Genomic DNA, 71,415 nt, shown 5'->3' with positions numbered 1-71,415 from the left:
TCCATCTTGCTGAAATGTCACTTGTTAAGTGAATTTATCTCAAATCAAAGGGGATGAGACATTTGGACTAAAAATAAGACAAACAGACTGAAGAAGATTTGGAGTTTTTGCAGTGAAAATGAGGGAAATTCTGCAGAAATTAGAATCAAGTTCATTACACATTCTTGCAGTTATCCTGTAAATACTTTAAACCCTGAATATCTCCAAAAAATTGCCAAAAATCTAATATATTCACAATATTTAAGTAGAGTTTGCAAGTAGGGATGGACAAATCAAAAACTGAGGGAAATAATCTGAACAACTGACAAGTTTCTGAGCTCTAGTCTTCTAATTTGTGCCCCTGATGTATAAAACAAAAAGGAAAGCGATGCTATATTTTCAGAAGACTTCCTGAGCTCTCAAATTCCAGGACATTTTGCAAGAACAGCGTTGTCTGTTTGTGCAGAAGTGACGGATTCTTTCCTCCGTTTATCTTCCGCTCAGCAAAGCGTCCTTGTCTGCAAATGCTTTGTGGGTTCCCTCCTTACTTTGTCTGTCCCAAATGTCAACAGATTTTTCTTTTTGTTTCATTCCAAAACTGACTGAAGACAGAGAAAGCACAGGTGTATCACTTCAGGCTCTGTTCCGTGGCTGTCCCACAGAGCCACTCCAGTGAAGTGGAATCCACCCAGCATTAATGCTTTTAGTTACACCTGCTCTAAAATGCCTATCGGGAGCCACTCAGCGATAAAAGTTAAGATATATTATTTGGTTTTTATATGCCTGTTCTAAGGCGTATTAACAAAATGCTTCAGTTACATTTACAGCAGTAATGCAGTCATTCGAGTGTCAAATGAACTGTGATAGCTTGATGTAATTAACTGTAAAAATGAGCCATTTTGTTGTGGGCCTTTTACATCCTGTAGCAAAAGAAATGTTGCCACTGGGGAGGTTCGTGCTCATTTCAAGTTCATTGCTTGACTCCAGAATTTATAGCTCTTTTTCCACTTGATGAATGTTTCCTCCTCCCTGCTGTAAAGCAAACTTCCTGCATGTCCTAAAGCAATCCAAATTGGCACATAGTGTAAATAAAAAAAAGAATGTAGTGTCCTCTCCAGTGGACTTGTCTGTTTATACCAATTAAACCAATCACCCTAAAGCTGATGCAGTAATGATTTTGCAATGTCCAGATGTTGCACAGGAAGGCCGAGCGGAGTGGCTGATGTGGGAGGAGACGAGCTGGGCCGGACAGTCATCACAAGCATTAGTGTAATCACAGCTCACGTTATGTACTATTGCACAGGCTATGATTTTTGCTTTGATTTGTTGTGCCAACAGTTTTAATCCGTGAGCACTCAGCCCGACACCCGGGGCAAACGCAGCATGTAATAAAGCTGCCTGACGGAGCTTGCTGGCCACACGTGTTGACACGCCTGTGATTCCTGTTGTGCTGCGTTAAACACAGTACACAGCCTCTGAGTTTACTCAAACCAGCAGGGACAGATGTTTCTGCCGTGTGCGTCGTCACAGCGTGATGAAGAAACTGATATCAAACTGATGGAATGTGGCAGCAGTGGTAGTTATATTCCCCCGCTGTGACGTAACACACACATCCACGGACAGTTTAAGTAGCTGTTGATGTATGTGATATTGTTTATCGTGCCACAAAACATCTGCTATGTTCTGGGGAATTATGCTGTTGTTGACAGGGAGGCATCTGATCAAATACCTTTTTAAAATTAGCATTATTACCTTTATTTAACCATGGTTGTTCCATTGAGATCTCTTTTACAACAGAGACCTGGCCAAGGATGGCAGCACACTGCAAAAACTCCAAATCTTACCAAGTCTGTTTGTCTTATTTTTAGTCCAAATGTCTCATCCCACTTGATTTAAGATAAATTCACTTAACAAGAGACATTTCAGCAAAATAGAGGGACTTGTTTTAAGACAATGTATCTTAAATGTCTTAAGTCAAACAATCTTGAAAGCAAAAATCGATTTTTGAGTGAAAAACTGCTATTTTTTTTAGCATGTCTGGTTTATTTTAAGACACTTAAGCTTGACAATCCTGGTAAAATATAGCTTAAAATAAGTTTTCCCAGCTAATTTGAAGATCTCAGTATTCTAAATATCAGCTCTTATTTCAAGAAATCTTACCGAGCCATTTTTCACTTGTTCTACTGGCAGATTTATTTCACTTATTTCAAGGTAAAAGTTCTTTAAAATAAGCTTTTCCTTCTTATTTTGAGAGGGGCATTTTTTCCAGCATAGATAGATAGATAGATAGATAGACAGATAGATAGTTTTCCATGCTATAGTTCAGTGTTTGTTTATCCCTCCATCCACCCCAACCTCCTCCCAGTAGCAGTCATTGTTGGTCTGTAAGCTTCAGTCCTTTTCTCGTCATAATTACTACAGCCTCAAGAGGGCACTGTTACACTGAAATACAAGCATGAGTGACAATATTTAAAGACCAGAGGAGTTAACTTTATTGAGGCGACAGTCTTAATCAGTTCCACATTTATATGGCAGCATGACAATGACTCAAGACATACAGCTAGAGTCATAACAACTATCTTTAGCGACCGTATTAAAGTTTGGTCACAGCAAATATTGAAATAATTTGGTGGTTTTATTTTTATAGCATCCTGACTTTACTTTTTGCTCTACCAGAACAGTTAGAAGCTTATTGTAAACTCTGATCTTTGTAGAATTCGGATAAAGCTGTTTATATCTTTAGAATAAAGAAAAACTTGACCTAACTAACCTTGATATATCGATGATGAATACACTGAAAAAGGAAAATGAGAGGACCATTTAGTGTGTGCATTTGCAGCTGTTCTTAACAAAAGTCCACATGCATGAGGTGAGCGTCTGTCATCCTACAACACCCCAGAGAATATCTTTGGACAGCCAGAGACCGTACGTGACTTCACTGTCCTCTCAGTGGAAGTAATTATATCAATAATTTCACTATGATTGCTAAATTGGATATCAAACATTCTACAGCTTCCTGTTTACGTGTACGAATGTAAGACAGACTGAGCCTCTGCAGCAGCGCTTCATTACAGCAGCTACTGCCTGCTTAATTAGGATTTACAGACCCTAACCTTAATCGTACCAGACAGAGTTTTATATACACTGCACTTTGGAAAACTATTACCACTAAGCCATTAAACTCTTAGTGTCAGAGAAGATGTCTTTTCCCGCTTTAAAGCTGAGCCGCTACATGCTCCTAAATGTAAGTTAATCTCACAGTTCAACGTGTTGTACCCTGAAGTCGTGAAGGGGAATTTATGGGAGTATCTGCACACTGGATTAAAGCTTATAATTTTCTCTCAAATGAAAGGACATTAGGTTTTGCCTCACAAGAGCTTTAGTGTAGTGTTCAGTCACTCTGTTTTCACTTGTTTTCCTCCTGCTGGACTATGAATGGACATGACGCACATGCAGCTTCATACAGCTAGTTGATAAATTAGTCAAATATATGTCAATATATTGATAACTTTTTCTAGATCAGCCCGACAAGGTTTGACTTTGGCTAGAAGCAGAAGCCGAAAGAAGCTAGCCTTGGCCACTGAGCTGATCTGCTTGACTAATTTAAACGCCCCATCAGCAATAACACCAAGATTCCTAGCCTGCGATTACGAGTGGCGGCCTCTTCAGTGGCTCCGTCTATGTCAGAGTTTAACTGTTTTTAGATTTTTTCTACTTTTTCTACACACAGCTGTGTATTACTATACATCCCATGGATATGGAACACTTTCAGAGGTAAAGTATTGTACAGCAAGATTTTCAGAGTATATACTAACCTTTAATGTTACAATCCATCCATCCTCTATACACCGCTTTATCCTCACCAGGGTCACGGGGGGTGCTGGAGTCTATCCCAGCTGACTCGGGCGAAGGCAGGGGACACCCTGGACAGGTCACCAGTCTGTCACAGGGCTACATATACAGACATACACTCACATTCACACCTACGGGCAATTTAGAGTAACCAATTAACCTCAGCATATTATTGGACTGTGGGAGGAAGCCGGAGTATCCGGAGAAAACCCACGCATGCACAGGGAGAACATGCAAACTCCATGCAGAAAGATCCCAGGCCCAGGCCGGGATTTGAACAGGGGATGTTCTTACTGCAAGGCGAAAGTGCTAACCACTACATCACTGTGCAGCCCCTTAATGTTAGTAGCCTGTCTTTTTGTTATTTTATGTTGTATGTAAACTGCTATCTATCTATCTATCCATCTAAGGTTCTAGGAGCACAGAGGAGAAGAGTCTGGCTTTTATCATTGTGTCAGTCCTGACCTGCTTTCGTTCATGCTCTCTGTTCCTACATCATTTTGTCAGTGGCAGGAAGCCTTTATATCTACTTTATGTTGCTAACCAAACACTAAACAACCAACAAAATTAGTAGCTAACTGGTGAACACAGAGACACATTGGCAGATTAAGGTTTAGACACCAAACAGAAGGACCAGAAAACCAGAAACATGACCACAAATGATGGCCATCGTTGCTCCATGTATGGCGGCTGATACATCAAACAGGAAATGGTTTGCTTGTGGGTACAGCAGCACAACAACAGCAGTGTCTTCTCTGCTTCCTGACACCCTCAGGTTGTGTGCCCATGAGGTCGTCTACGCTGGTCCTGTTCCTCCTGTTCAGCGCCCGGGCGGTGGCCACCATCAGAGGGGAGCAGAAGGATCCTGGCAACAACCCCAACTCCATCCCCAACGTGGACCCCAAGCTCTTCACCAAGCGCAACTACCTCTCGCCCAGGGTGCTCTTCAGCTCCCAGCCCCCCGATGCAGAGCCGGACGGGTCTCAGGGCGGCGGCAGAAGGACCCGCAGGCGAGCGGGGCAGCCTCAGCACCGCGGGGTGTACTCGGTGTGCGAGAGCGTCAGCGTCTGGGTGGGCAACAAGACCAAGGCGACGGACATCAAGGGCAACGAGGTGACGGTGCTGCCGGACGTGAACATCAACAACGTCAACAAGAAGCAGTACTTCTTCGAGACGACGTGTCACAGCGCTCAGTCGGGCAGCTCGAGCTGTTTAGGGATCGACGCGAGACACTGGAACTCCTACTGTACCAACTCGCACACTTTCGTACGAGCGCTGACTTCGTTCGAGAACCTGGTGGCGTGGAGGCTCATACGCATCAACGTGGCCTGCGTGTGCGTGCTCAGCCGCAAGTCATGGCGGCAGTGAGGACTTCATCTGCACTCAGATACAGAACACACACAGACATACTCATGCTAACATGCAGACAGCTGTGACTTTGTCTGCATGACTTATCACCAAAGACTTCTCACTCTCTGCACAAAGTAAATTATTGGTATATGTCAAAGTATCAGGACTGCATGTATACACACCAGACCTGGGTCAAAGAGTATCTGCAGCTGGGGTGTTTGTGGTTAACCCTCCTGTTGTCCTCATTTACGGGCACCAAAAAAATATTGCTTCCTTGCCTGAAAAAAATCCAAAAATTCAGCAAAAAGAAAAATTCTACAAAACTCTAAAAATTTGCAAAACCTTCAGGAAGAAAATTCCAATAACTCCTTAAAAGTTTCCCTTGAAAGTTTTATTTTAGAAATCCCCCAAAATTGGCAAGAAAATTCTTGTGAATATTTTCAAAAAAATAAGTGAAAATCTTCCCAAAAAAATCCTTAAAATATCCAAAGTGATTACATATATATCAATAAAATGTCTCGTGGTTTTTTTTTTAAGAACATTCACAGAAAAATCAACCAAAATCCAGCGAAATTCGCTGGATTTTGGTTGATTTTTCTGTGAATGTTCTTAAAGAAACATTTTTAAACATTTATTTTTTCCCACCTAAAGATATTCAAAAATGTCCCAACAATGTTGAAAATGTGGACTTTAGAAGTTTTTTCCACATTTTCAAACTACGTTCTATTTACAACGAGTCAATTTGACCGGCAGGACGACACGAGGGTTAACAGTTTGGAGAACCAAGGGTGTAGCTGGGTGTCTACTCGAGCTTTAGGTCGTAACAGACTCAGCTTGTGGAGGTTTAAAATGCAGCTAAGCGCTAATCTAAACACAACTTTCAATCATCGCTCTGAAAAATGCTCTAAAAATCTAACTTAGTGGGAAAATTCTTCCTCGGAGCATGTAGGATCTACTTGTAACCAACGTAAAAACACTTTTCGAGCGTGAAAGTGGAGGAATTTTTAATTTTATCTTTCACTTCCAAAATTTCGTTTGACAACGGCAGGCCCGAGTTCAGCTGAACCGCAGCTAAACGGCAGCTTAACAAGATCCGCCCCAAACAGCCACAGGTGACGCAGACTCGAAAACGGTCGCTAAGGAAACTGGTTTCGGCTGTCCGAGTTTCCGTGACTGCTGACTGCTCAGGAAGGAATTTTGAAATACCGCTGAAACAATATACAGCGCGCGCTTTATTGTTTGTAGTTTGGTTACGTTTTTGACAAACACAAACATCTTTTTGTAGAATTTTGTTTGATAAATTTTGATACAGATGCGATCCCGTTTGTATGTTCAAACCTGCCATGCAGAACCTTTGTCTCTAACTTCTGGCAGTTACAGTATTTACGTAAACACTGTCGGCACACTTTTGCTTATCGATTGCTTTCTTTTTTTAGACTGTAATCTTTCCTCTGAGCGCTCAGTTTCCTTTTTATCTGGAGCATCAGAAACCTTTCTTGGAAGCTTCCTAGGTTTTCCCACCTTGTTGCTGGAGCCTAATCCATCTCCGTTGCTATGGTTGCAAATCAATCAGCGCTGGTTAACATAAAATGCGTCGATACTGGCACACAAACGTGGTGATATCACCACAGATACTAGATTTAAAACTCCAGTAGTCTAATGCAGAATATAAAGGTTCATATGGCATTGATTGGCTTAATCATGATTGTGATAACAGTTTTAGCAAAAGCTTGAATGCAACAAATCTTCAATTAGACTGACCTCATATCTGCAGATACTGGACATGTGCTGCTGCATTTATCTACACGACTGTTAAAAGTCTGGGCTCACTTAGAAAAGTTCTTTTTTTTTGAAAGAAAAGCAGTTTTTTCTCAATGAAGATAACATTAAATTAATCAGAAATCCAGTCTAGACATTGTTAAAGTGGTAAATGACTATTCTAGCTGGAAATGTTTAATGGAATATCTCCATAGGGGTACAGAGGAACATTTCCAGCAACCATCACTCCTGTGTTCTAATGCTACATTGTGTTAGCTAACGGTGTTGAAAGGCTCATTGATGGTTAGAAAACCCTTGTGCAGTTATGTCAGCACATGGATAAAAGTAGGAGTTTTCATGGAAAACATGGAATTGTCTGAGTGACCCTAAAATTTTGAACAGTAGTGTGAATGGATGGAATTAAATGATCTCCATAGTCTGTCGCTTAATCAGTAATTTTATCTCTGAAGTCAAAAATAAACCACTCGTATATGAAGTTTCTCAAATGAATAACGCCACTTTTGATGATTTAGATCAGGGGTGTCAAACAGAGGATCCAATCCGGCCCGCTGGACGACTTTGTAAAGAGCAAAAATTACAGTGAAGACATTAACTACAGATTGCGAATGTGTAAAACTGTAAATGTACAATAAATCCTAGACCATGACAAGTTGTTTTGATCAGAAAGTAAAATACTAGTTTGCTCATTTTTCTTTTGTAATTTTGTGTCTCATTTTTGTATTATTTTGTCTTGCTTTTGTCTAACTTTTGTTGTTTGTCTCACACTTTTTGTCGCTTTGTGTTTCCTTTTTGTCTCACTTTGTGTTTTGTTTCATTCATTGTTTTGTGTGTTGTTTTGTTTCACGCTATTGTCATTTTTTGTCTCTCTTGTGTCTTCCGTCCATTTTTTCGTCCCTTTGTAACTTTTTTGTCTAAGTTTTTGTCTCTTTTTGTTTTGTTTCATGTCGTTTGTCTTATTTTTTTGTCATTTTGTTTTGCGCTTTTGTCATTTTATATCTTGTTTTTGTCATATTTTGTCGTGTTTTTGTTGTAAGCAAAAGTTAGGACTTGTTGTCATTGATAGGCTATGATGCTGTGATTTTACTGCTCACTGGAGATCAAATTGGGCTGAATGTGGAACCTGAACTAAGATGAGTTTGACACCCCTGATTTAGACTAATCTGCCCTTACATACTTAGTTAAATGCAGACTGACATTCTACCATTTTTCTGTCTTCAGAGCAGCCTTTATTTAGTTGATGTCTCTTGGTCACAGCATCACGGTTCAGACTAAACCAGAGGTGTATTTTCACCTGCAGCTTCCAACGGGGATTACAAGACTGTGTTATTGTGCTCCAGACAGCACAGGCTTAAACCTGCATTAATTCTAAACTGAGGCTAAGCTAGCGAGAGCAATGGCCTCTAGGAGTTTTGGCACAATAACACAGTGGAGCTACTTACAGTATTTTTTTGCCGCCCATTATCCCGTCTTAAAGCACCCCCACTAATGTCACAAATACAATTTGACCCAGGCCTGATATAAGCAAAACTTTTGTTAAAATGTTGTTGTTGATATTGTTATTTATTAAACACTTACAAACATGTGCTGTGTGTGTTATGAAGTTGTCCAGCGAACCTGCTGTTCCTCCAGTAAAGACTGAGGAAAGCCTTGACATGAAAATAAATTTCCTTTTTGGCTTGTATGAAAAAAAAAAAGAAGAACAAAATACCCATATGGCTTCATTTTACTGCCATTAATGTGCTGCTTTGGCTTTGTGTTTCCCTCCTGTTCTTCATTCTACAGCAGATATCAAACAAAAGGGGGAAAAAAGACATAAAAACAAGATTTCCTCTGAGTTTAGAGGCTAACTCGGCCTGATAATATCACGGTTTGCCATTTTCTGCGCCTTGGCAGTGACATTTTGGTGTTGTCAACGCACAACAAATTATACTCCGGGCTTTCAGTCATTATCAGTTGTGATTTATTTTTAGGCTCACAGCCCAAATTTGTATCACGGCCACAGTCTATGATCACAGCTGGCATTTGGGATGTCTGATGTGACTCAGACAGCTTGGAGCTAAAGTGGAAACAGAAACAAAGATCAGCTGTTGAGATTAGGGCTGTGGAAACAAGAGTGTTAAGAGAAGTATTTCCTTTCAAGCCTGTCAACTGAAATTTCCAGAAAAAGCTTGGTTTCCAGCTGACTTGTTCACCTCAAACTAATGCATCACTGCGCTGCACTAAAAAACAAAATACAACACTTCCCTCTAGAGGTCAAAGACTGGAACATATCCAATCTGTCTGCATATAAAACTAAGGAAGTAAAAACTCTGATGCCAATATATTGATCACATGTTAACCAGGACACAGAAAACATATTATAATTTATCGCTCAGACGTAAAAGTAGCTTTAATTAAGCCGAATATCAACCATTAACCACGTCTAAAAGCAGCACAAAGCCTTCGTGAATTAAATTAAATATCCAGAATATTATTTTCGCGCTTGTAACGCGAGTTTCAATGGTTACAAAACAGTTGTAAACGACAAAAAATGCATTTTACCTCAGTAACCATGTCAGTAACAACTGCTAGGTTTAGAGAAGCTAGTTCCACACTGTGCATACTATATGCGCATGCGCATGAAGTTCTGAAGTGGTGAGTTCACAGTTTATGCGGTGCCCTCGGAAAAGACACCTTGTCTTTGTTTCACCTCTCTTTGTTTCCTTTTATTGGACACATTAATAACAGAGAAAAGACAGGTAGTTATCTCTGTGGGGTCCTCTCAGTGACTATCTATAATATTACCTGGCACAAACGCAGCATATAAATCATTTCCATTAAAATTTATGTTTTTGTAGGAGACAGTACAATGTCCGAGGCAGAAGAATATGTCGTTAATGCGGGTAAACGCAGAGCCCAAAGCTGTCATGAGCCATCTTATCTAAAAACAGATTATAGTGTTAATTTTAATGACTTTTTTTTTATCACAAGTCCTGCAGCATATCGCAGAAAGCAGGACAATAGATTTAATTAGCGTCAAAAATCAAAATGGCTTAAGTGAAAGAATCTGTGTTTACATCGCTGCTCTGTTTATAAACTAAAATTATATTTGCTTGTCTCGATTTAAGATGAGCCACACACTAAGTAGGGGATTAATTTCATTTCCTTTTCATAAATATGGCTGCTTACTACATGAATAACTCCAGTTCAATAATAATAATAATAATAATAATAATTGTGATGTGATGGTGATGTGATGGTGACGATATTTTGTTATGAATTCATTATTATTATTATTAAATGTTATTATTTTATTTCATTTATTTTACTGCTTATTTTAAAGATAAAGTTAGGAATTTTAAAAATGTAAGTATTTAAAAAACTTTGTGTTGAGGGGCATCTTAGAGTTTATAAAACTGTTCAAATTTGAAACAATAATCTTATATCACTGAGACTCTGAGTTTTATCTCTCTCTAATTAACCAAAGCTTATTTGGTTAATAAATAAGACAAAAAAATAACAAACAGATGATTAAGTATACACTCAAAGGGAACATTTTGGGAAGTGGCAGTAATATCTAATATTTACTATTCTGACAAAGTGACTGTTTTCATATAAACCAATGGATACAAAGCACAGACCATGTTGACATTTCTCACCCTGTCCACTGGATGGAGATAATGATATGTTCACGTTCAGGCCCATAATACTTTTACATATGAGCCCAGTGTTGTCATTTTTACACTTTGTTTGGTACTTTGTGTTGATGATACATGTCAGAGCTTAGAAATGCACTGCTCTGTACTTCAGATACTCATACTCACTGTTTATTTCCAATTCAAGTTGCCCTTTGACACTTTGGTAGTAATTACCCTATTATTTCTGATAAGTATAAAATCAGAATGGCCTGTCCTCAGGTGGTTGTCCAGTTCGAGGACCTTTTGGCTGTAGTGTCTCTACACCTCTCATTCCTCTCAGATTATAAGGATGACTCACGGCTTCAACATATAAGATAAGATAGACTTTGATAGATGGAGATCAGGTTCCATTATTGCACTCGATTTACATATCTAGCATGGTGGAGGATGAGGAGAGGGTAGCTGTGGAAAGATAATAGGATTTTGACTCCATTATATCCTGAGGATATGGTTTCATTTTGGGCGTACCTCCACTGTGATAATTACAGCTCTGAATTCATGACAGGATTGGATGACCAACCTGATATTAGGTTGATGATGACACAGTTCATCCTATTCTGAGTCATGGAAGCTATTAATCATTTGCAACTCGACAGTGTGCAGCCCAATCTATCTATCTATCTATCTATCTATCTATCTATCTATCTATCTATCTATCTATCTATCTATCTATCTATCTATCTATCTATCTATCTATCTATCTATCTATCTATCTATCTATCTATCTATCTATCCATCTATCTATGTTGGCGGTGTCATAAACGACTCCTTTCATCGTTTTTTCTGTCTCTTGTTGGCGTTGTAATCTGCGAGAAACCAGAGGAGGTAGTAGGCAGTGATGTGATGTGTCTCATGATCCACCCAGACTGATCCTCATTGATGCTCTGGCAGATAAACAGGGGGGTCGCTGTTTCCCTCCCACATCGGTGCAGGGAACAAAGGCAGCGCAAACATGAGAAGCTTGAATGTCAGAGGGGCTGAACCCGAGCTGACCTCCCTCCAACCCGCGGGGAGCACACAGAAGAGCTTTTGCTGGCTGCTCCACATGTGTTCTTCACACACATGAACTGGCATGCATTCAGCGTGCAGATTCAACAGTCCATACCTCATCAGACCAACAAATAACTGCATCTCTGTGTACGAAGCATATACTGTGTAGAATAAGTTCACCGCAGCGCTAAAAAATGAGCTACAACTTCAGCTCAGGGCTGTAGATCAGGAACACTGAGGCAAGGGGGAATTTACAGGTTTGCTTATTTAATTTAAATATACATTCAAATGTGTAGAAATATACTTACTTTTGCAACATCAAAAACAAGTAAAGAGTTCTGGAGAGCCCCTCCAGAAAGGAATGTGGTGGAGCAATGTGACGATCGGCGTACGTGAATCTGTCTGTCAGCAGCATTACTCAAAAACAGACCAACGGATTTGGACGAAATTTTCAGGGAATATCAGAAATGACACAAAGACAGAGTGATCAGATTGTGGCAGTGATGCAGCTTATAGTCTGGATCATTGCCAGATAGCGGCATGGTGTCACTGTAACCATGACAACAAGTGAACGCTACATCAGCTGCCTGCTGACGATCACATTTTTGGATCCTACTACAAATCCACCGCTCCTGACTTATCGGGACTTATCCTTCGGAAATGATACAAGGAACAATTGATTAAATTGTGGGGGGTGTTTCTGAGTCCCATCAATTCACGCTTCCCACTACATATTTAGGTCACGTGATTCAGTATTCTCATACATAACGTACACATGCATAACACGCCTGTGCTCAGAGCAGATTTAAAGATTTTATCCATCGGAAATGATACAACGACTGAGCAGCCTTGGCAGAGTGCTGTGCTCTCTGAGTGCTTTTCTTTTTCATATTCTATTTATTTCTCATCCCAGCTATAACCCAGCTTCTTCTTCTTATAACTGTGTCAGACATGGACTTATTTCAGGCTGCTGTGTTTTAGGTGGACACAACATGCTGTATTTTCATAACAAATGGTGAAATCAGTGACTCGCAAAGGACAAGTGTGATAAAATGTCTGACCTGAGGGTCATATAGGAGCTGTGTAAGAAAGCCAAAGTGTTGCTGCTGTGCTCATTTTAGTTCACATGTCTTGCTCAGGCCTGCAGTGTCTTCTAAAGACTTCAGCAAACTGATAATTAACCTTTGTGTCGTCCTGTGGGGTCAAAATTGACCCAGTTTAAAGTTTGAAAATGTGGGGAAAAATTACATTTTCACAGTGAAACTTCTGATGTTCACATTTTCAACATTTTTGGGAAATTTATGAACGTTTTTTGGTGGGAAAAAAAGAAATGTTAAAAATGTTTCTTATGAACATTCACTAAAAAATCAACCAAAATCCAATGAATTTAGCAAGATTTTTTTGTGAATGTTCTTAAAGAAAATATTAGAAGTTTTGCTGATATTTATGTAATCACTTTAGAGATTTTTAGAATTTTTTTTGAAAGATTTTTACTCATTTTTTGAAAATATTTCCAAGAATTTTCTTGCCAAATTTGGGTTTTTTTTTTAAATAAAACTTTTAAGGGAAATTTTGAAGGAATTGTTGGAATTTTCTTCCTGAAGGTTTTGCAAATTTAAATGTGAGGAAAAAAATATATAGTCACAGGGAAACTTCTGATGTTCACATTTTCAACATTTTTGGGAAATTTTTGAACGTTTTTTGGTGGAAAAAAAGAAATGTTAAAAATATTTCTTAACATTCACAGAAAAATCAGTCATTTTTTTGTGAATGTTCTCAAAGAAAATATTAGAAGCTTTACTAATATATTTGTAATCACTTTCGATATTTTCAGGATTTTTTGGAAATATTTTTACCCATTTTTTGAAAATATTTACAAGAATTTTCTTGCCAAATTTGGGGGATTTTTTTTTTTAAATAAAACTTTTAAGGGAAACTTTGAAGGAATTATTGGAATTTTATTCCTGAAGGTTTTGCAAAATTTTCAGAAATTTGTAGATTTTTTGCTGATGTTTTGGGTATTTTGGGGGGTCTGTAAATGAGTACAACAGGAGGGTTAAATCCTCTCTAAAGCAGCAGAAAACAGTATACAGCAGATCGGCTGTTTTCTACATCTCCCAGGCTCTTAGGCTGCTGTGTAATTTGGTATTTAGACGTATCTACAATCTCATTTCCTTTACAAATTAGCTTTACTGGAAATGTGATTAGACTGTGTGCTCTTGTGTGGAGTTTTTTTTTATTTTTTTATTGTCATTATTATTATCTTTGATTAAATATAGGCTGAATCTTGCTCTTTTTCCCCTCCTGCTCAGGCAGTGATATTACATTAACCTCTTCCTTATGTTATCTGCTGATCTCTTGGGGGTCCCAGATCGTCGCTGAACCCCGCCTCAACACGCACACACATACACGCACGCACAGAGGAATGGGCGGTGCGAGGCGGCGAGCAGCCAGCGCAGCTTGTGCGCATGTTTTCATGTCTGGATGGTGTAACGGCGCAGGTCTTCATCATTGCATGGGGTTCATGTCCAGCTGGGAGAAGAGCGAAGGATTTGCAAAAATAATAACTGGCCTTTGAGATCGGAGACAACTCGACAAATCAGCTGGCATCATGGGCAAAGTGCAGGGCGGGATGAAATGCGTGAAATATCTGCTGTTCGCCTTCAACTTCATCTTCTGGGTAAGTCCGGTGTGCATGGAAACAAAACGCAGCTGCTATTTTTAATGTTTAAAGAGCCAGAGCAGCTTTGTTTCATGTTTTTAGACAGATGTGGAAAGAAGAGCTGTTCTGGTGTTTTGCATGTTCGGCATGGTGCAGAGGCTGACTGTTACTGTCAGATGAGGTTGTTAATTAACCCTCCTGTTGTACTCATTTACAGGCTCCAAAAATATTGTTTCCTTGTCTGAAAAAAATTCAAAAATTCAGCAAAAAAAATTCCCTTTTTTTTTTTTGAAAATTTGCAAAACCTTCAGGAAGAAAATTCCAATAATTCTTTCAAACCTTCCCTTAAAGGTTTTAATTTAAAAAATCCCTCAAATTTGGTGAAAAAATTCTTGTAAATATTTTCAAAAACAATGAATAAAAATCCTCCAAAAAATCCTTAAAATATCTAAAGTGATTCCATAAATTAGCAAAACCTCTAATATTTTCTTTAAGATAACTCACATAAAAATCAACCAAAATCCAGCGAATTTCGCTGGATTTTGGAATGTTCTTAAAAAAACATTATTTTTTTGGACCAAAAAATGTTGAAAGATTTCCCAAAAAATGATAAAAATGTGGACATCAGAAGTGTCAATGTGAAAATATTTTTTCTCACATTTTTTACTTTAAATTTGTAAAAACCTTCAGGAAGAAAATTCTAATAATTCCTTAAAAATTTCCCATGAAAGTATCATTAAAAAAAAATCCCCAAATTTGGCAAGAAAATTCTTGTAAATATTTTCAGAAAATTAGTAAAAAAATAGTAAAAATCTTCCCAAAAAATCCTTAAAATATCTAAAATGATTACATATATATCAGTAAAACCTTTAATATTTTCTTTAAGAACATTCACAAAAAAATCACGGAATTTCGCTGGATTTTGGGTGAATTTTCTTAAAGAAACATTTTTAACATTTCTTTTTTTTTACACCAAAAAAATGTTCAAAAAATTCCCAGAAATGTTGAAAATGTGGACATCAGAAGTTTCGCGAAGTTTCCCACATTTTCAAACTTTAAAACGGGTCAATTTGACCTGCAGGACGACACGAGGGTTAAACAAACCTGGTGGTTCAGTGGAGACTTTGGGAGCTCATGTCATCCTGCAGATCCCATGTTTGCACCTGCTCTGCCTCCTCCTGACTCCCTGAACTTCTCAAAGCACTCCTGAATTGCACGACTGATCCTCTCCTATTCATTTGTAGCAGTTAAAGTGTTTCAATAATTGATGAGTAAATCCATTGAACCTGTGAGCCGCCACCCTTTAACACTCCCTGTGGTTTATCTTCACTGCGGCGCATAGAGCTGCAGTCTGCTGCTACTTTTCCAACACAGATCCTCTCCCAGAGTTTGACATTGTGCTGGGATGTCTTAATCTGTTTTGGGAACATCGTGCCGGGTTTTGTTTTGGCTGTTGCTCGGCTCAGATAAGGTTACCTGTGGGTTGGTTCACTTTCTGTGCTCACCATCTGCCGTTAATGTCAGGTCCTGTTGTTATCTGACGCACACGTTTCAGAGATTCTTCCCTTTCATTTGGTTCATATGAGTCATTTTTAAGAGGCCCAAAGAAGAGAAATAAAGCAGTAAAAAGAAGAAGCATGTAGCAGAAATGTGATTCTTGTAAACTCACAACATTAGAATCAACTTCATTTGTTCACGCTGCTGCTTCACATTGCAGTTAACTACTCAAATCAAATCAAATCAGTCAAATAAATGGCTTTTTTGTCATTGGAATATGTACAACAAAAGTTTAAATGCATCTCCTTCATGGGATAAAATGATAACAATAGGTAACATAAAATATATAGATTAAAAAATACACATACTATGCAAAATATGTAGTACATATGTATGAAAATAAATAGATAAATGACATATCAATAAATAAATATTGCACAAACCCACCCAAAACTGCAAAGCTGCCTTTGTTAATTCAGAATGATCGTCATCAGGATGATCATTTTCTAATCTGTGAAGATGCAACGGTTGGAATAACAATCCAATCCAACTTTATTTACAAAGTGCTTTTAACAACCAACGATTGAACCAAAGTGCTGAAAACAAATAAGACACAAAAAGACACAATAAATGCACTAAAAACAAATAAAATCACACAATTAAAGTACTAAAAACAAATAAAATACACAATAAAGGCACCAAAAACAAATAAAATCACACAATTAAAGTACTAAAAACAAATAAAATACACAATAAAGGCACTAAAAACAAATAAAATCACAATAAAAGCACTATAACAAATAAAGTCACTCAATAAAAGCACCAAAAACAAATACAATCACACAATAAAAGCACCAAAAACAAATAAAATCACAATAAAAGCACTATAACAAATAATGTCACACAATAAAAGCACCAAAAACAAATACAATCACACAATAAAAGCACCAAAAACAAATAAAATCACACAATAAAAGCACTTAAAACAAATAAAATCAGTGTCTCATGCTGGATGGAAATCCAGGGAATTAAGGTGGGTTTTAGGACGAGTTTTAGAAATGGTCTGAAGGCAGTTTGTTCTTGTTTACTAACAGCAAAGATGCAGGTCAAACTGAACCCAACACTCCTTTTAATTACTGACTGGATGCTTCGAGCTCTTTCAGTTCTTGGATGTTTTCCTGAAAGCGATACAGTATATTTGAGTTTAGGCGGCTGCATTGACTCATCTGCGCTCTGGAAGACGATCACTTGTGTCACCCACACCGACAGCGGCGTCTTTGTTTGGCACTTTTGGGACTGAAAGCAGAGCTGTTGTGGTCGGAGCCAAAAGGGGCGTACAGTACGCTGTCATTTTGGGCTGCAGAGCCAACAAGGAGCCAATGCCGCTGCGAGTTACATCACCCAGGCACTGTGAGGCTGGCACAGCCTGTGGCTGAAATGCACCATGGGAGATGGACCACTCAGATGTGACACTTGGATGGTCCATGAGCCGTCGTCTCGTCTTTTAGTCACAGATTTATATTTGTACAGTAGCTGCCTGGCTTTGATCTGAGTGAATATCAGGAATGAGGCCAAGAAAAGTGACTAAAAATACAGTTTGGTTAGAGATGACACAGAGTGATGGTCCTCTGTTGGAGGTTTGAGGGTTATTAAGTGTATTTTTTTAACCTGTACCATCATTACCACACTGAAGCTATAAGATAAAGAAATACAGGTTGGAATTTTGTCTTTAAATTTTTAGTTTTTTCATCTTTGGATCTATAAAACTGTTACTAATTATCCTTTAGCAAACCAATATACTTGTAGATATGTTTATAATCTATCATATCTCTGCTTCTTTTCTGGGTTGTTTAACCCTCATGTCGTCCTGCGGGTCAAAATTAACCGTTTTAAAGTTTAAAAATGTGGGAAAAAAATATATTTTCACAGTGAAACTTCTCATGTCCACATTTTTAACATTTTTGGGATTTTTTTTTTAAATTTTTTTGGTGGAAAAACAGGTAAAAAATGTTTCTTAAAAACATTCACAAAAAAAAATCAAAGAAATTCCAGTGAATTTTGCTGGATTTTTATTGATTTTTTTGTGAATTTTCTTAGGAGAATATTACAAGTTTTACTGATACATATGTAATCACTTTAGATATTTTAAGGATATTTATTGAAAGATTTTTACTAATTTTTAAAAAATATTTACAAGAATTTTCCTGCCAAATTTGGGAGATTTTTTAAACAAAACTTTTAAGGGAAACCTTTAAGGAATTATGGGAATTTTCTTCCTGAAGGTTTTTTCAAATTTTCAGAAATTTAAGGATTTTTTTTGCTGATTTTTTTTTTTTTTCAGACAAAGAAACATCATTTTTTGGTGCCTGTAAATGAAGACAACAGGAGGGTTAAACCAAGCAGTGCTATTTCAGTGAATGCAGAAGGTCAGAAGGATTCACTTTCTCAGGTTTGCTCCAGATTTCCATCGATCGGTTTATTTCTGGTCAAGTTCTCCCAGCGAGGAATGATGCAACGCGGAGAAGTTACTCGGATTTTTTTTTTTAGCCGTTCTTTTTGAAGAGCCTTTAGTCACTCGAGAGGAGAAGAATTAGCATTTCTGGCAGGAGTTTGTCTAGAATAAATAGAAGGAAAAAGCAGGCAGGGAGCATCAATACCCACTTTACTGACAGGACAAAGACGAGCGAGCCATCTGCAGAATCTTAATTAACTGATGATACAATAGAAAAAAAAAAACAACACAAAGGGCCTCACTCTTTAACAGTGAAGCGATTCTGGACAAACGTCGTCAGAGGAGCCGTCACCCAAAACTTAAGTCATAAAGCTTTCTGGAAAGTTTTGAAGAGCTGTTTTGGTGTCATTATTATTCGGCAGAAGTGTGAATAATGATGTTATGATTCGTTAACCCTCAGCTGTCGGGGCTGCTGGTGCTGGCGGTGGGACTGTGGCTCAGGTTTGACCCGGAGACAGTGGAGCTCCTGAAAGACGACGGCGCCCCTAACACCTTCTTCATAGGTACGTCACAGTTTGTACAGCCGGCCTCACACAACACGCAGTACCACCCACAGGAGGGTCATGTTACTGAGAGAAAGGCTGTGCAGGTTTTGGTCAACACGTATTCCACACACATGCTGATAGAAGGAGGACGTACACCCCCTGTCAAAAGTTTTAGGTCAGGTTCTAATGTATTTGAATGGGAAAGTGTCCTAAAACTTTTGACAGGGGGTGTAAGTCCCACGTGTGTATGCTATGGGCAAAAAACAAAAAAAAACCAGCTAAAAATGGATTTGAATGCAGCATCACTGATTCCTTTCAAACCAGGGCAGTCAAACTCATTTTAGTACAGGGGCCACATTCAGCCCAGTTTGACCTCAAGTGACCAGTAAAATCCCAGCATAATAGAGAAACAAAATGACAAAAAATGAGACAGACGACATGAAACGAAGCAAAAAAGCCTAAAAAGAGACCAAAAAAGTCACACAAATGACACAAATGAGACAAAAAAGGAACTAAATGACAAAAACATGAGATAAATAACTACATAAAGGACAAAAAACAGCAAAAACGAGACAAAATATTGCAAAAATAAGGCACAAAATGACAAAATGGAGAAATAAAATGACAAATATTGAGATGAATGACACAAAACAAAACAAAAAAGACAAAAAATGTCATTAAAAGCTTACAAGACAACAGAAAAGTGAACAAAACAAGACAAAAAATTACTCAAATGACACAAACGAGACAAAAAAAAAGAACTAAATGACAAAAACATGAGACAAATAACTACATAAAGGACAAAAAACAGCAAAAACGAGACAAAATATTGCAAAAATAAGGCACAAAATGACAAAATGGAGAAATAAAATGACAAATATTGAAATAAATGACACAAAACAAAACAAAAACAGACAAAAAATCCCATTAAAAGCTTACAAAATGACAGAAAAGTGAACAAAACAAGACAAAAAATTACTCAAATGACACAAACGAGACAAAAAAAGAACTAAATGACAAAAACATGAGACAAATAACTACATAAAGGACAAAACAGCAAAAATGAGACAAAATATTGCAAAAATAAGGCACAAAATGACAAAATGGAGAAATAAAATGACAAATATTGAGATGAATGACACAAAACAAAACAAAAAAGACAAAAAATGTCATTAAAAGCTTACAAAACGATAGAAAATTGAACAAAACAAGACAAGAAATTACTCAAATGACACAAACGAGACAAAGAAAAGAAACAAAATGCCCGTAAATGAAGACCACAGCAGGGCTGCTGTGCTTTGACGACTCCCTGTGATGGTACTCGGTTGTAATGGAAAATGACCTAGTAGGTGCTCGTGGAAAAACACCAATAGAGAAAATACATTCACACATATGCACAATTTAGAATCACCAGGTAACCTCAGCATGTTGTTGGATTGTGGGAGGAAGCTGGAGAAAGCCCACACATGCACAGGAGAACATGTAAACTCCACGCAGAAAGAGATGGGGATGTGAACCGGGGATCTTCTAGCTGAAAGGCGACAGTGCTAACCATCACTGTGCAGCCCGAATCCAGTACGACGTCTGTTAAATTCAGAGTGTATCGCATCGCTTTCGGCTAGCTGTCCATTCTGCTGCTCGTTCAGGGTCTCGTCTCTGTAAATCTGAAACAGATAAAGCTGCTTCGCCTGATCCACTGCAGCACTATGTCAGTGTGTTCAGTGCACAAGCTCAAATGTGCAAAAGGAAGCTGAAGGTGGTTGTTAAATCGATCTAAATATGCTAAGTAGCTAAAGAGCAACACCATTCAGAATTGCGGACTCCACCTTTAATGTGTGAAGCCATGAAATGATCGGACTTTTATGATGCGATATAATAAACCCTTTAGCTTCCTAGGAGACGCTATTTCAACCTTTCAGAGGCTGCAGATGTTCCTGAACAGGCTCCTTTTATCTGAAACGCATCGCCATGTTTCATCTCTCCTTTAGCACAAAGCGCGATGGAAGCTGTTCTAATCTTCAGCCGCATCCTCCATTATGGGCCCATTAAAGGGGGAAAGCGTTTTCCATCTGAAGTCCTCATTTCCTGCACTTCCTGCACGCTCTCAAGGTGCTCTGAGCGGAGGAGGAAATCAACGAGGAAATGTCAGACGATGGCTGAAACGCGCCATTAGCATTAGCGCTGGGGTTTATGGGTAATGGAAAGATTTGCATCGCGTTCACAAACACTTTTATGATTTCCGTTTGACTGAAACAGCACGAGCTGATCAGTCACATGCACGCAAATGATGACTGATTAACCCTCCTGTTGTCTTCATTTACAGACGCCAAAAATATTGTTTCCTTGTCTGAAAAAAATCCAAAATAATCTGCAAAAAAAATTCCTAAGTTTCTGAAAATTTGCAAAACCCTTCAGAAGAAAATTCTAATAATTCCTTAAAGTTTCCCTTAAAAGTTTTATTTAAAAAAAAAATAAATTTGACAAATAAATTCTTGTAAATATTTAAAGAAATAGTGAAAATCTTCCCAAAAAAATCCTAAAAATATCTAAAGTGAATACAAATATATCAGTAAAACATTCACACAAAAATCCAACAAAATCCAACAAAATTTGCTGGATTTTGGTGGATTTTTGTGAATGTTTTAGAAATATTTTTAACATTTCTTCTTTTCCATTAAAAAATTTCAGACATTTCCCAATTTTCCTCGTCTGAAAATTTTTTAAAAAAATTCAGCAAAAAAATATACTGAAATTTATAAAAAAAAAATTGCAAAATCTTCAGGAAGAAAATTCCAGTAATTCCTTAAAAGTTTCCCTTAAAAGTTTTGCTTAAAAAACTCCCTAAATTTGGCAAGAAACAAAAATAAAAAAGATATAAAAATTGTAAACATTTTCAAAAAATGAATAATAATCTTCAAAAAATCCTAAAATTATCTAAAGTGATTTCATATACATCAGTAAAACTTCTAGTGTTTCCTTTAAGAACATTCACACAAGAAAATCAACCAAAATCCAGTGAATTTTGCTGGATTTTGGTTGATTTTTTTCCAAATGCTCTTAAAGAAATATTTCATTAAGACTTTTTTTCCCATCAAGAAATGTTCAAAAATTTCCCAAAAATGTTGAAAATGTGGACATCAGAAGTTTCACTGTGAAAATAAATATATTTTTTCCACATTTTCAAACTTTAAAACGGGTGAGTTTGACCGAGAGGACGACACGAGGGTTTATAAAAGAGCCGTGTGTCTTTGCTGAAATATCTTTATGCTTTGGATAGCGGCTGAATGAAGAGCTTCTCTGCAGAGCTTGTGGTAAAACACACAGTAGATTATTAAAACATACATTATAGGAGACAAACAGGCCTCAGTGCTGAGCGCTCCATACAATAGGCCCTCTCTGTGTGGATGTGCGGAGGAGACGACGCTCAGAATGAAGCCTATTCTTCTTACTCCCGTTTAGACCATGACCTAAAACGGTGACTTCACTTCATCAGCTCTCCGCTGTGCCTTCGTGGAACCGGCTGCCTCCCTCAGGACATGAGCAGCAGGTTGGGTGGGGCAAGAGACAAGACTCCTGTAGGAGCTGTCACTATATCCTGAAGGAAAGAAAAAAGCAGCGTTAGTGGGGTAGTTTGTGCTAATATGAAGAGGAAACCGCAATCAAAGGCCATGTCTTAGTTTGCAGCTTTTATTTAACATGCTTAACACCTCATTCAGGTTAAAATCTCTTCTTTCGGAGGCATTTTGACAAATTTCCAGCCTAAAAGCATGAACCAACCAAAATCTGAATTTCGCTGGATTTTAGTTGATTTTTTTCCTGAATGTTCTTAAAGAAAGTATTAGAAGTTTTACTGATAAATATGGAATCATTTTAGAGATTTTTAGGATTTTTTGGGAGGATTTTTAGTCATTTCTGAAAATATTTACAAGAATTTTCTTGCCAAATTTGTGGGATTTTTTTTAAAAATGAAACTTTGAAGGGAAACTTTTAAGGAATTATTGGAATTTTCTTCCTGAAGGTTTTGCAAATATAAAGTTTGAAAATGTGGAAAAAATAGTGAATCAGTGAAACTTCTGATGTCCACATTTTTAACATTTTTGGGATTTTTTTTAACATTATTTGGTGGAAATAAAATAAATGCTAAAAGAAATGTTTCTGTAAGATCATTCATTAAAAAAAAAATCAACCAAAATTCAGTGAATTTCGCTGGATTTTGGTTAATTTTTATGAATGTTCTTAAAGAAAATATTAGAAGTTTTACTGACATGTATGTAATCATTTTAGATATTTTTTTTTAAAGATTTTTGAAAAATATTTACAAGAATCGTCTCTCCAAATTTGGAGGATTTAAAAAAAAAAAAAAAAAACTTATAAGGGAAATTTTAAAGGAATTTTTCTTCTTGAAGGTTTTTGCAAATTTTCAGATATTTGGTGAATTTTTTTGCTGATTTTGGGGATTTTTTTCAGACGAGGAAACAGTATTTTTTGGTGCCCGTAAATGAAGACAACAGGAGGGTCAAATATTACCCAGCTCAGATATTTTGTCCCGGTTATCTGTTTATGCAAAACACAGCAGCGGAGATCTTTTTTTGTTCATGCAAATATCCCAGAACGTCTCCGCTAAAACCCACACAGTTTCTGACACGTCTGCTCAACTTTCCAACTTCTCTTTTTCCCTTATTAGTTTTGTTTTTACTCACCACATTTACAGTTCATCAGGTTAAAGCAAATGAGGTATTGTGCATAAATTAGTAGGTTTTAGAAGTGCTTTAACAGGAAGGGGATGTTTGCTGGTGTGATCAGGGCTTTGGAGGTGATCATTAACACCTGTTAGTTTCTAGTCATCAGTTAGCCTTTTAGCTAGCACAATGTAGCATTAGAACACAGGAGTGATGGTTGCTGGAAATGTTCCTCTGTACCCCTATGGAGATATTCCATTAAACATTTGCAGCTAGAATAGTCATTTACCACATTAGCTATGTATAGGGCTGTCCAACATGAGGCCCATGGGCCAAAACCGGTCCTCCAGAGGGTCCAATCGGCCCTCAAAGTGTAAAAATTACAGAGAAGACATTAACTGCGGATTGTAAATTAGTAAAATTATAAGTTTAAAATAGTTTCTGGACCATGACAAGCTGTTCATGAAGTGAAATTGTTCATTGTTATTTTGTCGTTTTGTGCGTAGTTTTTGTAATATTCTGTCTTGTTTTTTGTCTGATTTTTGTCGTTTCTCGTGTTTTTGTCATTTTGTTTCCTTTTTGTCACGCTTGTATTTTTTGTCTTTTTCTCACTTTGTGTTTGCTTTTTTCGTCATTTTGCGTAATTTTTTTTTGCCCCGTTTTTGTCATTTGTCCATTTTTTTTGGTGCTTTGTAACTTTTTTTGCCTATTTTTTTGTCTCTTTTCCGCTTTGTTTCATGTCTCATTTTTTGTCGTCTTGTTCTCGTTGTTGTCATTTCGTGTCTCATTTTTGTCGTATTTTGTCTTGGTTTTTGTCTTTTCTTGTTTGACTGTTGTTGTTTTGATCATAAACTACATGTTTTGTTCCTTTGCAGATAAACTGTGATCTGTAGGTTGTAATGTGTAAATGATAAACTGAGGCATGTTATTGCTGAAATCGAATTTATTTTCTTGAAGAAGCTTCAGGTTGTTCATAATGCTTTGTTCATTAAATATGAACATTTGAAGAACATACTTTTTGCAGAAAAACATTTGGAGTTTCATGGATTGTTTTGCTGTTATTTTACTGGTCACTTTAGATCAAACTGGGCTGAATGTGGAACCTGAACTGAATGAGTTTGACATCCTGGTCTAGACTATCGACATTTAATGTTATCTTCATTGAACAAAGCCGCTTTTCTCCATAACATTAGTTAGTCGTGGTTTTGTTCCTCACATACAGAATGAACCCTCAGTTCTACCGCTTCAGTGAACAGCATGAAACACTTCCTCTTGACACTTAGTAGGCGTAAATATGAATAACATCTCATGTCTTCTTACTAATCTGGATTTAAAGCTTTAAAATTCACATAGCTGCACTGGAGGAGTGTGTCAGTAATTGTAGGGAGCAATCCTACGTATTTAACCCTCATGTCGTCCTGCGGGGCAAATTTGACCTGATTTAAAGTTAAAAATGTGGAAAACAAAATATATTTAGAAACTTCTGATGTCCACTTTTTCGACATTTTTGGCAAATCTTTGAACATTTTTTGGTGGGAAAAAAATGTTTCTTAAGAACATTCACACAAAAAATCAACTAAAATCCAGTGAAATTTGCCGGATTTTGGTTGATTGTTTTGTGAATTTTCTTAAGAGAAAATTAGAAGTTTTACTGATATATATGTGATCATTTTAGATATTTTTAGGATTTTTTGGGGAAGATTTTTACTTATTTTTTGAAAATATTTACAAGAATTTTCTTGCCAATTTTTTTTTTTAAATAAATAAACATTTTAAGGCAAACTTTTAAGGAATTACTGGAAGTTTCTTCCTGAAGGTTTTGCAAATTTAAAGTTTGAAAATGTGAAAAAGAATTTCACAGTGAAACATTTTTGGGAAATTTTTGAACATTCTTTGGCGGAAATAAAATAAATGCTGAACAAAATGTTCACAAAACAATTTACCAAAAGTACAGAAAAATTCACTGGATTTTGGTTGATTTTTTTCTTGAATGTTTTTAAAGAAAATAGCTGATATGTATATATAATCACTGTAGATATTTTTAGGATTTTTTTGAGGGGGAGATTTCTACTCATTTTTTGAAAATATTTACAAGAATTTTCTTGCCAAATTTGGGGGATTTTTTAAAATAAATTTTGAAGGGAAACTTTTAAGTAATCTTCTTCCTGAAGGCGATGTGAATTTTCAGAAATTTGGGGAATTTTTTGTTGAATTTTTTTTCAGACAAGGAAACAATATTTTTTGGCGCTGGTAAACAAGGATAACAGGAGGGTTAACTCTTTTATATTTAACTCCTTTTTCTTCCATTTTGCACATATAAAACAACTGATGTGAGCTCCATAGTCGAACGATGCTGCAGAGGATCGATCACAACAAATATCACCATGAGGGGAAAAATAATAACTGAGTCTACAGTCACATCTAGCAAACAGACTAAACAGACTGATACCATAATAAGGCAAAGTGGCAGCATTCCCTGTGGATGATTCACTTTCCACCTTTATTGCTACGCTCTCAAACACGTAAACAGCAGTTAGGTGTGTTTAGAAGATAAGGGCAGAGTTCGACTCAGAAATGTTAGATATTTATACCCGCTAATTTGTCTTTGTAGCCGACACCTGCTAGCAGCTTTAACAGGCGGGAAATGCACTTGACAGTCGTCTGCTAGATATCAGCGGAATCACTGAAAGAGTGAATATTACAGGCGGCGATTAGGCGATGGAAAAAACAAGCAGCCGTGATCAGTCCTGAGCAGACACTTTGTATAAACACTGGAGCTTTTCTTGGCTCCTGTTTTTTCCATTGCTCTTGCCCACAGTTTGCTTTGAAGCGGCGTTTCCCTTCAGCTCAGCAGGTCTCCTCACCTCTCCTTTTGTTCGACGAGCAGGAAAACAACAGCTTGCATTCGCCCCTTGTGGATTAATTAAGTAGCTGCAGTGGTTGCTGTCTATGTCACTGATTGGGCCCTCAGCGTGGCCTTCAGGGAGCAGCCCGGCGTTCGGTTACGGTGCAGAGCGACCGGTAGAGAGGGCTGGGAACGGGGGAGCAGGCTGGAGATGGTGGAAGTCTGCAGCAATCACACCCCCCACCAAATCTGATTTGGAGTTTTACACTGGAAAAAAATGCCCTTCTCAAAACAAGAAAAAAAAACGTATTTCAAAGAACTTTTACGTTGAAATAAGTGAAAAAATCTGCCAATAGAACAAGTGGAAAATGGCTCGGTGAGATTTCTTAAAATAAGAATAAGAGATCTTAAAATTAGCTGGAAAACTTTAAGTTCTATTTTACCAGGATTGTCAAGCTTAGGTGTCTTAACTCTACTGTTGTCCTCATTTACAAGCACCAAAAAATATTGTTATCTCAACTGAAAAAAAAAAAATCAAAAAATTCAGCAAAAATATACCCAAATTTAAAAATTTGTAAAACCTTCAGGAAGAAAATTCCAGTAATTCCTTAGAAGTTTGCCTTAAAAGTTCTATTTTAAAAAATCCCCAAATTTGGTAAGACATGAAAATTTAAAAATAAAAAAATTGTAAATATTTTCCAAAAATGATGAAAAATCTTCAAAAAAAATATCTAAAGTGACATCATATATATCAGTAAAAATTCTAGTGTTTCCTTTAAGAACATTCACAAAAAAATACCAAAATCCAGCGAATTTTGATGGATTTTGTTTGATTTTTTTCCCGAATGTTCTCAAAGAAATACTTTACTAACATTTTTTTTCCCCATCAGAAAATGTTCAAAAATTTCCCAAAAATGTTGAAAATGTGGACATCAGAAGTTTCACTATATTTTTTCCCCACATTTTCGGGACGACACGAGGGTTAAAACGAGATAATTTCAAGATTGTTTGACTTAACAAGATATTTAAGATGCATCGTCTTAAAACAAGCCCCTCCATCTGCTGAAATGTCTCTTGTTAAGTGAATTTATCCTAAACCAAGTGGGATGAGACATTTGGACTAAAAATAAGACAAACAGACTTGGTAAGATTCCGAGTTTTTGCAGTGTACAGGACAGATGGTATCTGTTTTTCTGCTTTATGCTGCAGGAGCATGAAGGAACAAAGTCTGAGTAACTGGAAACCGCACTAATGCATCAAAAGAGTCAACTGGAAGCTTCGTTTCTCAGCGGACTCTCCAGCTCTATCAGTTTGGATTCAAATCTGATTAGGATTCTGTAAAAGCCTCAGGAATCTAGCGTACATATGGGCAGGGTTTGGAGCTGTATTTGGAGCCGCTCAGAGAGGAAAAGAGTCCAGCATCGTGTTTTGTTCACAAACCACTGACTGAGTAATTTTAGAAATTGCAACAAGTCCCATGTTGGAACCAGAGGGCGTCAAATTCATCTTAGCTCAGGTCCACATTCAACCCAGTTTGATCTCAAGTGGGCCAGAGCAGAAAATAACAGCATAATAGAGAAGCAAAACGACAAAAAATGAGATAAATGACATGAAACTAAACAACAAAGCCAAAAAAGGGCAAAAAAGACAAAAGAAAAATCACACAAGTGACACAAACGAGACAAAAAAGAAACCAAATGACAAAAATATGAGACAAACAACTAAAGAAAGACAAAAACAACAAGACAAAATATTACAAAAATAATGGACAAAACTACAAAATCGAGAAATAAAATGACAAAAATAAGACAGATGGCACAAAACAAAAGAGACAAAAAGTTTCATTAAAAGCTTACAAAGCGACACAAAAGTGAATAAAACAAAACAAAAATAACACAAAGGACACAAACAAGACAAAAGGAAACAAAATGACAAAAACATGACAAAACAACAAGACAAAAATATTACAAAAATAATGCACAAAACTACAAAATCTAGAAATAAAGTGACAAAAAATGAGACAAATGACACAAAATAAAAGAAAACAGAGACAAAAAATTCATTAAAATGTACAAAGCAGCACAAAAGTGAACAAAACAAGACAAAAAAATTACACAAATTGCACAAACGAGACAAAAACAACAAAACATGAGATAAACAACTAACAAAAGACAATAAACAACAAAAACAAGACAAAATGTTACAAAAATAATGCACAAAACTACAAAATCGAGAAATAAAATGACAAAAATAAGACAGATGACACAAAACAAAAGAGACAAAAAGTTTCATTAAAAGCTTACAAAGCAACACAAAAGTGAACAAAACAAAAATAAGACAAAGGACACAAACAAGACAAAAAGGAAACAAAATGACAAAAACATGACAAAACAACTAAAAAAGACAAAAAACAACAAGACAAAAATATTACAAAAATAATGTACAAAACTACAAAATCTAGAAATAAAATGACAAAAATAAGACAGATGACGAAAAACAAAACACAACAGAGTCCAAAAAATTCCTAAAAAGTTTACAAAGCAGCACAAAAGTGAACAAAACAAGACAAAAAAATTACACAAATTGCACAAACGAGACAAAAAACAAAACAACAAAACATGAGATAAACAACTAACAAAAGACAAAAAACAACAAAAAAGACAAAATGTTACAAAATAATCCACAAAACTAAAAAAATCTAGAAATAAAATGACAAAAAGTGAGACAAATGACACAAAACGAAAGAAAAAAGAAACAAAAAATGTCATTAAAAACACAAAATATAAAAAAAACAGCAAAAAAACACAAGCAAGACAAAGGGAACACAAAATGAGACAAACGACCAAAACACGAGATGAACGGCAAAAGCCAGACTAACAAAAACAACAAAAACAAGACAAAATATTATAAAAAAGAGACACAAAAGAACAATGAAGAATCTAGTATTGTACTTTATGATCAAAACAACTTGTCACGCTCTAGAAATTATTTTAAATCTGCGGTTAACGTCTCCTCTGTAATTTTTACACTGTAGAAAAATAAATAAAAACTGGCATTTTTATTTAATTCTAACACAACGGCCACTGTTGCTCGTCTAGACACCAGTTCTAAAGCGATCAAAGAAGCAGCAAACCGTGAAACAGCGGCTTGTGTCGCAGACTTCGTGTTTCAGATCTCTTTCGTCTTGATTGAAAGCCCTAAAATTCCCAGCGAAGGAGTCGGCTGGTAATCAGACGGAACGGTGGGAGGCGGCTCAGAGGTTTCAGGCTGCTAAAGAAGTTTCCACCTACATGTGCCTTCTGGTCGTAGAACAACACAAACAGCCCTTTGACTGTCCGCCTCAGTGACACACATGAAAGCGCTCAGGCCACACTGCCACCTTCAGTCCAAGCGGTGAACTGCAGCCAGAGTTCATGAGGTTCCTCTTCTGTTTCTCTGTTAGGTCTTCTGCTCTGTAAGCTCCACGTCTTTCATTCTGTGATCAGCAGTTTAGCAGGACTAATGCCTCTGCTTGACTCTCTCCTCAGCTGTGTACATCCTCCTCGGTGCAGGAGGTCTGATGATGATCGTCGGGTTCTTCGGTTGTTTCGGGGCCGTGCGTGAGTCGCAGTGTCTCCTCGCATCGGTGGGTTCCAGAGGCTCGTTTCATTTCATTTTTGTGCCTCTTCCTGTTTTTTTTTTTTTTTTTTTTTAATGGTAATGTTTTATTTTTATGGATCTCTGATTTGTTAGTCATTTCCATGAAGTTTCCTGGAAGGAGCCGTATAATTTTCCACTAAAGTCAGGGAGCAAACATTTATTTCTTTCAATGACTTCATTCCAACTTTTTTTTTTTTTTTTGCTTGTGGCACTGAGGAGTCGGTGCACAGCAGGTGAAACCAGTTTGAAAACTGTCAGTTTTTCTGTCTAATAAAGTAAAGAATAAATCAGTGAGGGATTGATATTTACTCAATTTTGATTTCAGCATTTTTCCCCTTAGTACAGAACAGAAGACCAGAATTCCACATTTCTTTCCTGGCTGCTTCAGAAGAATTATTAGGAACAGCCTCGGGGATTCTTTTGGCTGGCCGCTAAAGAATAAACTTCAGGCCTCAGTTTTAAGGAACATATTACCTGGAAACTTCTGGATCTCTAAAATAAGCATCTCTTCTATTAAACCTCCTGTTGTTCTCATTTATGGGCAGCAAAAAATACTTTTCCTTCCTCTGAAAAAAATCCTGCAAAATAAAATTAGAAAAATTTGCAAAATCTTCAGGAAGAAAAGTGTAAAAATTCCTTAAAAGTTTCCCTTAAAATTTTATTTAAAAAAATAATTTGGCAAAAATAAAAAACATTTAAAAATAAAAATTGTAAATATTTTTTTTAAATGAATAAAAATCCTCCAAAAAATGCTAAAAATATATCTAAAGTGATTAAATATACATCAGTAAAACTTCTATTTTCTTGAAGAACATTCGGTAAAAAAAATCAACCAAAATGCAGCAAATTTCTCTGGACTTTGGTTGCTTTTTTGTGAATGTTCTTAAAGAAACATACTTTTTTAAACATCTTTTTTTCAACCAAAAAATGTTCAGTTTGACCCACAGGATGACAGGAGGGTTAAAGACAGCCCTCTAGTAATAATAATAATAATAAGCCTTGTTTGTGTCCTGCAGTTCTTCGCTTGCCTTCTGATAATCTTTGGAGCGGAGATCACAGCCGGCGTGTTTGGATTCCTAAACAAGGAACAGGTAGGAATTAGTAAAATGTCCTCTCACTTTGCAAAAAAAAAATCTTTTGAGTAACATATTTTTATTCTGTTTTTGATTATTAACAGATCGCTGAGGAAGTCCAGAAGTTCTACAGCAGCTCCATCTCTGATACCAGCAATCCCAATGGAACCATAATAGCATCAATTTACCACAAAACTGTGAGTTTTTCCACTTTGTTGTTGTGTGTAATCTATCTATCTATCTATCTGTACTGACATTGACATCATACTATTTTTACTGCTTTGTATTTGCAGCTGAACTGCTGTGGGAGCTCCACACCTGAAGTGACTAGCGTGTTGTGTGCAGATGTTCCAGAGGACACCCAGGTAAACCCTCCTGCCTGCTGTGACACTTTATACCCACGTGGTGGCAGAAAAGCACCAATAGAACTGGATTTACTGATGTGTTTGTATTTAGGACTGTCTGGTGGCAATAAGAGATTTCGTCAATGAAAAGCTACACATCATTGGATACGTAGGGATTGGAATAGCAGGAGTGATGGTGAGAACTTTTTAGTCATCGTGATCATGCTAATATGCGGCACTTAGAGCCATGAAACGCCTCATCGAGTGTCGTTAATGCGTTATTCTGTCTGATTTCAGATCATAGGAATGATCTTCAGTATGGTGCTGTGTTGTGCCATCAGGAACAGCAGGGAGGTTATATAGATGTTGAGATGGTCCCCTCCTCTCCAACCCCACCGACTGAGACCGCCACATGCTCACTCAACCCTTCGTAATCAACCCGTCCGCATGAGAAGAGCACCAAAGTTCCATTCCAACGCCACCTCCTGTAGTCCAGTTTGTGGTGGGGAGGTCCACCGAGAGACAACAAGAAACCCCACTCAGTCCCAGTTATCTGCAGACCACGTTCAACACGATAGGCTGGATCGTCCACACCTCCTCCACTCCACCAGCACTGAAATACTAATTTGTTTCTCTGTTCGTCTCCGTAACACATGCTCTGCTTCCAGCACAACCCTGTGACATTCCTCGCTTTTGACGTCCTGATGTTAGACCGCTGGTGCAGAGGCCACCGTCCTGAGACATGGTCCATGAAGCCTTCTTCGACACAGGAATGTTGCGACTGAGGAGTATTGCTGTAAATATGGACACCTGTTTTATACATCTGCTGTTAACAATATTTATTCTAGCCCCTCTAGGCCTAATGCCAATCATACCTTGTGTGCTTCCGTGTTTTGAGGACAAGCCTACCTTTGCAGAGTACATTTCCATTATGTGCCTATTTAGTCACACAGTCAAGCCTCCAACTTCTGTACTATCTGCCTACTTCTTGTGATCTCAATATGTACGTTATGACTGCGCTCCCTGCCACCTCACTCAAGTATTTCTACTGTAAAGCACAATAGAGAAAGTGTAGACATGATATCAACCCAAAGGGTTAGGAAGGTCTTATGATAAACTGCCCCCCTGTAAATCTCCAAGTTATAAGTGAGTTGCGTAACGTTTTGTGCTGAGCTCTTCTGGAGTGTGTTTGAACTGTAACAGTAAGCGAGTTTGCATTCTTTTTTTGGCCGTGGTTTTATTGTGGATGTAAATTTTGTTGGTGTGCCAATAAGATGTGAATTATAGAATAATATAGTTTATGTCAAACTGTTAACCATAATAAAAACATCGGGTGCTTTTATCGGCGTTTTTCATGTCTGGCCTCTGACGTGCAGCATCATGAGTTCGCTTCTCGTAAAGCAGCGTAGGAGGAAGAAGCGGAATAGTGCAGCGCTGCAAATTTTGCGGTTGACGAGCTTCCTGAACATGTCAGCATACGGTGAAGGTTCAGCGACGAGACGCTGCGGTCATACAGTTAAGGATTTACAATGCCTTGTGAAAGTATTCGGCCCCCTTGAACTTTTCAACCTTTCGCCACATTTCAGGCTTCAAACATAAAGATATAAAATTTTAATTTTTTGTCAAGAATCAACAACAAGTGGGACACAATTGTGAAGTGGAACAAAATTTATTGGATATTTTAAACTTTTTTAACAAATAAAAACCTGAAAAGTGGGGCGTGCGATATTATTCGGCCCCTTGCATTAGAGCGCCATTTGTAGCGCCACCTTTTGCTGCAATTACAGCTGTAAGTCCCTTGGGGTATGTCTCTATCAGTTTTGCACATCCAGAGACTGAAATTCTTGCCCATTCTTCCTTGCAAAACAGCTGGAGCTCAGTGAGGTTGGATGGAGAGCGTTTGTGACCAGCAGTCTTCAGCTCTGCCCACAGATTCTCGATTGGATTCAGGTCTGGACTTTGACTTGGCCATTCTAACACCTGGATACGTTTATTTGTGAACCATTCCATTGTAGATTTGGCTTTATGTTTTGGATCATTGTCCTGTTGGAAGATAAATCTCCGTCCCAGTCTCAGGTCTTTTGCAGACTCCAACAGGTTTTCTTCCAGAATGCTCCTGTATTTGGCTCCATTCATCTTCCCATCAATTTTAACCATCTTCCCTGTCCCTGCTGAAGAAAAGCAGGCCCAAACCATGAGGCTGCCACCACCATGTTTGACAGTGGGGATGGTGTGTTCAGGGTGATGAGCTGTGTTGCTTTTACGCCAAACATATGGTTTTGCATTGTGGCCAAAAAGTTGGATTTTGGTTTCATCTGACCAGAGCGCCTTCTTCCACATGTTTGCTGTGTCTCCCAGGTGGCTTGTGGCAAACTTTAAACGAGACTTTCTATGGATATCTTTGAGAAATGGCTTTCTTCTTGCCACTCTTCCATAAAGGCCAGATTTGTGCAGTGTACGACTGATTGTTGTCCTATGGACAGACTCTCCCACCTCAGCTGTAGATCTCTGCAGTTCATCCAGAGTGATCATGGGCCTCTTGGCTGCATCTCTGATCAGTCTTCTCCTTGTTCGAGGTGAAAGTTTAGAGGGACGGTCGGGTCTTGGTAGATTTGCAGTGGTCTGATACTCCTTCCATTTCAATATGATTGCTTGCACAGTGCTCCTTGAGATGTTTAAAGCTTGGGAAATCTTTTCGTATCCAAATCCGGCTTTAAACTTCTCCACAACAGTATCTGGGACCTGCCTGGTGTGTTCCTTGGTCTTCATGATGCTCTCTGCACTTTAAACAGAACCCTGAGACTATCACAGAGCAGGTGCATTTATACGGAGACTTGATTACACACAGGTGGATTCTATTTATCATCATCAGTCATTTAGGACAACACTGGATCATTCAGAGATCCTCACTGAACTTCTGGAGTGAGTTTGCTGCACTGAAAGTAAAGGAGCCGAATAATATCGCACACCCCACTTCTCAGTTTATTTGTTAAAAAAGTTTAAAATATCCAATAAATTTTGTTCCACTTCACGATTGTGTCCCAATTGTTGTTGATTCTTGACAAAAAATTAAAATTTTATATCTTTATGTTTGAAGCCTGAAATGTGGCGAAAGGTTGAAAAGTTCAAGGGGGCCGAATACTTTCACAAGGCTCTGTACATAATGTTGGCAGAAGCAAAGAAAAAAACACACATTACTGTAAATGGCCGTATCAGAAAGGCTCCAGTAATTTAGGATTTATGAAAGAATCCAGGCAGAGGTAGATGTCTCTGTACGGTCTACTCACACTGAGGAGCTGCAGGTGAAAGCTGCTGACCTTCTGTCTTGTTGCTTTCAAGGTCAACATGGAACCTTTGAGCTGAAATATTACACCAGCTGCACCATCAGTGTACGATTTCCCAACTCTTACGTGACTGATGTTAACCCTTAGATCAGGGCTGTCAAACTCATTTTGGTCCAGAAGACGCATACGGTCTAATTTGATCTCAAAGGGACCAGTAAACTTATAGCATAATTACAGAGAAATAACAATAAGTCTATGTTTTTCCTACGTTTTAGTGCAAAGGAGAACAAACATATTAGAAAAATCTTTGTATGTAATGAAGTGTCCTTTTAAAAAATATATTAGAAACAACCAGAGATTAAAGTAAGTGCAATTTCAACAACACTATGACTCAGTTTAATGTGTATTTGTGTGCACTGTGCATTACAACTGATCACAGTGATTGTACAATGGTACAACACATTTAGTCACAGGTATGTGTAGCTTAAAAACATAGTCCTGGAATTTTAAAAAAAAATTGTCAAGTTCTGTAAGTGTTTCAACACAGCTTTGCTCAAACTTGTAAAAAGCCTGTTTGGCCATGAGGGTCACAAAGGGACAACTCAGTCTTCTTTCTTTCTGTCTTTGTTTTGTTGCTGATTTTGGTTTAAGGGGGAGCTTCACCCGGCCGAGTACTAAAAATGACAAATGTTGAAAGCTTCATATTGCACACACTTTTTAAGATAAGGTATGCAACCTGTACATTTTTAGAGACCTCTAAATACCAACTTTACTGTGAAACCATTTTTTTTTTCCCATTTTGAACAACTGGATTGAAATTAAATACTGTTGAATTATGGAACCCGAAATTACATCTTGTATTTGCCCCAAGCAAAATCTCATACAATATTTAGCATAAAACGATACCAGTGCACCACGTAGTACTTTAAGTATGGACCTGTGCACCTATTAGGCATTTTGTCATTCTTCACTGTGGTTACCATGGTAATGAAACGAAACAACTGCTGCTAAGATTTTCGTATATAACTCAGCATAGAATGAAGTTATCAAAAAAATGGCTAATAGGTGCATTCTACATAGCCTACACTACCAGCATGCCAAAAATGGGAAGTTTTGGTCAAAAGCGTAAGAAGATAAATAAAGAAAATCAAGTTTTGCGAAATCGGCACTTAAAGTTTATGATTGATGATGTCTCATCACAAAAGCAATCAAGTCAAAAAAAAACAGTTCATCAGGAGAAAGAATACATGTTTAGGTATATGATAATCATCTTTTTTTGAAAATTTGACTTTTTCACCCAAATCTATCATATTTGAAGGCAAAGCTCCCCCTTAAAGGTGGAATGAAAGTTGACAGATTGATAACCTTCAATACGAATCAAAAAAACAAATACATATGTATTTTCAAACATCATGTGTTCTTTAAATCAAAGAAATTAAATTTATACATTTACTAAATAAATTTAAATTGACTTTCAACTTAATAATCTTGAGTGTGAACCAAATTCATTAAACCTCAATTTCTTTATACAAAATAAACAAAAGCAATCCGAGATTTCTGACCTCCGCCAAGGGAAGATGTGGATGGTAAAGCAAGATCTTTTTTTGCAACAAGGAAAAAAATCTAAATCCGGATCCAGAATCCAGAACCTTATCCGGATCAACACAAAATTTGAATGGAGTCTTCCCTGGGCCAAGATCCATCTCTGGTGAAAATTTCATGAAGATCCGACAAGTAGTTTCCGAGAAATCCTGTCCACAGACACGCACACAGACAGACAAATAAATAAACGGACCGATCGCATAACCTCCTTGGCGGAGGTAACAAATAAACATTTCAAGTTCTCTTAATCAGTCCTACCTCACGGTCCAAACAGCAGCTGTGTCTTACTTCATATGACGAATACAATCAAAGAAAGACTGACTGATCCATAGATATATGGACTGATCACCAAACATTTTAAGGCCTGCTGGATGAGACGGTGCCCAGGTAAATTGTGTCCCTGTGGAAGCACTGGTTGTCGTTTTTTAGTTCCACTTCTTTGCTGATGTTGATGTTGCCGTTGCCCCTTCAGGCCTGGAGTGTGTTTTACATCCACCAGTTGGTGTGTTTGGGGATGCTCTGCCCTTTGACTTCACAGAAATTGTCAGCTCTCATATAAAAAGAGGAAAGCCTGGTTACTCTTTGCTGGGATCACAAAGATTGGACTGTTGATGATGGGGCTAAAGTTCTCTTCAAGGATGAAGAGAACCAGGCTTCCTCCAACTTACTGGTTAGGAGGAAGCCAGGAGAAGCTACAAACCAGACTGTCTGCCCCTACAGTAAAACATGGGGGTGGATCAGTGACCATCTGGGGTAGTTTTTGTCTGGGTGGAACAGGGAAAATGAACCAGGTCATGTTTGGGCTACTCTTAAAAACAGTCTTCTTCCATCAGCTGGAAAACTCTTTCCTGCCTCCATCCATTCTCTATACACCGCTTTATCCTCACTAGGGTCATGGGGGGTGCTGGAGTCTATCCCAGCTGACTCGGGTGAAGGCAGGGGACACCCTGGACAGGTCACCAGTCTGTCACAGGGCTACATATACAGATACACAATCACACTCACATTCACACCTACGGGCAATTTAGAGTAACCAATTAACCTCAGCATATTTTTGGACTGTGGGAGGAACCTGGAGTGCCTGGAGAAAACCCACGCATGCACAGGGAGAACATGCAAACTCCATGCAGAAAGATCCCAGGCCGGGATTTGAATTGATCTTCTTGCTGCAAGGCAAAAGTGCTAACCACTACCCCACTGTGCAGCCCGCTGCTCAATCACCAGATCTAAAACCAATTAAAAACCTGTGGAAAATCATCAAATGCAAAATGTAGAACCACAAGGCCAAAAACAGATTAGTTTGAATTGCTTCAACAGGAATGAGCTGCTGTGACAGCAGAACAATGTCAGAAGCTGGTGGAGAACATGCACATAGCTGCATCAGAAACAATGGTTATGAATCAGTAATAACTCCTGTGTGGATCATGTGACTAAAATAGAGAGAAAAGAAAACACGGAATCCTAAAAGCTGTTTTTGTCAGTACAATACCGTCGCTATAGATGCAAGACCTTAAATGATTTTGTTTATTATCAAGAAATGTCTGATATACTGTATGCTATTTAATTAAACTCTTATTTTTGTTGTTATTTTTATCCAAACACATGTAGCTTTAGTTGTACCAGGGATTAAAATGAACAAGAAATTGAAGAAAACAAGGGTGGTCTCGTCACTGGAGGTTCACTTTTCATCGCTCAGCAGCAGTTCAAAGTTTACACAAAACATCTGCTACAAACTAGCATAAATGTTCACATACACAGAAGTTATTATTTATAAAAAGAGCTTTATGTAAACTGATATTTCATTGGCAGACCTCTCATTAGATTTAGTCAAAAAAAAAGTCCATGTGCAGAGGAAGTGCATTACAAAGTTTAATGTATATATTCAGTACGTACAAAAAGCCACCAGAGAGTACAGTAACAGTCATTTTTCACATGTTCACAGTAGCCACAATAATGCTTTTTCTGCCCCTCAGAATCACAAGCGCCAGTGTTTTTTTTTTTTTCCTTTAAGGCATAAACCAGCCTTTGGAGTACAACTGTTGGTATGCATATGTAAATATTTCAGGTGAAGTTATGTGGACAAACACATATGAAATCATACATAACGTGCACGGATGCATCTCAAGTTTTGCAGACGCTAAGATACAGAGACAGCCGTTCACAGAACAGCGACTGCATGTCAAGTATTTACGAGGACACAGTTCATGGTTTGCTGAACTGTGTGGTCCCACGTCAGTCTCACATTTAGAAATGCTGAAAACGTAACTTTAAAGAAACGGATCCTTTAACCCTCGTGTCGTCCTGCGGGTCGAAATTGACCCGAATAAAGTCAGAAAATGTGGAACAAAAGTATTTTCACAGTGAAATTGCGGATGTCCATATTTTCAACATTTTCGGGAAATCTTTGAACATTTTTTTGGTGGAAAAAAAATAAATGTTAATGTTTAAGAACATTCACAAAAAAACTCCAAAACAATGGATTTGTTGTGAATGTTCTTAAAGAAAATATTAGAAGTTTTATTGATATATGTAATCAATTTAGATATTTTTAGGATTATTTTTGAAGATTTTTACTCTTTTTTTGAAAATATTTACAAAAATTTTCTTGCCAAATTTAAAAAAAATAAAATAAATAAAACTCTAAAGGGAAACTTTTAAGGAATTATTGGAATTTTCTTCCTGAAGGTTTTGCAAATTTTCACAAATTTTGGGGAATTTTTGGACTTTTTTTTTCAGACAAAGATGATATTTTTTGGTGCCCGTAAATGAAGACAACACAAGGATTAAATACTGTATCACCTATTTTGAATCGTAGTTCCAAGTTGAAGGTTTTGTAACTGAAATGGAAGATTAACAACAACAACAACACACAGAGTACTGCATTGAACGATTTAAAGTACACTAACATACACATACAAAAGAATATGAAAGGTTATTATGTTAGAAAACACAAACAGTAGGTGTGTCTTTTAGATGGCGTTTGCTCCCCTCCCTCACAGAGGGAAACTGAACATGACTGTTGGAGACAAAGAAAGATAAACACGACAACTCTGAGTCCCCAACCCAGTAAGGCTAACAGCTTCAAGTGCAAACCACGGCCACAGCCTACTGAATAAGTCACAAAAGTGTTTAAGTGCAACACAGCTGTCAAACCATGCAGGTGATGAAATCGCAGGGCTTCACATCCCGACGTCTGTCTGACTCGGTCCTCTTCTGTAAACCGATAGTACGTAGCTGCCAGTTGTCCCCCGGGTCCTGTGCATAGCCGGTCGGCGAGAGGATATGCTCTCAAGCTGCCAGGACGCTCAGCGGCGAGTTGTCCAGGATGTATTCACCGACGCCAACAAAGTACATGACCTGTGCTATTCCAAACAGAGGCGCGATGACCAGCGCCCGGCAGCCTGCTCCTTTCAGGAAGGCGGAGGGCCCCTCCTTCCGCAGGATTTTACTGTCGAGACACAGGAACGGGGTTTACTTTATACACGTGTGTGAAAGCAAGAGAAAGACGGTTCTGTAGCAGTGAATGACTCGCTGTCATACCTCACACAATCCACAACTCCATTGTAAGTCTCCTCACTGGCCCCTTTGTTCAGCGACTGCAGTCTGGTCTTCACCACTGTGCAGAGAAAACAAGGAAATTGTTAACATTCCAGCGTCGTGATCGATTCTCAACGGGGCACCTCGTGAATGAAACGAGTCAGAAAACCCACCGTCGCAGGGGTTAACCGCCATGGCAGCAGTGGATCCCGCAACGCAGCCTGAGAGGAAGGCCCAGTAGAAGGGCGACGACTCCTCAGGGCTGGGTTTGCCCAGGCGGTTCAGATTGGCAAAGAGCGGGAAGTAAACGATGGAAAAGGGAACATCCCTGAAAACAAAAACAAAAGGTTGTTTAAGGATTACGCACATGCTACAAAACTCAGGAAAACCATCTAAGAAAAATCTTTCTTCCCCTCTGCGATACCTGCTCTTAACCCTCCTGTTATCTTTGTTTACTGGCACCAAAAAAAAAAAAAATACTGTTTCTTTGTCTGAAAAAAAATCCAAAAATTCAGCAAAAAAATCCCCAAATTTCTGAAAATTTGCAAAACTTTCAGGAAGAAAATTCCAATAATTCCTTAAAAGTTTCCCTAAAAGTTTTATTTAAAAAAATGGCAAGAAAATTCTCCTAAATATTTTGAGTAAAAATTTTTCCAAAAAAACTCCCTAAAAGTATCTAAAATGATTCCATATATATCAGTAAAATTACAATGTTCTTTAAGAACAGTCACAAAAAAAAATAAAAAAATAAAAAAATCAACCAAAATCCAGTGAAATTTGCTGGATTTTGGTTGATTTTTATGTGAATGTTCTTAAGAACATTCACATAAATGTTCTCTCTTTTTTTCCCCACCAAAAAAATGTTCAAAATCTTCCCAAAAATGTTGAAAATGTGGACATCAGAAGTTTCACTGTGAAAATATGTTATTTATTCCACATTTTCAAACTTTAAAACGGGTCAATTTTGACCTGCAGGACAACACGAGGGCAAATAGCACAAAATAGACTGCACTGCGTTTTACTTGTTTTTACTTTTTGTACTGTGTTTTTAATGTGTGAAGGTGCTTTCAACGTTTGAGCATGGTTTTTAAATTTTGTCTTACAGCCGTGACAAAAGATAAATTTCTGTTTTTACTTTGAACAGACGATAAAGCCATCTGTTCTGTTCTTTAGTAACTGGCTTTTCTAGTTCACTTCTGCTTCCTCAGCAGCAGGAAATAAGAGCCTCACCTCATCAGCGTTGCCCCCAGGCCCTTGTACAGCCCCTGGACGCCCTGCGTCAGGAGAAGCTCCTTTGCGATCTGAGTGGCCGACACGGCTCGAGGAGCGGAGACCACCGCACCGGAGTTGAAGGAGCGGCTGGGCACGGCGTTGGTGGCCACGAGTTTAGCTGAAGACATCACGACTGGTTTCTGCTGCTGGGCCGCTGCGGGGAAAAGATCACATACATGTTAATATACACAGGTTTGGATGCAGCGATAAGAGTGGAATACCTTCACTGGTAAGTTTCAGCGTTTCCTCTACATTCATTTAGGAGTGGCGGGCCTTCATTCCTACATCCTAGCCGCCGCTCCTTCAAATCCCCCCCCCCGCCTCCCCCCAATTTGTCGCAAATACACCCCCGCCGCATGTCTCCACCTTCACAGGAAAGTCCTGCACTGTGCCGGATACTCATGAGTACTGAGGTAGATGTATCAAAGAGTAAATACTGAGCAAGATGGTTATCTGACGTCGGATTAATACGACGTTAATTAATTGCAAGAGGGAGGCCTTGAAAGTGGTCACAGAGTCAGAGGAGCGTCGTCTTGGAAAATAGAGCAGCGACTTAGCAGGGAAAAGTTATCAGCGCAAGATAACTCATAATACAAGTTAAATAGATACTCAAAGGCCAGCCAACATATCGGTAGCTTCAGTTGATTGGGCCAACTCAGTGTCATTAACGTTAGTGAACTACTGATAGCACTAAGCCAATATCTACACACCGTAAAGTAACTGCTGCCAATTTTCAGCGCCACTGAAAAGACTCCTAGAGGAAACTGAATGTATTATGAGGTTTGGCTTCTTCTTACCCAGTCGGCCTGCATCCTGTAGCTGTATCTTGAGCATCTCCATGGGGGTGGTGACAATGACTTGGCACATGCCTGCACCACAACCCGCCAGCATTTCTTTGAACACCGTCAGCCCCTTTCTGTTAACGGATGAAAGAGGTAGATGTAAACCAAACGATTAGATACTGCACATTTCTAAAAAGGGGACTTCACACAGCGCTCACGCTTACCCATCCTTGGAAAGGTGATGGCGTAACAAGTCATTAGCGGCCAGCTTGATTGCCTTCTCAGGGGTGACCAAGGTCAGATTTACAGCAGCACCTGAGGACAAACAAACCTGCAGTTAGCCCTGAAGTCATGATCTGACGTTCAGCACATGATCAAACATCCCCTGCCACTACCATTACAACATCAGAATATAATTAGGCCATTTTAAAGCTAATCTAGACACAGACAAGACAAATGCTCAACTTAAAGTAGCTTCAACTATAATGATGGAGGGGATTATGTCAAGAAAAAGTACATGTAAAAAAAGGTTTTGTTTAGTTTTCAAAAACAGTAACGAGCAAAAGAAGACAGGAAAGGAAATGATGGATGTGAAGAAACAGAAGATGATGCAAACATAAAATGTGACAAGTACAGCAAGTCAGAGTGATGACAGGACCCACTATGAGTGGAGAAAGGTTCAAGTGAGGAAATCTTTGCATCTACTGAAAGGTTACAAGTAGATTAATGACAACACAGGAAATGAAGACATGTTAGTGGAAGGACAAAGTGACACCAGGACTATGCATTGTGTGTTGACTTTAAGCTTTGAACTTAAAAACTGCTCTGTGGGACTGCTCATCTAAAACAACCTTCAGCTCACCACAGAGCCATTTTCAAGATCAACCAAAGCCAATAAAGACACGATTCACAGTCTGGAAAACGACAATTCACGACAAGTTGACAGGACAGCGAAGAAGAGACAGCCAGGTAGTTACTGACAGGAAGTCGAATCACAGAACAAAGAGATGGCAAAACAAAACTTGTGCCTATAGTTTTAAATAGAGCAATATAGTAAGAACCATTTAATGATTTGCCTCCAGCGTGGCTGCGCCTTATCGGCTAGCCTTCAATATCCCAGGGGGACCCAAGTCTGTAATATGAAAAACACAGATGCAAACAAACAGCATTCCTCACAAAAGCAGAGACCCACACCAAAGGTCTCATTTTTCTTTGTAGATTCTACTTTGCCTTCTCTACGTCAATCGATGCATTGCTACTGAAAGTGAACACGTGTTCTCTATCCACTGCGTGTATCCCGTTACATGTAACCGTACAGTCAGCGCACTTGGCAGAAACACTTGAGATGAGTTTCGATTTTAATTAAATCAAGTATCTCATGCACTAAAAATACACTTCATCTGAACCATGATAGTAAATGTACCGAGCAACAGTCAGTGTTCAGCCTCACCACAGAAACAGCTTACCCTCTCCTACATGCAATGATTCTGTAGAACATCTACATGTGCTATTCTACTGCTTCTGAAACTCAGACAAACAGGAATCTTACCTCTGTACATTCCAAAGTATCCCTCTGATCGAACTGTCTTGACAAGGCAGTCCATCCTACGGCACAAAAAAGCAAGAAAAGCACACGTTTTAATAAAAAAAACTTAACTGAAAAGCAACATCTGAATACATTTTACAGGAGACTGTTCATATTTTAAAAATGTTAAATAGTGTTCAGGGCATAGTGGCTGCTGGGAGGGGGAACGGAGCAGTAAATTTACACCATTTAAAGGCATCTAAAGGATGGAGGACCACATCACTGGAGAGGAATGAGAAAGATGAAGTCATCTCAGCCCATCGGGGCAGGAATGTCCCTAATAGTACACATTCACCACGAAGCCATGCGTGTGTCATAATGAGATTAACAAGAAAAGTACAGGATTACACACGGGTGTAGTGGGTTTAGGGCCAAGGGATTGGGCAAAGCGAGTGTTGTTGTGCGAGACAACAGCAGCTATTATTACTCACATGCTCTTGTAGACCTGCTGACCTGGTCTCTGATTCTGTAACCTGGTCTTTGCCAAGTCGATGGGGAAGACGCAAGTGACCCCAACAATGCCAGCAATGCCACCGTTAATGAGCTTGGCTGGGAGGCTGAAAGGACACGGCAAAGAAGGAACGTGAACACTTTAATACAGAAACTTTGCTCACGTGTCAAACTGTGGACTAAAATAAAAACTGTCAACATAGTTTGATAAATCCCCTTTCTGCTTTCAGGATTTGTATTTTCATTTCACATTGCAGGTTCAATCATCTGTAACCTGAATCATCCGGTCGAGTAAATGACAGTTATGCCAATCAGTTTTTTTTAAACACAAAAAGGTCATATTCTGTCCAACTAACGGTCCAAAACTCAAATATAATCTGTGTGTGATGCTATAACGGCAGAAAATCAGCCTGAACGAGTAGTTAAAACTAAGAATACTAGATTCGACAATGGTTCTGTGGTAATATGCCATCATGTGTGATTCTTACCTGATCTGCTGCTGAGACATGATGACTTTGAACAAGTGAAGACAGAAGATTTACGAGTGAAGAAATGAAGATTCAAGCGGTTTTCAGTCAGGTGAATAAATAGAGTCCTAGGAAAGAGAGAATGCGGGGTGTTAGGGAGAACCAAAGGGCGGGTTTCTGAGTTTGTCACAGTGCTTATCCGTCCCACAGGCTTTGACTTATCTCCGTGGCTCAGGGTCATAGGACCGTAGCGTGGCGGCCCAGACACATGCACCTTCAGTAGTACAAGCCGTGGGCGGGGTTTTAGCTCACATACCGGAACACCATATAAGGATATAACCGCCTTTCATAAAGTCTGGATAGTGATCTAACCGCTGCAGCTGAATTTCCAAGTAACTTAACTTCCACTAAGAGGCGTCAAAGTAGATTAACTTCAACGTAAAACGGTGTTTTTTCTCCCCCACCACATCTATGCAAATCAATAAGACGATGCTTTCGTGCAGATACGACCTTTTACACCTTTGTCGTAGTTTAAATAAACGAGCAAATGTATGTGCAGAAAGTTTCCTCTTTTTCTCAGCAAAAATAATAAATGACTTGAATCAAAGAAGAACAACTGATTATACCCCGCAGCTGTCTACAGTTTCATGTATACCATTTGACTAGGGTAGCAGGCGGTGTTCGCTAGCTAACCGAACACATTCCGAACAATGCCGATGCTAAAAGCGAACAAACCGGTGAGAGAATCAAATAAAATCGCCTGCGTATTTCCTTAAAAAGAAAATTAAAGCTTTTACTTACCTAAAGATTGTCTTGCAGTATTTAATTAAAGATTGCTTCGAGCCGTTAACCTCTACTTCCTTCCCTTTCTCCGGTCGGGTCTCTAATATAGTGAGTAGACAGACTGGAAATTTCCATTGAGTTTTAAGCGGAAGATGGGCCGGGCCACTCAAGTCCACATTGTAGGATTACAACCAATCAGAGCCCGGAAAACCTTGTCCCGCCCTCCCTTGTGTAATTGGATGATACACCCATCAATCAACCCATTCCACCAATCACACAGTCCGATTGACGTTTCAGGGGCTTTTCAATGAAAGGAAAGAGTGATCGATAAGTACTTACGTTAAATAATTTGAAACAAAAGCTTAAACTCAGAATTAGTTATTCCCCCCCGCAAGAGAGATTAGCCCAGTGTTGTGAAGGGCTCAAAGCCTCGTTTCTCGATAGAGTCTTAAGATTAAGATGATCCTAATCCTATTAAGATAATCATGGCATTTTGACCTTTCGGGTAAATTTCCGCCTGAGGGGATGACGTCATTCTATTCTATTCTATTCTATTCTAGTTGATTCTGTTCTAGTTGATTCTATTCAGACACATGTATTGGACAGAGTGGTGGAAATGTGCACTATTGTACTAATCTTAGAGACACCTCTACTTTACATGTACTACATTATATTAGATTAAACTACAGTATTGCCATTGCACAGGGTACAAGTAGTAAAAGTGCCTTGTATGCAGTATGGCTATGTACTGTATGATACTGGTATTCCACTGCTTTGTACTTTGAAATGCTGCATTTTTGCCCCATCACATTTAGCCACAGTTGTTAGTTACTTAGCAGATGATTATTTTTTATGCAAAAACATAACGCCCAAATTCTACAAGTCTCAACTTGCTCACTCTGGGCCTGTTGCAACGTTACAATTTTTCTCGATTGCTAAGACACATTCCTGGAAAGCTGCCCTCCTTTTCCCTAAACTGTGAACACAAAACCCAATTTTCAAGCTACATTCACAAAACCTCTGACTCTTCTTGCAAAACCAAATTTCACCCCAAAACAGTTCGATCTGTGCTCAAAACTGAACTAGGCTGTCAAATCATGCCTCAAGTCAATTTAAATTAAATACTCTACTGAGCAGTCACTAAACACTACATAGAAAAAATGAAAACACAACGCTCAGGACATGAAGCGGTAGAAATAAATGTTTATTTAGGCTAAATGCATGTTACAAAACTAAATACCTGGGCATTTGTAACACTTGTACATAGAAAAAAGAATTAGCAAAAAAACAGAAATCCTGTGCATTTACATGTAGCACTTGAACATAAAAATAAAGCACAAAAATTTACAAATGAAGTACAAAGAAAAGAAGTGCATTACTCTGCTACAGCATCATTTCTCCGTACTGGGTCAGGCCACAGGACTTCATTTACGTCACAGGACATATTTTCTCTGGCTAGGCAACGGGGGGGAAAAAAACCCTGGCATGCCGTATCCATGCTCCTCTTCTTAGATTTCTATCCATTGTAGTGCTTCACAAACCAGTGCTCTGGCTTATATGTGTCCTCACATCATTAGCCACAAGTGTGATCGATTTTGAGTTGTTGTGTTCAACCGGTGACACCTGAGCTTTAACTGTGTTTGACTTTTGCCACCTGTGCTCACCCTTATGCAACACAAGTGCACCACAATGACAATGTGTTGACAAGATGTGTCTAAACGGGTGAAAAGGGCTTATGGTTTTGCCAAAAGAGTGACTGATTCAATAAGTGGGTTCAGGCAACTGAGAATTTGGTTCAGACAAAAGAGTTTAGTGTTTTAGCAATTGAGAAAAACTGTAAAATGCCTTCCGTGTCATTACTGCACTAACAAATACAAATATGCAGCACATAACCCTTAAACATACATACCATAATACATAAAGGCTGTTTAAAAGAGTCCTTACTCATGTTTTTTTTAGTAATATTTAACTACAGTGCTAATCATACCTAGAAACATTTACTAAAAGGTAGTTTTTCAATACAGGACTTTAGTGTATACTTACGTAGTTTTTAACTGTGTAATTGGTTTTCTAGCACCTTCTACCATTTCTGGATAGTCCTTTTTCATTGCTGCTCCTTCAACAGAAGAATGTGGCTGAGAAAGTTTCACCCTTCTCCTATTACCCATTGTGGAGTTGCTCATTGAACTCCAAACTTTCTGTGCACGTGATTGTGTGAATTCAAAACAGGATTTCACTGAAGAAGAGACTGCATGCTCAATGAATCAACAATGCACAAACAAAGGTATTTATTTTGCAAGATTAACACGGCCTGTCTTTTGGGTTGTACGGATTAGGGACAAAAGGTAGCTGATGAAATCACTCAGAGCAATGCTGTCTGGGTGGAGTCAGAACATCTGGTACATTCTACTGGAGGCAGAGTTTTGACTGCATGGTATGGAAAAGTACAAGCTGAATGCTGAACAGAGGAGTGCTTTTTTAAGGTATTGGTTTTAAATGCAGAGAAACATTCCAAAGAATTGGGGACCTGTCTTTTTACTGCTGGCGCTCTGCCTAAAGCTGCAAACTTATGCAACAGTGGGTGTTGTTCACCCTATTTGCATATCAGCCAAGCGTGCAGTTTGGCTCCAGGCAGCGTCTTATATTTGCATGAAATTGAGTTGTCTCCTTTTTGTGCACTAGCTTTACTAGCACTAATCAGAAACCTTGCAGATTAATCCTGATTAATGAATCCACAAAATCTATGTTTTATAAGCGGTTTTGGAAAACATACAGGTTTACAAGTAGCAACATATTATACAATTACGTTAAACTTTCTTTTACATGCATGCATTTGTTGACCTTTTTAAAATGATCATTAAAGCAATTTTATTAAAGAAACACCAGAATTGGTTGTTGTATTGCAATGTATGCTAGAAACATTTAGTCTATATGTTGTGCAGGCAATCCATTGTATCAACCTGAAACAAACCCCATAAAAGACATCAGTCGTTAGTATGCTAGCATGCTACTGCTGGCTAGTTAGCAGCAAAACAAAATAGAGTTGCAGATGATGGGGATGTTATTAGTTTTGTTCAAATCAAAAGTCTTGGACAAAATTAAAAATGTGATTTGATGTTGATGCTGTAAAACAGGTGAAGGGATCACCAACCATTCTATCTAAGATGAACATGAACGTGTACACTAAATTTCATGGTTTCAGTAGTAAAACGTTGCACTCAAAACAACAGATGTTAACCTGTTAAGAGAAAGGGAGAAGGTTATCAGGACAGCAGAGAAAATCACTGGCTGCCCTCTGCCCCGTCTGGAGAACATCGTGACCTCTCGCTGCATCAGGAGAAGAAAAAAGATCTGGGCTGACAGCACACACCCTGGCCAGGAGCTATTCAGCCTGCTGTCATCATGGAAGACACTCAGATCCTTGAAATGCAGGAAAACAGGCTGAGAAACAGCTTCTACCCATAGTCCATCAGACTCCTGAACTCCACACACCTGTCTACCTGAATGCACAATGTCACTCTTTGCTGTTTACATACAGTTTCCTGATCATATTTATTCTATTTTGTTGTTTTTTTTATTTCATATTGTATATATTTGGCCTCCTTTGCATATGTTGCCATTTTTAATATTGTCAAATATATACATTTGATTTTATTATCTAATGGTGATATTTTATTTCTTATCGCTTGTTATTATTGCACCATCCAGCTGAAGCTATTTATATTTTTGTCATGCCCCCATGTATGATGACAATAAAGCCATTCTATTCTATTCTATGAAAACTCTCTGGTTCTATCATTTTGGGGGCAGAAATGTCTGTATAAGCTTGGTGGGACTCCATTGGATAGATGTTGAGGTATTGACTTAAAAAGTTGACATTTTGACAGACTTGATGCGCTACTTCAAAAGCACCCCAAAATCATGAAGAGATCTAATTCAAAATAAAAAAAAGTCAGCTGGTTAAGACATTACATTTCAGTCTAGACAGGCGTACTGGACAACTAACCGACCAACAGGCCAACACTGCCATGCCTGGAGTCATGCGACCACCGAAAAACTCTCAAATGTTTTCTAGTTGACTAAATACAACACAAACAAAACTGTACGGTTTGTCTGAATGAATGAGAGATCGGCATGTGCCCCACATAGCCGGGCGCTTTGGAGCGCTGATGGAGGCAGATTCCATTTCATCCTCTGCTTTATCACCACTACACAATTTAAGCTGGGCAATTCAAGCCATTGTGCCTCATCAAGCTGACGATTTCAGAGTCACATCAGGTCGATCGGTACCATAAAGTATACAGTGTAATTAAACCCTGTGCCATGCCTCTGACTGGATAATGTGTCACTAGAACACACGAGCCTTCTGTACTTTTTATTCAATATGTCCGGCAAAGGTATGACAAGCAGAAAAACAAACCTATAAACCTTTGAACGCCTATAGATTAAATGAAAAGAAGCATATGTATTGTACAGTATTTCATATTATGTGATAAAGACATCCAGGAAATATGTAATAATACTGCTGACTGTGTGCAAGGTTGAGGAGAGCATAGAGTTGTCAGAAGTTATACAAGCTCAAGGTGGTCGTGGCCTTTTGTAAACCAGTTTTCTGTCTACATTTTTCTACATGCAGGTAACTGGGTCAAATCCGGCTTGCTTCATTCCAGTCATTAAACCATGCCAGCACACACCTAACCCTCGTGTTGCTTCTTGTTTGGAAATGTCAGGAGTCATTTCAGGCACCTCAAAAGCTAATATGAGCAAGTTAGCACTCCTGTTGCTTAACAAGGAAAGCTAATGTGTTCTTGGCTTTTATGTCAACCAGCTTTCTTTTCTGTTTTCTGATCAAACTGCTTCAGAGTTGCAGAACCAACAAATAAGAAAAAAACGTTTTTCCAGCAACACAATGACTTAGAAATAGAGATTAGGCCTAAAGCAGAAGAATGTTCTAATATATGAGAATGCAATATGATAAACATTTTTATTTAATAATAAGATGATGAAAGACCTACGCCACAGAGACCCACATGAATGACTTATCATCATGCATTCTCCCACTCTGAACTGTTGGGCTATTTATAAGCTCCAGCTGTCCAAAATTCTCTTTGTGAAGAGGAAACCACGCACACAAACACAGTTTGGGATGAGTCAGAGTCACAGTTAACAAATTCACACATTAGGCTGGTGAGTCACACACTGTGCCAAATCTTTCTGGTTTAACACCGGCACTGCTAATCCATTTAATAAGAAGCATTGGGTCAGTAATCACGTGCTGTCCGGGATGACTGTCGAGGCAAATATAGCAACCTGAGGTCACACTGGGGAGTGTCAAGCCCCTGCGTTTGTTATGGAGTAAACACAAGGCTACGGTCGAGCACAGGATGTGATTAAGTCAAGCACAGCTTAGTCAGACGGCTATTTAGAGGCTTCAGCTTTAATTGAGTTGTAGTCCGAATATCCCTTCAGAGTAAACATAATAAGTCTGGGAGTCACACTCACATGAGTGTACAAAAGGATTAATGACAATGCCGACAGAAATACACGCGGGGATCAACCCCCATTGTAACCCGAGAAGCAGAGCTGGAGCACAGAACAAGTTGGGCAACAAAGAGAGGACAAAACAAGCTGATACAGTAATGGTACAATGTGTAACAGAACGCACAGTGCAGACATTACTGTACTCAATATAATACATTCATGTGGCTTCAGCATTAAAAAAAGGCAGCTATGAGAACATGAGGATCAAAAAGGAATCACAAAGCTGCTCTAACCAGGATAGAGGTAGCTACTTGTCACTGGTTTGGTGCACTTAGCTTCGTCTCTGCTGGCTCTGTGTGCACACTCATCGCTGTCAGTCTTGCAGGAACCACAGTGGCAGCTGAGAGCCACAGGGTAGGTGAATAGGTTGGAGTCAATAGGGCAGCCGGGCAGACGGGCTGTGCGGTATTCCACCTTATCATACGTACAGCCTCTCTGGATCAGGAATCGTGGGCCGAGAATATCCCTCACGTTGCTGTCCTGCTCACCATACACAAACACAACGTTAATAATAGATGGACGGTGATGCTATAACATACTGAAATCCCATGAGCTTATTGTTAAGAATCATTATCTCACATAAAATTGCTACTGCTAATGCTGCAGTTGTCTATTTTTATGTGGCTTCCATTTTGTGTCTTGTCTTGGTTGTTTTGTGTCTTGTTTTGGCTGTTCTCTGTCCTCTTTTGGTCATTTTGCGTCTTGTCTTGGATGTTTTGCATCTGGTCTTGGTCATTTTACGTCTTGTCTTGGTCATTTTGCGTCTTGTTTTGGTTGTTTTGCATCTTGTCTTGTATGTTTTTTGTCTTGTTTTGGTCATTTTACGTCTTGTCTTGGTCATTTTGCATCTTGTTTTTGTCATTTTACGCCTTGTCTTGGTCATTTTGCATCTTATTTTGGTGATTTTGCGTCTTGTTTTGGTCATTTTACGCCCTGTCTTGGTCATTTTGCATCTTGTTTTGGTTGTTTTGCATCTTGTCTTGCATGTTTTGTGTCTTGTTTTGGTCATTATGCATCTTGTTTTTGTCATTTTGTATCTTGTTTTGGTCATTTTGCATTTTGTTTTGGTCATTTTGCATCTTGTCCTGGTCATTTTTCATCTTGTTTTGCGTCTTGTTTTGGTCATTTTGTGTCTTGTTTTGGTTGTTTTGCATCTTGTTTTGGTCATTTTGTGTCTTGTTTTGCGTCTTGACTTGCTTGTTTTGCGTCTTGACTTGTTTGTTTTGCATCTTGTTTTGGTCATTTTGAGTCTTGTTTTGGTCATTTTGCATCTTGTTTTGGTCATTTTGCGTCTTGACTTGCTTGTTTTGCGTCTTGACTTGGTTGTTTTGCGTCTTGTTTTGGTCATTTTGAGTCTTGTTTTGGTTGGTCTATGTCTTGTCTTGGGTTTTTTGTGTCTCATTTTGGTCATTTTGTGTCTTGTTTTGGTTGTTTTGCATCTTGACTTGGTTGTTTTGCGTCTTGTCTTGGATGTTTTGTGTCTCATTTTGGTCATTTTACGTCTTGTTTTGGTTGGTCTATGTCTTGTCTTGGGTTTTTTGTGTCTCATTTTGGTCATTTTGTGTCTTGTTTTGGTTGTTTTGCGTCTTGACTTGGTTGTTTTGCGTCTTGTCTTGGATGTTTTGTGTCTCATTTTGGTCATTTTGTGTCTTGTTTTGGTTGTTTTGCGTCTTGACTTGGTTGTTTTGCGTCTTGTTTTGGTCATTTTGCGTCTTGTTTATGTTGGTCTATGTCTTGTCTTGAGTTTTTTGTGTCTCATTTTGGTCATTTTGTGTCTTGTTTTGGTTGTTTTGCGTCTTGACTTGGTTGTTTTGCGTCTTGTCTTGGATGTTTTGTGTCTCATTTTGGTCATTTTGCGTCTTGACTTGGTTGTTTTGCGTCTTGTCTTGGATGTTTTGTGTCTCATTTTGGTCATTTTGCATCTTGTTTTGGTCGTTACATAAAAGAGAATACCAGCCAGTTTGAGAATTTTCATCAGACATGGCTTATGTTTGACATTATTTAATTTTTTGTGCAACAACAACAACAAAAAGTGCTTATGAGAATTGATAGTACTTACCCTGGAGTAGCAATATCCCCTGCAGATAGTGGTATTGACCGCCACACAGAAGTCACACTCTGGCCTCTCCACATAGAGGGTGAAGTCGGTGGGGAAACATGTGGGAACAGCTGGACTACACAGCAGAAAAAGCAGCCAGCAGGTGAACATTGGAGTCTCCATGTGAAGTAATGTTTTCTTCCAGTCAGTTTTGGTCCTGCATGGGAAACAAAGACAAAGACAGAAATCAAGAACAACACAAAAGATGTTGGTTTAGTAAATACTATCTACTTTTTCTCTGGATATGTGAGTCACCTGTTCAAGAGATGTGGGCACTTGCAGATCCAGTGATTCAGTGAGTCCCAGCCTCCCTGCTTACCAGTATTTATGCAGACATTATACTGTATGATCCACCTTTATCCAAGCTAACTCTTATCTTCCATCTGTGACGAACAGGAACCACTGAGCCTTTAGTCCATTATGTGAATGACATGAATAATGATTTCCTTCATGAATGAAGCTCATGCAGTAATCATCTGATTCTGTCCTAAGTACTCCAGTGTCCATTAGACGTCTCAAAACATCCAAGAGGTTCATTTGTGTTGGAAAGAATGCATATTATATAAAGAGCCACTCAAAATATAACCAGAGTTTTACCTCATCTTCCAAAACAAACCATTCCGTCTCTCATTTGAGTAACAAATCAACTGCAGCTTCTTAAAATGCTGAATTTCAGCACGTTTCAGTGCACGCATAGAGAATGCCTTTTACACTGTCAGTCAAATATCAACCTTCAAGAACAGGCAGCAATGTGAGCAAGCCAAAACATGTCACAGCTGAAAACGTTTCTACTCATTTGAAGAAAAGTTTCAGAATAAGCTCATCTTATCAGCTTTTCTAGGGAGTTAAATAAAAAAAAAAACTGCAGGAGGTGATTGAATGTCTCAGCACTGAATTGTTCAGATATGAGGAGCTCACTGTTGATGATACCCTTTTAAAATGTGCAGAGTGCAGTTCTCCACCCTTCTCCACCCTTCTGTAGGGATTTTCTTATCTGGAATTTTGTCTAATGATTGTCGAGAATAGCCAAAGTCTGTTGGACACATTATGTGATTATTGTGACCCAAGTGATAGTTTTGAATGCCGTTGTTGCATTTTGGGTTTGTCTGGTTCACCAGGATACATACATGAAAAACCCACATGCTGCGTCATATATTGACCAGTCAACAAGCACAGAGAAATGCAAGGACATGCTGATTCGTTTCTTTTACATTTTAATCACAGCACTTTGTCCAGAATAAAAAGCATCATCTAATAACAGTTACCTGTCACAGGACATGTGGCTGACCTGCTGACATGTGTGCTCATCCTTTAGTTTATCAGTCACTTGGAATATTGCTCACCAAAGGACTACAATACTAATAACAATTTTAAAAGTCTGGACTGGTCCCACAACACTGATGCTCTGTACAAGAAGGGCCAGAGTCGCCTCCACCTTCTGAGGAGGCTGAGGTCCTTCGGAGTGTGCAGACCTCTACTAAGGACTTTCTATGACACTGTGGTAGCCTCTGCTTTCCTCTACGCTGTCGTCTGCTGGGCCCCGGGCAGCACAGAGCGGGACATGAAGAGACTGAACAAGCTGACCAAGAGGGCCAGCTCTGTCCTGGGCTGCCCACTGGACTCTGTGATGGATGTGGGTGAGAGGAGGATGTTGACCAAGCTCTCATCCATCATGGACAACAGCTCCCACCCACTGCACCGGACTGTAGTGGAGCTGAGCAGCTCCTTTAACAGGAGACTCAGACACCCTCAGTGCAAGAAGGAGCGCTACTGCAGGTCCTTCATCCCCACTGCCATCAGACTGTATAACACTACTGTGTAGTTGTTATTATGTGCAATATTTATTATCCTGTTCTTGCACTTTCGTGACTTTTGCACTCCTCTGTTTTTTGTTCCTAAGAGCCCTGTAAATTTCTCCTTTGAGAGATCAATAAAGTCTATCTTATTTTATCTTATCTTATCTTATCTTATCTTATCTTGTCTTATCTTATCTTATCTTATCTTATCTTATCTTATCTCATCTTAAGTCAAAGGTTCTTTATTGTCATATCATTCCACATTTGCACGTGAAACAATACGAAATTGGACCCTGGTCCCGGTTTCAGAGATAAGACAATATAAAACACTTTCATAAAAGGCAACAGAAGTATAAAGAGACACACTAAAATAGACAAACCTACAATATAAATATATGTGCAATGAACCATAAGTTAGTGCAATACAGACAGGAGCTTTGGATCCAAAGTAGGGGTTGACCGTAGATAAATGAATAAAGAGCCTAGTGCAGTAGTGCAGTGTGTGTATGAAAGTGTGTGCCTGTTTGCGTGTGTGCATGTGTATGTGCGTGTGTGTGTATGCATGTGTGTATGCTTGTGTGTGTATGTGGGGAGAGGTGGTGATGATGCGGGGAGAGGTGGTGATGATATGAAAACAGAGTCTACAGAGACCTGTTCAACAGCCTGACAGCTTCGGGGAAGAAGCTGTTTCTATAAACTGTATAATAAAGTTCAGTGTCTGTCTGAGCTGGCGGTCTTGATTGAAATCGGCCATATAGTCTGTAATATGATCTGTTCTTTACTATGCTGATACAATTGTCCAGGGACAAAGCTTACGCCTATGTTTATTTCTTTATTTTCTGACTGTAACCACAGTATTTCCCCCACCACTGACGTGTTTTTGTTTGAAATGACGTCTGTGTATCACTGAAAACCCGCTCAGAGACAAAGTTGCTAAGTAAGGTAGCAGAAAGAACTGACTGTACCAGCACCTGCCCTCCTCCTAAAATTCCTCCCATAACCACTAAGTACTGAGTAACTTACAGTTATATATTCTGCTACTGGATGTGTCAATATGTGACCTCTTTTCAAAAGGACATGAGACATCTTCTTAACTGAGGACCTCCTCCTGCTATCAGAACACAATCCAAGATGCACCACAGAATCACTTTTTACAATCGCTGAAATTGTGGGAGGCTTCAACACCCTGTGGCCTTGATGGATTATTAACTAAAGCGAAATGATCGTTATAGTCTACATAAAGTATCAGAGCGGACCAGACTCATGAGGACTGCAGAGGAGATAGCTGGACTATCTGCTTTATCCATTATCAGTCGGACAGGCATCACTGATGGGCAAAGTGACAGAGCAAGAAGCAACACTTGGACTAACACTTGAAAGTCTTTTGGATCCATCCGTGTTGAAGGCTTGAAGGCAGACTTTTCATGACCTCAGCTGATTTCTGAAGAGTCTGAAATGCACTGAGAGGCATTTCTCTCTCCAGCTTTAGAGCATATTTTTGTTTTTGTTATCGGTCTATGCACAACAGGACTTTCAGGACAATTATAGGATAACTCAGAGGGAAGGACATCAAACATTACCAAGATTGCATAACATAGAAATCTTGTTGAATCTCGGCATTTTTAACGACAGACCAGACAGATCGATCAGCTGAAGTAACCATGGTTGGAACAGGTGGTCCAGTGCCCACTTTCTCCGTGTGGGATTATGTGGTTTTTGCGGCAATTATTGTGGTGTCAGCAGGCATTGGTCTATTCCAGTCTTTCCGAGGACGTAAGGAGTCCACCAGCGCAGAGTTCTTGTTGGGTGGACGGCAAATGACAGCTGTACCGGTTGCCATGTCGCTCACAGCCAGCTTCATGTCTGGCGTCACGGTCATTGGCGCACCTGCTGAGGCCTATGTGTACGGATGTTCCTATTGGCTCTTCGGGTTCTCCTATGCCATCATGTCTACCATTAGTGCTGAGATTTTTGTACCACTTTTCTACCGACTGGCCATCACCAGCGCCTATGAGGTAAGTAGAGGCCACCGATGCTTGTACAAGGTGCAGCATGAAATAAAGTGTTAAAATCAATCAACCATGTGCGCTTAATAGCTTTTCTACAGAAGCTCAAGACCTTTAAAAGTTAATGTAGGTAATGATTCATCCATGATGTATGTCAACACGTTTTTCCTGTCAAAGGTTGTACAATATCTAACTGCAATAAAAGTATTTCCCCTGAAAGGTGTGTGAAAGTGAACTAGGGCAAACAAACACACCTTTAATATTTTTTAAACATAGAGTGGTCCACATCATCTGCTTCATGATGTCTGATTGTCCAGGTTTCCTTCTCATTTCCAGTACCTGGGGATGCGCTTCAGTCGACCCATTCGGTTGCTGGGGACAACAATGTACATCGCACAGACGGTAAGAAAATATCCTTTTATTCTGAAAAAAAACCAAAGCAAAGTATAAAACAATGAACAGAGGAACAAATGCCCTCAGTTAAAATGCTACATGTAACATGAAAAACAGCACCTGCCCCCCTCCCACTCCACTCTTTTTGCCTTATGTAAAACCGATTCTTGATATCAGGTCCAAGAAACCATTAAAATGAATCACAGGCTTGTTGTGTTTCCACCCAATCAACTAATGGTGACTTCTCTTCTCAGGCCCTGTACACCGGTTTAGTCATCTATGCTCCTGCTCTCGCACTGAATCAAAGTAAGCTAAAGCACACAGAAGCTCACAGAACGAGGGTATACAAGATTTTTTTCTGTTTGTTTTATTGAACTGCAACCTGGATATACATTATTCTGTCTAATCCTCTTACAGTGACATGTTGTCCTGAGTGTGTACGCTACTTTTTCTCTCTTGTGTGTCTTAAACTTTTCTAAAGAAGACTGTTTAAATGAAGGCAGAAACATCTATCTAGTGTCAAAAGCTGCATATACAGTCATAACTGAGCTATTTTCTCATTACTCAGTCACTGGACTTCACCTGTGGGGAGTGCTGGTGGCTACAGGAGCGGTGTGCATCATCTACTGCACTTTGGTTGGTATCGTCTCATTTCAAAAAGTATTCGTTGGGCAAAGTATATTTGTATTTCCAACTACAAACAGTCTGGTACACTGCAGTTTTACACTAGTTTTACACTTTGCTACTGTCATCCATGTATTTCAGCTTGCGCTTAATAAAACTATCCGATGTGCTCATGGAAGTAAAGTTATCCTCTACATGTTAATGCATCGCTGGATTTTGTTTCAGGGTGGTCTGAAAGCAGTAATCTGGACAGACGTGATGCAGTTGGTGATCATGCTGGCAGGTTTTGTGATTGTCATAGCAAGAGGAGCTGTAATACAGGGAGGCCTAACAAACATCTGGGAAGATGCTCGGGAAGGAGGTCGACTACATGCGTTCGAGTGAGTACACAAGCAGACTTGAGTCACATTTTTATTAGGCTTTGTTTTTAATTACCCCTCTACATTTGCAGCCTCAGGACAAAGTTAAATGAGCTTTCCTACGATTTTCCACTCAGTTTTGAGGAAAACTGTATGTCACTGATGAAAAGCCTGCTGCCTCAGAAATGTCATCCCACGTTATCAAGTTTGTACTGCTAATTTCCTGAAACAGAATCTACTGCATTCTTTCTCATCTTCTTGACCTTTTTCACCACAGTTTTGACACAGATCCTCTTAAGCGACACACTTTTTGGACCATAGTGGTCGGTGGTAGCATCATGTGGCTGTCCATCTACTCCATCAACCAGTCCCAGGTGCAGCGATACATCTCCTGCAAAACCTTGGGACACGCCAAGATGTGAGCATTCATGCACCGCAATTACATGCATTCTAATGGCTGCGAGCAAAGTTTCATGTTCTAACAAGTCTCCTGTCATTTGTCAGGTCTCTGTATGTGAACATGTGTGGCTTGTTGGTAACTGTGACTCTGGCTATGCTTGCTGGCTTAACCATGTACTCCATTTACAAGAACTGTGACCCAATTTCGAATGGTGATGTCGGATCTTCCGACCAGGTAACCACAGCTGCAGTTTTGTCTTTACTAGTCATTGCACAGACGCCATGCATTTTGTTATGTAAGGAAGCATCATGATTAACAGTGAAACATTTGTCAAACAGCTGCTGCCCTACCTCGTCATGGACATGTTGCACATCTACCCTGGAATCCCTGGTCTGTTTGTGGCTGCAGCATATAGTGGCACCCTGAGGTGAGAACCTGAAAACAAATTAAAGTTGCAAGCAGCTTTGGGCAGGTTGGTCAGGTCCTTGCATCCTTGTTGGTCAGCGACTCCAAGCAAGTCCAACAGATGTAATTTTGGTCTATGGCCTTGTTGATGGCGAACTATTAAAACTGTCCACCAGGTGGCGCTTTGACTGTGACTGTATATCGACCAGTGGTTGTCATCAGGGTTGGACTATGATCACACATGTAAAGTTTGAGGCTGATTGGAGCATGTACAGACTGGATATGCAGCATTTCCTGTTCCTTGGCGAAACGCCAAAATTCTGCCTGGCATCTTTTCCACACCCTGGGACTTTTGTGGAGCATTTTCATGACTTTTGATCACCCATGCCTGCTGTGCATCCTGGCCAAGTTTCAGCTCTGTTGGGGTTACCCTGACTGAGTTCATAGCTTTTGAAAATGTCCAAAATTGACCCAAAAACATTAAAAACATGACACATAATTCAAAATGGCTAACTTCCTGTTGTGTTTTAGACATGGTTGTAATAGACTTTTTTGTGCGTTTTGACACGTGCCAAATTTCATAGCTCTAGATGACAGTACTGACTGTAGGAAATGTTTAAAATTTTCCAGGTGACACAACTGAGCCATTTTGCCCCACAACTATGCACTTCCCCCAAAATATAATTTTTTTTTGCCAGTCCTGATGTCTGTGCAGAGTTTCCCACGTTTTGGAGTATCTTTAGGCTGCCAAATTTGAGTTTCAAAAAACAGGAAAAGAATCTTGGAATAATAATATACCCATGGATTTCAATAGAATCTTCATACCATTCGGTGCTCGGACCCTAATTAAAGCTGCAAGCAGTGTTGGGCGGGTTGGTCAGGTCCTCACATCCTTGTTGGTCAGCGACTCCAAGCAAGTCAAACAGGTGTAATTTCGGCCTATGGCCTTGTTGATGGCAAACTATAGAAAACTGTCCACCAGGTGGCGCTTTGACTGTTACATCATCAGGACTGGACTCAGATCACATATGTAAAATTTGAGGCTGATTGGAGCATGTACAGGCTAGATGTTCCCATTTCATGGCCAAATGTCCTGGGTTACCCTGATTGACTTCACAGCTTTTGAAAATGTCCAAAATTGACCCAAAATTGTTCAAAATATGAGACATAATTCAAAATGGCTGACTTCCTGTTGTGTTTTCAGCATGGTTGTAATAGACTTTTTTGCACGTCTTGACGTTCTACATATGTGTACTAAATTTCATAGCAGCAGATGACACGCACTGACTGTAGTAAATGTTTGAAATTTTCCAGGTGACACTATGGAGTCATTTTGCCACACACCAAGATGTAATTGCCCTAAAATATAAAATTTTTCGCCGGTCCTGATGTGTGTGCAAAGTTTCACCTGTTTTCAAGTATTTTTAGGCCTTCAAAAGTCTAAATGAAGTCTGCCAAAAAAAGAATAATAGTGAAGAAGAAAAATAATCTTTCCTTGCCTTTCAATAAGGTCTTGGTACCATTCGGTGATCGGACCCTAACAAGGAAAAAAGAAACTCATATTATTTGCGTATTAGAGTCCTGTAGTGATAAGGAAATGTTCTAGCACATAATGTCCAACTGTTAAGGCAGAATGAACAAACAAGCTCAGTTACTGCCAGAGGGAAGTCCACATTATTGTTCCACTGACTACTACTAATTATTTCTGCTGCTACTTTTCTATCATCGTATTCATATTTAAGACAAGAAACCACCATTAGCATGTTAGCTGAGACTGATCTCCTCTGCTATCTAATCTTCCATTTCAGTGAATCCTTGTGACTGTTGTGTTCGGTGTCTAAAAGCTTACCGTTGCATGTTTTTCAGCACAGTGTCTTCCAGCATTAATGCCCTTGTAGCCGTCATGGTGGAAGACTTTCTTGCTCCGGTGTGCAAAAATTTCACAGCGAAACAAGTGACCTGGATGAACATGGGCCTGAGTAAGTCGTAAAGAAAACTACTTTTACAGTAGCCCAAGAATGAACAGGAATTAGAAACTTGAAGGCTAAAAGTGACTCAGTTCTACAAAGAAAAAACAGTTCTGAGGAATTTTTCTTGAATCTTTCTTTGGAATCTTTTCCTATCTCTTTAATAACCGTCAATTTAAGATAAGATAAGACCTACTTCATTCATCCTGGAGAATTTTTTTTCGCCAGAGTACATTAAACATTAACAAAGGTTAGTGGAATACACACATTTATAAAGAGGTTAGTAGTAAATAGAAATAACAAAGAATGCAATTTTCTAAAAGTGTTTGTGTAAAGTGTCTCAAAAAAGTAAGAATTAAAAATAAATAAGAAAAATAAAATAACACAAGTACAAGATGTAAACAGTATAATAGGACTATTAACAAGACAGATTACCAGAAAATGAACTGAAGTAAGATTAAACAAATGTCACTTGAGCAATGACACGACAGACTGTGAGTCTACTCGGAAAGAGTCCGACGATACTGTGCATGGAAAAGTTTGTTGATTATGTATCCCTTCTGCAAAAGGGGGAGAAATTGTACAGTCCACAATTAACTGACAGTTATTGTAATTTATTCTAAACACATGAAGGAAAAAGACTTATTGTTTTTTAAGTCTCTTTATAATACACACTGATCCCGACAAGCACTTTTCTAATGTGTATGACCCGCATTACTACAAAAATGTTGCTAATCTGCCTTCAGATTTGCACCAAACAACTTCTGGATGTGCACTTTAAAAGCTGCACACAGATTTCTTTCAATAATGCAGGTTTCTCCTTCTCCCAGGTGTGTTCTTTGGAGCTGTGTGCATTGGGATGGCAGGAGTAGCCTCAGCCATGGGGAACGTTCTGCAGGTAGACTTCTCCCAAAACCACTGCAGTCATTTGTTGCTCTACAGCACCACCGTGAGCCCAATGTGGGGGACTGCAAACCTCCTGACAGTTTTTCTATTTTCAGGCAGCTCTGTCCATATTTGGCATGATCAACGGGCCACTTCTCGGTCTGTTTCTGCTCGGCATGCTTTTCCGAACGTCAAATTCAATCGTGAGTATTTCCTACTATTGGAACACTCAGTAGCACAGCCTCACCCTCCAACAACACAACTGTAAAAACCAGTGGCGGCTTGTTAATAGGGGGCGCTAGGGCGCCGCCCCCATCAAGATTTTGTGAAAAAGGTACTGACACAGTAAACACAAATACGTATTTCAAGTAATTAACACATCTGCACAATGTTCACTCATACAATGGGTCTCATTTTTATTTTTTTGAGCCTTTCCATTCCATATTGGGGTTTTTTCGGGGTTGTTTTACACGTTTCAATAGCGAGGGGCGCCTGCCAAATGAGCATGCATGTACAATCTAAAACTTTCTTCTTTTTCTTCTTTTTGTTTAATGGCAGTTAGCACGCAACTTTTAGGTGCATTACCGCCACCTTCTGGAATGGAGTGTGGGGCAGGAAGCCCCAGCAGTCCTTAAACCCTTTCTCTTAAACCTGTTCTTTCCATAAATAAAAGCAATGCTTTAGCAACATGTTTCAATGATAAATTTCTCAATATTTCCCTGACCTCGAATTTGACTTTACTATCACAGATTTTTCTCTTAAATATTCTTCTCTGCTGCTGAAACTTGGGGCAATAGATCAATACATGCTCAACAGTCTCCTCCACTCTACAGCATTCACATTCCCCTGTATTATGTTTTCCAATAATTCTCAGAGTGCTATTCAGCCCTGTGTGCCCGAGTCTTAATCGTGACAAGACATCCTCCTCTTTCTGGCCTAAACAGCCCTGTTCTCCTAAATTCCCCTCTACACTTCTTTGAATTGAATTCTAAAACTTTTGGCTTACATGTGACTTAATACTGGTCTCTAATTGGTTACATAAAGACTGTCCTCCGGGCACAGCTCTCTGCGTCCCTGGCGAATCAGCGCGTTTGGGTGGTCATTTTTCATCTGATCTGATCGATTCATGATACCTGTCAATCAAAGTCTTCCTGGCAGCGTACACAGACACATACAGACAGACAGACCACAACAACAAGACAGAAGATGATGGCGGCAGCAAAAGAAAATTCAGTTGTTTCTTTACGAAATAATCCTTTTATGAGGCGTTCGCTGGAGGAAAAAAAAAGGATAAAGGAGGTAGGACCGGAGCAACCTGATTTACAAATCCAGCAGCAGGCAAGTGACCGTGGACGGAGTTACACCCGGGGCTTCTCCCGCCTGTGTTATGCTAAACACAGCTGGCTAGCTGGATGTGAAGTTAGCAATGCTCTGTATTGCTTTCCCTGCTTGCTTTTTCAAAGTGTTGGCACTGAAGTTCTGTGGACAACAATGGGGGTCAGAGACCTGAAACATCTCTCTGAAAAACGCAAACGGCATGAAGGTAGCCGTAGCCACCTTGACAACAGCATGAAGCTACAGTTTTTTGGCCGTGTTAGCATTGCTGAACAACTAGATGAGGGCTACAGAGTTGGCATTAGAAGGCACAATGAAGAGGTGACAAAAAATCGTCACATACTGTCCAGGATAATAGACTGTGTGAAATTTTGTGGGGCCTTTGAGTTGGCTTTACGTGGCCATGATGAGAGAGAGAGCTCTGTTAACCCTGGGATATTTCGTGGGTTGGTGGATTTTGTTTCCTCTCTGGATGGAGCTTTGAAAGAGCACCTTGAAACTGCCACTGTTTTTAAGGGTACTTCAAAAACTGTCCAAAATGAGCTCCTGGACTGTATGGTGTCTGTTGCAAGGGAGCAAATAATTAAAGAAGCCCAAAGGAGTGTTTTTGTGTCAATCCAGGCAAATGAGACAACAGATATTTCAACACAGTCACAACTTGTGCTTGTACTACGCTACATTGATGACAAGCACAGTGTGCAGGAAAGATTTTTTGAATTCATTCCTCTGCAGTCAGCTACATCTGAGTCCATTGCTACTGCATTAACAGAGCGTCTTGCTGCCATCATTCCTGAGGATCAGAAAAGCAAGCTAATCTGAGGCACTGCAACGCACTTTGAAGGCCTACCCGATGCTGAATGGAAGCAAGCTGAAGACAGAACTCGGTCTCATCCACAGCAAAGTAGAGTTCAGAGCCTGCTGTGGTACACTGGACCTATTCCAGCTGTTCATGGAGAACAATCTTGAAGTTGTCTTTTCAGAAACTGTCAATCTTTTAAGGATCCTGATCACCACGCCCATGACCACAGCTGAAGCAGAGAGGTGTTTCTCAACCTTGAAAAGAGTGAAAACTTTTCTCAGAAACACCATGACCCAGGAAAGGCTGAATGCCTTGGCCATGCTCTCCATGGAAAAGAGACTTATTTGTGAAATGACAGAGTTCATTGATAAATTTGCTGGCCTGAAGGAGAGGAGAGCAAAATTTATGTTCAAGTAATTGTTTTGTTGTGTTGTTATGCCCGTCTGCTAGTGCGCCCCCCCAAAATATTTTATCACCAGCCGCCACCGGTAAAAACACAAATGTCCCACAGTGAGGAAGTAGTTGATTGCGGTCATATTTACTTTACAGGGAGCACTTTCAGGACTGATCACAGGTCTGGCGTTGACTCTGTGGGTGGGGATCGGAAGCCAGCTTTATCCACCAACAGCTGTAAAGACTTTACCTCTGCCAGTCAACACTACAGGCTGCAACAGAACAATGGAGTCAAGCTACACAACAGTAACTCCCTGGAGCACTCCAGAAACAGAGTAAGTCAGTTTACATTCAACAAAAGCCCGTCTGCTGTTACTCAAGCAACATGATACGGTCACATCTTGACATATTAAAGTATACAAATGATTTAAGGGCTAATTCTCATTCTAGATTTGGGGTGTCAAATTCATTTTAGTTCAGGGGCCACATTCAGCCCAATTTGATCTTAAAGGGGAACTTTAGTTTTTTTCAACCTGGGGTCTGTTTCCATTTGTCATTTCATACATGTGAGTGATGGAGAAATGAATTTTCGACATAGCTCCAGCATTTAGCCAGGCAGGCAGCTTAGCAGCTCAGCCAGCAGCTCAGCTAGCGAAAAGTATGGGGCAACTTGCCCCCCCGCGTCAAAGTCCACCCTAATGTGCTTTTTTGCCCCACACTGACCGGCTCGGATAGTCTCAATGAGTGTCCCACAACATAGTAGAGATGAGAAGTGAACAAAAACCTCCACATTACCTGGCGATCGCTCTTTGTTGTGGTCTGTATCCAAATCTGAATGAAATTCAGAATGAAATCGCGCGATAGCTCGCGCCAAAACACCGGTGTTGGCGCGAGCTATCGCGCGATTTCGGAATGAGATTTGCTTTCTGAGATTTGGATACAGACCACAACAAATAGTGATCGCCAGGTAATGTGGAGGTTTTCGTTCACTTCTCATCTCTAGTATGTTGTGGGACACTCATTGAGACTATCCGAGCCGGTCAGTGTGGGGAAAAAAGCACGTTAAGGCGGACTTTGATGCGGGGGGGCAAGTTGCCCCATACTTTTCGATAGCTGAGCTGCTAAGCTGCCTGCCTGGCTAAATACTGGAGCTATGTCGAAAATTAATTTCTCCATCAATCACATGTATGAAATGACATGGAAACAGACCCCAGGTGGAAAAAAAACGAAGTTCCCCTTTAAATGGGCCGGAGCATTAAAATCACAGTTTATTAAGCCATAAAACTTCAAATTCTTTTGTGCAAAGGTATGTTTTTCGAATGTTCACCTTTAACAAACAAAACATTATGAACAACCTAAAGTATTCTTCAGAAAAATCAATTCAATTTTAGCAATAATATGCCTCAGTTTATCATTTACACATTACTACTTACAGATCCCAACATAACATTTATTCATGTTCAAAACAACAACAGACGGACAAGAAAAGACAAAAAACAACAAAAACAAGACAAAATATTACAAAAATGAGACACGAAATGACAACGAGAAAAAGAACGAGACAAAAAATTACACAAAACGATACACAATACAATGAATAAAGCGAAACAAAATGAGAAAAATAAGACAAAAAATACAAATGACAAAAAGGAAACAAAACGACAAAAGTCAGAAAAAAAGACAAAAAAACCCCAACAAAAACAAGACAAAATATGACATAAATGAGATACAAAGTGAATAAAGAACAATGAGCAATCTAGTATTTCGCTACATTGATCAAAACAAGTTTTATAGAAATTATTTTAAATTTATAGTTTTACAAATTTACAATCTGCAGTTAATGTCTTCTCTGTAATTTTTACTCTTTGAGGGCCGGATTGGACCCTCTGGAGGACCTGTTTTGGCCCGGGGGCCTCATGTTTGACACCCCTGGTTTACATTAAACAAAGGCCCGTCTGCTGCTGCTGAAGCAACATGATACGGTCACATCTTGGCATAATAAATGAATGCTAAGTATACAAATGATTCAAGAGCTAATTCTCATTCTAGATTTGCAGCTCAGCAACTGCTTTGAAAACAGTTTGGCTCACTCTGGTATGAGTGGGCATCACCATGGTTATATTCTGTTTAATAACCAGTCAGCCCTACTTTGTGCAGCACATCATCAGAAGGGAGTTGCAGGGTTATTGTACTATTTATTTTTACTTGCAGTGTCAGTTTCAGGCCAGCTCTTGCAGACACCTGGTACTCCCTGTCCTACCTCTACTTCGCTCCGTTCGGCACTCTGGTCACAATAATCTGTGGCCTCCTGGTGAGCATAATCACAGGTGAGATATCATTTCCTGACCTCCACATTACTGCAGAAACAGAATTAGTTCTACTGCTGACTGGGTCAATATGCAACTGAGGGACTTAGGGATATCTTGCATATATTTTCTTGAAAAGTAAAGAAAAAAGTTATTTTATGTTCATTATGATCATGTCTTTCCAAATTCCATAACTACTTGTTATGGACACAATCATTTATCAATAAAAACTGACTGAAATGTCAACTCAATAATCGCCCGAATTTAATAACAACCAAATTCTAATTCGCCAAACGACAATAAAATGAGCTTATTGAAAAAAACAGATAATCATGACAGATATTACCAAATTTTATATGGAAAATAGCAAATTGTATCTGTCAGATAAATCACTTTCAACAAAGTCAGTCATGACAAAAACACCTCTAAAGGAAGTCACATGACCTGTTCCACATGATGTCATTTCCTCTTTAAGAAAAGACTGGCAAGACTCCAAGGCTTTCTGACTTATTTAGTTTTTTTCAATTGATAAGACACTGTTCCTGACAAACAGCACACATTTCCCAACTCACTGCAACTCACTATTCTTTATTTGTTTGAACACAATTCACAAAGCACTGTAAACTTGTGACAAAAGCGCACTTTACTGTCAAAATCTGAACTTTGTTTCCAAAACTGAGACACACGAAGTAAAACTAGGACACTGCACTGCTAAATACAAAACACTCTTCTCTCACTGTGTTTTCACATGAAGAGTAAAAAGATGATACAGTCCTCAAAAATGACAACTTAAACACAAATGCATCCTATAAATGAATCAGAGGGGGCCACTGCAGTGCCTGACTGTACATTTCAAAATAAAAATGCTAGACAAAAAGTACAGCCCTGTATTGTACACAGTACAGTATGCAGATATTTACACCACGTCTGCATCAGTTCTTTCAGTCTGGTCAGAACACAGGACCTCATCAACATCACAAGCTGTGTTTTCTCTGGAAACAAAGACCTAGTGTGTCTGATCCAGCCCTGACCTGCATCAACAGAAACATCACCACATGACAAGAGCATTTATTGAAGAGATTTTCCCAAAGTATGGTTGCAGCTCATATACCTTCAACCTCCATGTAGAGAAGAATTCTTTTATAGGATTCAGAAAGGGAGAATATGGAGCAGAAAAACCACCATAACTTGAGGGTTCATATTGAACCGTTCCTAAATCAATAGTCCTCTATGAAAACTAACATTGTCCCAGATGTACTCATGTGTATCATCGGAATCCAACTGAAGAACTCTCTGGAACAAACGCAACTGTGCAACAACAAAGGGATCACACGTCTCTGCCTTTTATAGGTGGATGCAAGCAAAGGCACGACAATCCTGATCTGTTTGTGAAGAAGAGTGATTTGCTCTGCTTCCGCTACTGCAACAAATCACAGGTAAGAAGACCCGCACCCTTTGTGAGAAAATCAAAGGCTGGACATACCAGTAATCTAAACTGCACAAGACTTTTAATAAACCTGACGCTTTGTTGCCAACCCGCTACAGGCAAGAGACTTCAAAGGGAAGCCTCCAACAGACATTTCCATGGGAGCAGACAACCTGGCGTTCACAGACAAAGACGTGACAGACAAAGATGCTGAAAAATGTACAAGACTGTGATGTCACTCGATGAGGAACCTACAAGAGAAGTCCGGATGCTTTCTACCGAAGCTCCTACCTTAACCACGACCAGGACGGCTGGGATTCTGCACACACATTCTATATCAATACAATGTTTCACTACAGAGTCATTTTAATACAAAAATGACAAGCAATTATTACTTCAATATCAGCATTTGCCTATTTATATGTATTTTAAACTTGTGAAGATTAAATCATCTGTGTAGCTACACTCAGCACTGAAATGTAAGAAAAGTAAGCAAGAGAACTGAAGGAAAATGTTTTCTAAAAATAGCTTTGTTAGCACCGCCTACAGGTTTTATAATGGCACAAGGTCGTATGTCCTGCGCCTCACTGATTGAGCTGCTCCCATTTCCTGTTTGAAGGTGTTGTGGCAGCATTGTTTCACTTTTATTGTCCTCTGTGTAGATGTTCTCGCTGATACCAGACACTATCTCCACGCTCTACCTGAACACTGTCCCTCGTTTTACGCTGACGCAAACTGGAACGTTGTTTATTTTACAGCATGTATGATGATGGCATTGCTGTGTTGAAGAAACAACGGCTCTATTTGTTTATGAACTGGTTGTTTTTATATGTAAATTGTGCCCTCTTGATAAACTGCCTGTACACGTTGGTAATTAATTGTCAATAAATATTTTCTACAAAGTTCAAGTTCAGTGCTAAGCCTGAAAACACAAACACACAAACTTTGTATGTTTGCAGCAGGGAACACAGGTTAATGAAGCCAAGGGAGACGTTTATTGCGTATCTGTCAAACACGTCTCATCGACTGAAGGGGAGAATAATTTGTTTGAACAGAGCAAGAAGGAGCGATTGAGCTTTGGACTATGTAATAACTGTGTCCTTTGTCTCCTTGGCAACGTACAATAGAGGACGTTGACAAAGCGCTGCCCTGCCCACTTTTACCTGCCACTAAGCCAGAAAACCAACCCTTTCCTTGTTCCAGGACGTGAAGGAAGTGAAGTGTCGACCGTGACATGGAGGAACACTGACGACCAGGGAAGTGAACTAAGTTTGCTTTTTCACTGATACCGACTAAAGAAAGATGCAACTTGAACACTGAAATCCTCCCCATTAACAATAGTGTTTATTTGACCTGCAGCAACACTTTCTATGCAAAGAAGAAAAAAGTCTGTTATTTCTTTATATGAAACAGAACAGTATTACCACTAAATGTAAAGCCAGTGAGAATATAAACGCCTACCTGTCTCATGTTATTACCACAGTTTATGTGATCTGTAACAGCACGACTCAGGTGCATTTACAAAGCTCTATTCAGACAAGAAGCAAAAGAACGAATCATTTCTTGTCCTAATTTTGCAGACATTATTCTTTTAAAAAAAATCATAAAACCAAACAGGTTTCTGGCACATTTCTAACAAATCAACTCCAACCAATAAGATTATTGCTCACCAGGAGATCATTCTGATCAGAGCTGTCAGACCTGGGATCAAGCTCAATGGTGCTCTTGCCCCACTGTGCTGCCTTTTCAGCAGAAGGAGGAGTCCTGATTCTGTACAACTGCAGGCGATTTGAAAGAGTAAATGTCAGCAAAATGCATTCATATTTGATTTACTTTGGAAAACATCAGAATGACACGGTATATTACCTTCATCTTTGATGTGCCGCCGACTCTGTTTGTAACTCTTCCTGGTGTTTTCAGGTCTTCAGTGAAAATGTGCTAAAATACAAAGTCAGTGTCAGTCTGGCTTTTTATAAATGCTACATATGAGAGGCATGTTGATTAATGTTATAATTACCTCTATCACTAAATGCACTAACATTTCACATATGAATACATTAAAGTGTCGTCTACCTTGGTCCTCAGTGATGTTTCACTTGGTGTTCTGATTGATTCAGTGGCAGATTCCTGAACAACAGAAGATAAATTGTTACACACAGGTAATCTGATTTGCAGGCAACAGAAAATCTTCCCATTATCATTTAGTAATACCCAAGAGTGACACGCTCACTGAACACTTCTACACATGAATACACACTGTGTTGGTCCTCAGGCCTGTTTGGTTGTGACTTGCTTTGTTGTCTCTTGCAGGTAAATATAATTAATAGGCAGACCCTCCCACTAGACTGACTAGAAGACTCAAGGTCCAACATTAAATCCACCATTCTAACCATGCACACGCCATATTTCACAATCATCCATTCACTCGCATCACTTTCTTCACTGGCATCCACATTGCTTTCGTTTATGCAAATTGGTCTGTCGATAAATCTGAAAATGTAATTGTATGCGCGCTAAAGGATGGAGGACCAGATCACTGGAGAGGAATGAGAAAGATGAAGTCATCTCAGCCCATCGGGGCAGGAATGTCCCTAATAGTACACATTCACCACGAAGCCATGCATGTGTCATAATGAGATTAACAAGAAAAGTACAGGATTACACATTGGTGTAGTGGGTTTAGGGCCAAGGGATTGGGCAAAGCGAGTGTTGTTGTGTGAGACAACAGCAGCTATTATTACTCACATGCTCTTGTAGACCTGCTGACCTGGTCTCTGATTCTGTAACCTGGTCTTTGCCAAGTCGATGGGGAAGACGCAAGTGACCCCAACAATGCCAGCAATGCCACCGTTAATGAGCTTGGCTGGGAGGCTGAAAGGACATGGCAAAGAAGGAACGTGAACACTTTAATACAGAAAGTTTGCTCACGTGTCAAACTGTGGACTAAAATTAAAACTGTCAACATAGTTTGATAAATCCTCTTTCTGTTTTCAGGATTTGTATTTTCATTTTACATCAAGACCAATCAAAACTACAGAATAATTAATAGAAGTGTTAATTGCAGCATTAACTACATCATGTTAAGATGCTTGTTATGTAATTAGGGAGCCTGTAATCATTTTGTATCGTAAATAAGTTAACAGTTCGGTCAATCAGAGCTTTTTACGCCCAAAAATGTCATATTCTATCCAACCAACTGTCCAAATCCCAAATATAATCTGTGTACGATGATAAAACAACAGAAAACCGGCCTGAATGAGCAGTTCATGAATGAATGAGCACTCTGTTATTATTAACCACGCCCGACGGGTACATCGGTGGGGTTATTGCATTCGGTGCGGTATCTGGCTGGGTAAGTATGTATGTATGTATGTGGCTATGTCCGGTCCGATATCTCTGCAACCGCTGAAGTCAGGATAATCAAACTTGGCACTGAAGATCAATCTAAGGTCCCCTGCTCAGTTGTGGAGTTACAGGTCAGCAGATCAAGTCGGAAGGGAGATACGTACGATGATCAAAATTGATACATATTGCATCAGTTGTATAGGGAGGACAGG

General features: G+C 39.2%; 5 protein-coding genes and 1 long non-coding RNA gene across 7 annotated transcripts; 3 read left to right on the top strand and 3 right to left on the bottom strand.

Annotated features, from left to right (window-relative positions):
* The first annotated feature begins 2,993 nt into the window (after positions 1-2,993).
* On the top strand, positions 2,994-5,738 carry ngfb (nerve growth factor b (beta polypeptide)). Its single transcript, XM_022200640.2, has one exon. The coding sequence runs from the start codon at positions 4,618-4,620 to the stop codon at positions 5,197-5,199; it is 582 nt and encodes a 193-aa protein (XP_022056332.1). The 5' UTR covers positions 2,994-4,617; the 3' UTR covers positions 5,200-5,738.
* Positions 5,739-8,903: 3,165 nt separating this feature from the next.
* LOC127533919 (uncharacterized) lies at positions 8,904-9,563 on the bottom strand. The gene is made up of 2 exons (XR_007941807.1): positions 9,502-9,563; positions 8,904-9,016 (listed from the first exon to the last, which is right to left on the bottom strand). It is a non-coding gene; the product is annotated as an uncharacterized LOC127533919 (long non-coding RNA).
* Positions 9,564-14,059: 4,496 nt separating this feature from the next.
* Positions 14,060-32,705, top strand: tspan2a (tetraspanin 2a). 2 transcript variants are annotated; one of them, XM_022200653.2, is made up of 8 exons: positions 14,062-14,307; positions 18,699-18,801; positions 29,835-29,932; positions 30,963-31,037; positions 31,124-31,216; positions 31,313-31,384; positions 31,476-31,559; positions 31,661-32,705. In XM_022200653.2, the coding sequence occupies exons 1-8, from the start codon at positions 14,239-14,241 to the stop codon at positions 31,724-31,726; spliced, it is 660 nt and encodes a 219-aa protein (XP_022056345.1). In that variant the 5' UTR covers positions 14,062-14,238; the 3' UTR covers positions 31,727-32,705. The 2 variants fall into 2 exon arrangements, with proteins under 2 accessions (XP_051803901.1, XP_022056345.1); XM_051947941.1 differs by lacking the exon at positions 18,699-18,801 and having other exon boundaries at positions 14,060-14,307.
* A 5,400-nt stretch (positions 32,706-38,105) lies between these two features.
* On the bottom strand, positions 38,106-45,285 carry slc25a55a (solute carrier family 25 member 55a). The gene is made up of 10 exons (XM_051947936.1): positions 45,144-45,285; positions 44,364-44,470; positions 43,857-43,982; positions 43,390-43,445; positions 42,065-42,155; positions 41,856-41,974; positions 41,017-41,212; positions 39,960-40,114; positions 39,790-39,865; positions 38,106-39,697 (listed from the first exon to the last, which is right to left on the bottom strand). Exons 2-10 carry the CDS (start codon positions 44,381-44,383, stop codon positions 39,538-39,540), a joined length of 999 nt encoding a protein of 332 aa, XP_051803896.1. The 5' UTR covers positions 44,384-44,470; positions 45,144-45,285; the 3' UTR covers positions 38,106-39,537.
* Positions 45,286-50,870: 5,585 nt separating this feature from the next.
* tshba (thyroid stimulating hormone subunit beta a) lies at positions 50,871-53,079 on the bottom strand. The gene is given in 3 exon segments (XM_022200652.2): positions 50,871-51,146; positions 52,726-52,921; positions 53,020-53,079. Coding segments are annotated over 2 exon segments (438 nt in total). The 5' UTR covers positions 52,888-52,921; positions 53,020-53,079.
* Positions 53,080-56,221: 3,142 nt separating this feature from the next.
* slc5a8l (solute carrier family 5 member 8, like) lies at positions 56,222-68,714 on the top strand. The gene is made up of 15 exons (XM_051947910.1): positions 56,222-56,575; positions 56,903-56,968; positions 57,214-57,265; positions 57,528-57,595; positions 57,809-57,963; positions 58,220-58,360; positions 58,447-58,576; positions 58,681-58,769; positions 60,614-60,726; positions 61,545-61,612; positions 61,716-61,802; positions 64,283-64,461; positions 66,338-66,453; positions 67,783-67,868; positions 67,978-68,714. Exons 1-15 carry the CDS (start codon positions 56,222-56,224, stop codon positions 68,089-68,091), a joined length of 1,818 nt encoding a protein of 605 aa, XP_051803870.1. The 3' UTR covers positions 68,092-68,714.
* The last annotated feature ends 2,701 nt before the right edge of the window (positions 68,715-71,415 follow it).

Source organism: Acanthochromis polyacanthus, chromosome 5 (genome assembly GCF_021347895.1).
Source record: "Acanthochromis polyacanthus isolate Apoly-LR-REF ecotype Palm Island chromosome 5, KAUST_Apoly_ChrSc, whole genome shotgun sequence".
NCBI lineage: Eukaryota > Metazoa > Chordata > Actinopteri > Pomacentridae > Acanthochromis > Acanthochromis polyacanthus.
Note: the sequence above shows the minus strand (reverse complement) of the source record. Positions and strands in the feature narration are given on the sequence as shown.

Coding starts and splice junctions, on each gene's coding strand:
- ngfb (XM_022200640.2), top strand. CDS start 4,618: ATGAGGTCGTCTACGCTGGTCCTGTTCCTCCTGTTCAGCGCCCGGGCG.
- tspan2a (XM_022200653.2), top strand. CDS start 14,239: ATGGGCAAAGTGCAGGGCGGGATGAAATGCGTGAAATATCTGCTGTTC. Junction 31,038..31,123: donor GATTCCTAAACAAGGAACAG/GTAGGAATTAGT, acceptor GATTATTAACAG/ATCGCTGAGGAAGTCCAGAA. Junction 31,385..31,475: donor ATGTTCCAGAGGACACCCAG/GTAAACCCTCCT, acceptor GTTTGTATTTAG/GACTGTCTGGTGGCAATAAG.
- slc25a55a (XM_051947936.1), bottom strand. CDS start 44,383: ATGTCTCAGCAGCAGATCAG. Junction 41,975..42,064: donor CATCACCTTTCCAAGGATGG/GTAAGCGTGAGC, acceptor ATCCGTTAACAG/AAAGGGGCTGACGGTGTTCA. Junction 39,866..39,959: donor GGCGGTTAACCCCTGCGACG/GTGGGTTTTCTG, acceptor TTCTCTGCACAG/TGGTGAAGACCAGACTGCAG.
- slc5a8l (XM_051947910.1), top strand. CDS start 56,222: ATGGTTGGAACAGGTGGTCCAGTGCCCACTTTCTCCGTGTGGGATTAT. Junction 58,577..58,680: donor ATGTCGGATCTTCCGACCAG/GTAACCACAGCT, acceptor TTTGTCAAACAG/CTGCTGCCCTACCTCGTCAT. Junction 64,462..66,337: donor TGGAGCACTCCAGAAACAGA/GTAAGTCAGTTT, acceptor TTTTACTTGCAG/TGTCAGTTTCAGGCCAGCTC.